Source organism: Dermacentor andersoni, chromosome 4 (assembly GCF_023375885.2).
Source record: "Dermacentor andersoni chromosome 4, qqDerAnde1_hic_scaffold, whole genome shotgun sequence".
Lineage (NCBI taxonomy): Eukaryota > Metazoa > Arthropoda > Arachnida > Ixodida > Ixodidae > Dermacentor > Dermacentor andersoni.
Window position 1 is genome coordinate 197,329,446 of NC_092817.1, and position 72,089 is coordinate 197,401,534.

The window sequence follows — 72,089 nt, forward strand, 5'->3', positions numbered from 1 at the left end:
GCAACTTTTAGTACTTTCACATACAGAGTACAAAACGTTCCATTCCCACGAACGTCCAAGTGTGTTGTATGCTCAGTTACATTAAGAACTAATGCATCGGCACGGCAGTTGAATTCACCAACTGTTTCCGTTCCCGCGATTCCCCTGAAGTGTGTGGTATGCTCAACGACACTAATGAAGAATGCATCGGCACGACGTAATGCTTTGCCATTAAAGTCATCCGAGAAAACGCCTCACGTCCAAACGTATCCCCCTGCAACTATCAGAAGTTAATATGCTACCGCCGCAAAAAAAAAAAAAAAAAAAATAGAAAGAAAAAAGCGACAAACTCGCATCGGCACGGCAGTCGAATTCATAAACTGTTTCCGCTCCCGCGAATCTCCTGAATTTAGTGTGCGGTATGCTGACCTTGCTCAACGACACTAATGAATTGCATCGGCGCGATGTAATGCTTTGCCACCAAAGTCATCCGAGAAGACACCTCACATCCAAACATATCCCCTTGCGACTATAAGCATTTAATATGCTACCTCGCAACAAAATAGCAACAAACTCACATTGGACACGGCGTCTTCGCCTTGCCGGCCACACCACAGAACACCTGCCACGCATTCTATCGATTATGCTGCCAGCTCGGCTAGGGACGAACGGAGCTACCAACTTTCGTCCCCGTAGTACCTCGGCGAAGAGAAATCTCAAGGACCGAAAGTCCCCGCATTTCTCTCTCGCAACCACTTCTCCTCGCGCATGCGCAAAAGGAGCGGAGAAATCCAATTATGATGTGCTCGTAAGGTTATCCATATTACTCTCTCGTCGAAGCGGCCTGAGACTAAGCGAAAGCCGTTTACACAGTCATTTGCTATACTAACGAAGTGTATTTTACAAAAGCAACGCGAAGTTCAATTCGAAGCGGGCAGCTGGGACCGCCTCCATGTTTCACGCGAACTCCGCAAACCACGCAAAGACGCTAACGCTAAATCTAAGAAATAGCGTGCGTACGCTATACGCTATGGATCGCTTAGCGATCTGCGCATGCATGCGCAGTGACGACCCGCTATTTTATAGCGTACGCGATGGTATAGCGTACCCTAAACTAAAGCTGTCTAATAGATAGTTACAGTATAGCGTACGCAACTATTGGCGGCGAGGAGTTACGGAGTCGCCATCTGTCGGAAGCGCCCCCTTGCGTAGTATGAGGGGTCATGGGGCGCACTCCTCATAGGTTTCGCTTACGGCGCTCAATAAAAACGCCACGCGGCAGCCCTCCTGGAGATTTATGTAGGTACTCTCAAAACGAGGGAAGTTTTTGACTGTCGATATAATAATCTTGGGCAAACGGAAAGCACAGAATCGTTTACAGACGCTATCTCTTTACCGAATACGTACACTGAACGCTACTGCGCGCGCGGTCGCCGCGAAGGAGTCTCCCAAACCGGCTTCTTGCGTGAAAGGTAGCCAAACGCTGAGAGTAAACTATGTGAAATGTGTTCTTATAGTGGGCTGTTTGTATAACCAAATGGGGCATAACAGAATGAAGCCTCAATGCAGTGATCGCACGGGTTCGCAGCGACCGGCTGCGCGTCTGCATGCATGTTCGCACACAATGCTTTGCTTTCGGTGTGAGCGCGTGTTCGCACCGTGCCATGAGCTTTAGGCCGTATTGTATGAGCATTTCACAGTACACTAGCAACCATTGTTGCGTGGACGCTATCAGAACTGTTCAAAAATAATTCCGTTATAGAGACGTCGACGCCTACGGCGACTGTGATGTGCCGTCGCGACGATTCGATCTTTTTTTGTCTTCTAAATTCTTGGACATTTCAATATTATTTCTCAAGTTGCGTCGCACTGTAGGCTTATCGGTCTTCTCACCCTGCGGTTTCCTTCTGCTTCTATTTCGCAATCCAGTGCATTAATTCAGAACACAAACATGACCATATGCCGTGCCTTTTCTTCATGTGCGTCTTACCGCTCCCTTTCCGTTCCAGTGAGCTTGCCAGTTTCTAGCATCAACAAGTTCATAGACCAAACCGTCATGACATTAGCCGGGCAGCGCGTGTGGGCGAGCGTCTCAGTGCGCGTTTTCTGCTGCTCACCCAACATCGTGCAGTCCTGGCGCCGTAGCAGAAATGTTCCTCGCGTCTGTGCTTGCTGCATACCCGAGTTGTAGACGATGGCTGTCTGCCGGTTTCGCCAGCCAAGCTTCACGCATATCGTTGCCCTGCGGCTACGTGTGAATAAGGCTGACACCGGGCTCCCTTGCGTACGTCCAGCACTGCGGCATCGAGCAGTAGCCTGCGATGCTGCACGCCTCCAAAGGCAGCCACTACCTATTATAGTACTTTTAAATGTTGTCAGGCAGACACCAAAGGCTGTAAAGCCTCACCACTTAATGAGAACCGCGGCGCAGGTGGGACTTTAAACTTTAGTTTTCAGCTCGCTTCGGCGCTTCCAAAGCAGCCTACGCGGCCGCAGGGTCCACGTGATTCCTCATGCCACGTCACGGCAACGGTGGCGCTAGCTTTTCCAGTGGTGGAGCTCGCCCCCCAATAGCGTACGCTAAGCAGCGCATGTTTATTAGTTTTAGTTGGCCTGCAAGATCTTCCAATGTCAGAGGCCATATGTCGTAGTTGCGGCTATCTTCCGATTTCACCGATAGGTGGCGCTGACATCTCGAAGGTTCCGAGATGTCATGGCATGTTTTATTAGAATGGGAAGATATCTGCCCAGCGGTTGATTTAGGCAACACTGGCCTCTTTCAAGCCCTTGGGTTCAACGAGAGCAGGGGAAAGTAAACATGTCCGCAACAGAGATTAGTAAGAGGTGATTGGCCGTGGACGAAAAGTAGGGAAACGACAAAAAACGTAGATGTAAAAAATAAAGTTCACAATAGGGGGTCAGAAATGTTGATCATGGGAATTCATCGTGGATTTTGTTTCCTTTTCTTTTTTTCTCCTTTAATATATTTAAACATTAGCCAATATAATAAGAAGAGCTTGGTGGCACAACCCACCGCCGCGTTCCAAAGGGAATGCTCATAACATCCATCCATCCATCCATCCATCCATCCATCCATCCATCCATCCATCCATCCATCCATTTGTAAGGTGAATACAGGGCCTAAGTTTGAAGGGCAGACCGCGTGGGAAGTGGGAAACCGGCAATCGACCATTGATTACTGTCTGATGACAGAAGGAATTCATGTTAAATTAAGAGAAATGGTCATTGACGAGGAAGGGTATAGCAGCATAGGGGGGGACCACAAACCTATCATTTTGAAAATGGAATATGTAGTTGGGAAAGAAAGCAAGGAGTGCAAAATGGCCAGTCCGAATTTCCACGCTGAACAAAGAAAAAATATAGTCACAAGAGTCGAGGGAGAACTTGGCAAGTGGCCAAGTAAAGAGTGAGAATATAGTGAGCCCAAGTGCAATAATGACAGAAATACAGAAATAGAAACAACATATTTGTTGAAAAGGAAAAAAGGAAACCGAAAAGCTGGTGGAACAGGGAAGTACGAGAAGCGATCGCCGAACGACGCAAAGCATCCCGAGAGCACAGGCAGGCAAGAAAAGCGCAGTTGCTGCAGCATGAAGTAGCTAGTAAATGGGAAATATACCAGGAGAAAAAAATCATTGGTTGAAATACTGATGCAAGCAAAGATATAAGGAGAAATTGAATGTTGATTGTCAGAAATACGTGAGAAAAAGAAGGCCGCGCCTAGAATATTTTGGAACCACATAAAATTATTAGGCCAGAAGTCAACAACAATAGAACATATTCTAGACGAAGATGAGAACAGACAGGAAGTAGAAGCGGCATTAAATTACATCCGATAAATAACGGCCGAATGTTCCCAAGGCAATGACGAGGTTTTATTTGAAGAAAAAAGAGCTTGAAAGAGAACCAGGTGGAAAAGGAGCTGGTGCTGACAAGCTTCAGCTGGAAGAAAGTAGAAGAGAAAATCCGTAAGCGCACAGCCACAGGGCTAGACGAAGTTCCGTTAGGCTGATTAATGAACTAGGACCAAAAAGTAAGGAAGCTCTGGTGAAAGCAGTGGAAAAAACTTTAAAAGATAGACGAATACCAGACAGTTGGCGACAAAAAGAAACAATTTAATTTATAACGGTAAGGGGGAGAAAGATAGAATTCACTCGTATAGACCGTTGACCCTTACATCTGTAATATGCAGGTTAGCAATGCAGGCAATTAAATTAAAGCTGCAAGCATGGGCGGACGATAGCGGCATTTTGGGAGAACTTCAGAATAATTTCAGATTAGGCAGGCCTTTGGATGATAACTTATTTGTTCTTAGTCAATCTATTGAAATATCCAGAGTACAAAACAGACCATTATATGTGGCCTTTTTATACATTACAGGAGCGTATGACAACGTACGTAGAACGCAACATTTTGTGGGATATTCCGGAAGGGGAAGGCTTAAGCGACGATTGTCTACAGCTTTGTAGGAAGATTTGCCTAGAAAATACTGTTTGCGCTGAATGGCAAGGGACGAGGAGCGAGGAGAAAGTTATATCAACAAAAGACTGAGGCAGGAATGCCTTTTATCCCCACTGCTGTTTATGATGTACATGGTGAGGATGGAGATGGCGCTAGAAGGAAGTAATATAGGTTCTAATCTCTCATATAAACATGCGCGTACAGCAGCAGAACAGCAACAAGCAAAGTGATTTGCAACGTCTGGCTCTGTGGACAGAAATGCGAGAATTTAGGTTTGAAATTCAGCATTAAATAATCAGGTGTTATGGTAATCAATGAAAACAGTTAACAGACAGTGGCATTACAGGGCCAGCAAACACCTCGGGTAAAAGAATATAAATACCTTCGTATATGAATAAATGAAGGCAATATATATATGAAAACACCGGAAAAAACAATAACAGGAAAGGGGAATAGAAATGCAGTCGTAATGAAACACAGAGCGCTATGGGGAGACAATAGGTACGAGGTGCTCCGGGATATGTGGAAATGTGCAATGGTTCGAGGAATTACATTTGAAAATGCTGTTGTTTGCTTGAAATCAGGTATACAATAGGGACTCGATGGCAACCAAAGGTCAGTGGTACGCCTCGCATTGGGCGGTCACGGGAAGACTACAAATGAAACAGTGCAGGGTGATATGGGCTGGACAAGTTTTGAAATGAGGGAAGCTCACCGTAATATTAATTATGAAGGACGACTGAGGAATAAGGAAGAAAGTAAACGGGCTGGGAAAGTGTTGAGGTATTTGTACAGGAAAAACTGATTCATAGTGGAGGAAAAGAACTAGGAAGCTTACCAGCAACTATGCGGCATGTAGGGTGGACCACACAGCAACAAAGCATTCATGAGAGGGTAGCAGCAGTCGTAATCAAATTTAGTAAGAGGTATGCATTAAAGGTAGTACAAGCGTACGCTCCAACATCCAGTCACGACGATGAAGAAGTAGATCATTTTTGTGAAGACGTTGAATTAGCGATGAGAAAAGTGCGAACTTGATATACAGTAGTAATGGGTGACTTCGATGCAAAAGTGGGAAAAATCAGGCGAGTGAACAGGCAGTTGGCAACTACAGCGTCGATTCTAGAAACGCTGGAGGAGAGATGCTGGTAGAATTCGCAGAAAGGAATAAGCTGAGAATAATGAACACCTTTCAGAAAACGTAGTAACAGAAAGTGCACCTGGAAAAGCTCTAATGGTGAAACAAGAAATTAAATTGCTTTCCTACTTTCGGCCGATCCCAGCATAGTGCAGGATGTAGAAGCAATAGCTGGGGTAAAGTGCAGTGATCATAGGTTAGTGAGGGCTAGGATTCACCTCAATTTGAACAAAGAAAGAGTAAAATTGGTCAAGAAGAAACAGATCAACTTAGAGGCAGTAAGGGTATAAGCAGACAAATTGAGGCTGGTACTTGCAAACAAATGTGCAGCCTTAGAACAGACAGTGATCCTGATGACATAGAGGTAATGAATGAAACTGTAACGAGGCTGGCTTCAGAGGCAGCAGTTGAAGTGGGAGGCAAGGCACGAAGGCAACCAGTAGGCAAGCTCTGCCAAGTAACAAAGGACCTAATAAAGAAAGGACAAAGAATGAAAGTGGCCAACTCAAGAGATCAGATAGAATTCGCGGAATTGTCAAAACTGATCAACAAAACAAAAATAAGTGATATTCGAAATTATAACGTAAGAAAGACTGAAGAAGCCGCAAAAACTGCACGCAGCCTGAAATCAGTGAGGAGGAAACTTGGCATAGGACAAACCAAGATGCATGAACTGAAGGATAAGCAGGGTATATCAGCAGCAATCTCGAAGGTGTAATAAAAGCAGCGGAAGAATTATATACTGACCTGTACAGTATCCAAAGGACTCTGGAGTACTCCATTCGACACAATAATGAACAGGATACAGAAACTTCTCGTATAACTAGAGACGAGGTCAGAAGGGCCTAGCAAGACATGAAACGGGGAAAAGCCGCTGGAGAAGATGGAATAACAGTCGATTTAATCAAAGAAGGAGGAGACATAACCTAGAAAAACTGGCGGCTCTCTATACGAAGTGTCTATGGACTGCAATGGTTCTATGAAACTGGAAGAATGCAAACATTATACTAATACACAAAAAGGGAAACGTTAAAGAACTGAAAAATTACAGCGCCATTAGCTTACTCTCAGTATTACATAATATATTTATTAAAATAATCTCGAATAGAATAAGGGCAACACTGTACTTTAGTCAACCAAGGGAACAGGCTGGCTTCAGGAAGGGATACTCTACAATGGATGACATCGTTAATCAGGTTATCGAGAAACGGCAGAGTACAATAAGCCTCTCTATATGGCTTTCATAGATTACTAAAAAGCATTTGATTCAGTAGAGATACCAGCAGTCATAGAGGCATTGCGTAATCAAGGAGTACAGACCGCTTGCGTAAATACCCTGCAAAATATCTACAGGGATTCCACAGCCACCTTAATTCTGCGCAGGAAAAGCAGGAAGATACCTATAAATAAAGGGGTCAGACAAGGAGGCACATTCTCTCCAATGCAGTTCACTGCGTGCTTGGAAGAAGTATTCACGCTATTAAACTGGGAAGGTTTAGGTGTAAGGATCGACGGTGAATATCTCAGCAACCTTCGGTTTGCCGATGACATTGTCCTATTCAACAACACTGCAGACGAGTTACAACAAATGATTGAGGACCTGAACAGGAAGAGTGTAAGTGTGGGGATAAACATTAATTTGCAGAAGACAAAGATAATGAAGAATAACCGAGCAAGGGAACATGAGTTCAGGATCGCAAGTGAGCCTGTAGAGTCTGTGAAGGAGTACGGTTACCTCGGTCAACTAATCACACGGAACCGTGACCATCAGAAGGAAATTCACAGAAGAATAAAAATGGGTTGGATCACATACGGCAGACATTGTGAGCTCCTGACTGGGAGCTTACCGTTATTATTGAAAAGCAAGGCATACAATCAGTGCATTTTACCGCTGCTGACATATGGGGCAGAGACTTGGAGACTGACAAAGAAGCTTGAGAACAAGTTAAGGACCGTGCAGAGAGCGATGGAATGAAGAATGCTAGGCATAACTTTAAGACACAGAAAGAGAGTGGTTTGGATCAGAGAGCAAACGGGTATAGACGATATTTTAATTGACATTATGAGAAAAAAATGCCGCTGGGCAAGTCATGTAATGCGCAGAATAGATAACCGTTGGATAACCGTGGGTGACAGAATTGGTGTCAAGAGGAGGGAAGCGCAGTAGAGGACGCTAGAAGACCAGGTGGTGCGATGAAATCAGCAAATTTGCGGGTGCTAGTTGGAATCGATTGACGCAGGACAGGGGTAATTGGAGATAGTATGGAGAGGCTTTCGTTCTGCAGTGGATATAAAATAGGCTGATCATGATGATGTACTATTCATTCAGTGTGCTAATTGCAGTAGGTTGCTGAATTCGCCTCCGATTGAACTGTAGTGCTGCTACGGCTTTCCTAATTTGCTGAAAACGCCAACATGGAGGAACAATGGCGGAACAGTGGCCCACCTGTGCAGAGATACTAGAGAAATGAATTTTTTTTTTGCCTTGAATAGGGCTCCCGCTTCAGTGGCTATGAGCAGCAGTACTCGCCTTATGAAGGGTACTCCCCTTCCGCTGAGCCGCAGCGAGCTTCGAAAAGCAGGGTGAGTGCTCTTCTCTACTCGTGTCGATTAACCGAACGGTGATCAACAAGTGTGTAGAGCTGTACGCAGTGCGTACGTGATGACATAACTTTCGAAGGTCTTGTGGCTGTACTGGAGAACCAGCGAGTGAACCGCGTGCTTTAGCTATACTATACTTACATTAAGGTTAATCCGTGTATCTGCTCCCTAGGAACCGCCAAACTTATATTTGCCGGGTGGCGCCTGCCCACCGATGTCGAAGCTTACTTCGATCGAACTTAGTCTTGCGTGGTGGGAACAAGGCACACAGCAACATTCGGATCCTAGTGATCGAATGAACTTATTGCACTCGAACGCGATCCTGTTAACGTTGCTGTCTAGGGAGACGTCTTCATGCGCACTGCTGGTGGAGACATCGATGGCACACTGGATGCCAAAGCACTTAACACCAAAAAACTAAAGTGCATGGCGCCTTTATTTCACAAGTTCACTCCAAACTAACTCCAATCTTACTCACTCACTGGTCAATAATTCGCTTACCCTAAGTGCTGCTCGAGTGTACAGAGTTGGGCTAATTGGTTCAAGTTAAGCAATGTAATGACAGTTAAACATACGGCACAAAGCAAGGGCGGCAACACATACGATACAAGCTCCACTTTACAGCCATACTCTCTGTCGTCCGCCTAGCTTTGCACCATCGTTGACGCTACCGTTACAATGTTTTGACGCTACCGTTACAATGTTTCAGCGCGGCTTTCGCGCACTAGCTTATTGGTTCACCACAGCGCAGCCTATAGGTCGCCTTCACGTTAGGAACAGCCAGCCCTGTCCCGAGTAATTTTCTTCGTTCCTTCAGATTTGTCAGTTGGTTTGTGTAACACAGTGGGCATAGTGTTCCTCTATTGCAGCAGCAGATCCCTCAAGCGGGTCCTGTGGACACAGGGCCAGCGTGCGACAGCCGGTACATAGAGCGCCCCGGGGCACCGTCGGTAGCCACACCGAGGACGGTACGCGTGCACTGAACGTAGGTTTGGAATGCGTATGCCGGGTGTTTTGTAAAATGCTTCAACATTTTGTGATGTCATTTCCGCCTCCATTTTTTTACAGCGAAGCTGTCTTTGGCTAGGGCAAACCGTTTGTTAGCGAGAAGAAGCCCCTCCTCCACAAGGCGAGCTCATGAGCGCAAAACCGAGAGTGAGGACGCGAAAATAAAACGAAAAGGAAGGAGAACGTCCGTTTTTTTCGCATCGAATCGTGGTCCCCATCGTGGTTTTAGCGACAACCTGTGTCTGAAACAAATCCCGTCCACGGTGTCCACGTTTGGATGGGGCCGAAATGTGAAAACACCCGTGCGCTTAGATTTAGTTTCACGTTAAAGAATGCCAGGTGGTTCAAATTTCTGGAGTCTCCCACTACGGCGTGCCTCATAATCAGATCGTAGTTATTGCACGTAAAACCTCATAATATAATTTTTTCTCCCTCACACGCTGTCACATCATATGGCACGTAAAGCCGCATATATTTAATTTTTTCCTCCCTCACACGCTATCACATCATATACCCCGACATCTACCCGAGCCAGACGTGCAAGATCTGTAAAACTCAATCAGCAACACTCCCCCACATGCTATGGGAGTGCAAACATCAATGCCCAGACCTTAATCCCGTGACCCTCTCGTCGAGATGGCACGCCGCCCTGCAAAGCTCCCATCTCGACGGCCAACTCTGAGTGAACCACCAGGCAGGCAAGACCTCGACATTCCATCGTGGGAGGCCTAGGCCCAGCCGACTAAACTGCTGGTGCTCATTAAAGTTCACTCTCTCTCTCCCTCTATCTGAAACCACGTATCTGTGACGTAGTTGGCTCCAACGTGAAACCACAAAAGGACAGAGAGCGTTCTCGCACAAAAGCGCGTTTGTAGCGGCCACCTGTGTCTGATATCACCTGTCTGTGACGGAGTGGATATTTAAGGGGATAGAGGCTCATTTTCACTTCGACGTTGCCTTAGGGCGGCCGCGAGTGGTTCGCACGCCCGAGCAACAGCGAATGTACCAGGAATGACGCCGAGAGCAGAGGCGGGAATGTGACCGTTATTTTGCCATACTACGTGCCTATCATCGAGGCGACATTTGCCGTACTACGTGCACCACGTGCATATCAGTGAAGCGACGGGAGCTCCCACTTCTCCGTGACGAATCAAGAATTCGACCCAGGAGGTGACTTCAAGAAGCGTCCAGCCATCTTCGCGACGAATGAAGAATTCGACGCGGGCGACATAATCATCCTGCGCCGCCTGGTTCCTACCGACGAGGAGTCGCCAAAGGGATTTAAGGGAGAACTCCCCATTCAGCCGCCCAGTCGGTCTGATGTGCACTTACTGCTACCTGTACGCTATTATCCACTATCTGTAAATATTGTATAAAGTTTTTCGTTTCTTCTTCGTCTGCGGAAAGAGTCCGCCTTTCGTCCTCCACCCCGAAGTCACAACAGTGGATGGCAAGCTGTCGGATTCGAGGCCAGATAACGTCCACTACACCGCTCAACGGCAGCCACGAGGACTACCCGCTTCAGCTACTTTGGAGGAGTGAGTGTCTGACGTTTGCCTTTCGCATCGCCAGACTTTGTCGCGCACGTAAATGCTAAGGACCATTGCTCAAGTATTCTGAAAGGGTTGTAGTGGTTGTGTCTTAGTTCACTTCAGGCCTTGCATAAATTTCCGGCTTCCGAAGCAAAGCTAATCGAGAGGCAAAACCAGAGACGAGTCGTCAGATCGCGATGGAGAAGCTCAGGATACAGGACCTTCTTGATGTTTGTCAGGAGATGGGCATTTCAGTTGCCGCGGCAAGGCGAAAGAAAGCCACTCTGGACATTATGAGGGCACAAGAAGTAACTGAGGAGGAAGTCGAAGAGGTTTGGGGAGAAATTTTTGAGAGGAGAAGCGAGAAAAGAATTCGCGAAGAGGAGCAAAAAAGGCGCGAGAAGGCAGAGGAGAGAAAAATGCAGGTTGAGGCAGAGGACAAAGAAAGGCGCGCCGAGCGAGATTATGCTCTTAAATTGAGAGAGAAGTGGAAATAGAGCGAATTTGAATCAGCTCGGCGCGTTCAAGTCGCCTTTCCGGTGGAGACGATACGCCTAAGCCGAGAATACAGGACCTGATGCTACCGTATAGGACAGGCGGTGATAGCACACTTTTTCTTGTAAATTTAGAACGTATGTGTGAAAAAATAGGGCTGGACGAAAGCCTTTGGTCTCAAAAACTTCTTTCAGTTGTCCCAGGAGAGGCCGCGGAAGTTCTTGCACGCTTCTCCAAAGAAGACTACGAGAACTATGGAAAGGTAAAAGCCGCGCTTCTTCGCAAATACCGCCTCTCTACCGAGGCATTTCGACAGCGGTTTAGACAGGCACAACAAGGGGCAGCGAGTCGCACACGGAGTTCGCGTACGAGTTAAAGTCTAACTTAAAAGAGTGGCTCAAAAATACAGAAGTGTATGGCAACCACGACGAGTTTCTTGAATGCATACCAGTGGAGCAGTTTTACCCAGTTCTCCCAGAAGAAGTTAGACTTTGGCTGCAGGACAGGCTCCCAGAGGTAGACCTCGAGAAGGCAGCGCAGCTCGCGTAGGAATATTACACGCGCCGAAACTTCCAAGAAAAACCTATTCAGGAAGACAGGCTAGAGAAAAAAGGACTATTCTGTAAAGTGGTTTTCCCCGCGCAACTCAATTTTGCCGAATAAGAAATAATCTACAAGTGACGAATTCAGCAAAGGAGCATCGACTAAGGCTGAGGTGGCGAAGGAAGGGCTAGCAGAGACAGCCCAATCGGCTGGAGCCGCTAAAGCTAAGGCAGACGTAGAGCGCGCGTTCGAGGCCCGGAGACCAATTATCTGCTTCCGTTGCAACAAGGAAGGCCATATTTCCACAAATTGCGAGGAGCAAATAGCGTTCGCCCGCATGAGCCATTAAGACGAAAATCTGAGGCTGCTCGAGCCATATGCAGGACGTCGTGGTAAACGGGAAAATGTGCAGTCCACTTCGCGATTCCGCAGCCACCAAGGGAGTTTCTCATCCGTCCTGTGTTTATCCCGGAGACTATACATGTGAATGCGCATGGATCTTACAAGTCGCAGAAGAGCGGAGCGCGTGCTAGCTAGTTGCCAGGGTAACCCTCGAGGGCGCTTATGGAAGATTGCAAACGGAGACAGCCATGAGTCCAAGTTTACCCGAACACTTTTGATATCTTTTTTTCGAACAAATCGGAGCAGCTTTTACAGGGCCGGTCGTTCTCTGCCAGTCTCGCTTGCATGGCATTAACGCGATCGCGGCCACGCGCCCTCTCAAGGAAACGTGAAAGCTCATCTTCAAACGAGGAAACTGACAATGTAACGTCCTCACGGCGGCAGCCTAGGCTAGGAGATACGGCTGATGAAAAGCAGAGGACTCAGACTTGTGACGGATTAATTACCGGATCAGCGATAGCGGGTAAGGAGCCTCTCGAGACCTGGGAAAATTGGGCGTATAATTGGGCAATTGGGTTGTATTGACACGTGTACTTCTTTATATTTATCGGGCGACCACGTTTCACCGCCTATCAAATGTTATCGCCCAGAGCAGGACGCGGCTGCACGCGTAGGAAGTTTCTGGAATGTTATCGATGGTTCTATCCGCTGTCTGTCACCGAACCTTGTGTAGTCTGATTGCATGTATGCGCGACGCGAATACTGTAGAACGTTGTGGAAGACACGTGGCTCCAAGAGATTACTCTGGAACATTCGACGACTGATGTATAAAAGCCGACGCACTTGACCCGCTTATCAGATTTTGAAGATCGCCGACTGTGTTCCCCGCTATCGTTGTTCTTTAGCTGTAGCCTGTTTTTGTGGGCCCAGGTTCGCCCAATAAGAGTTAGTTTCGTCTTCCACAGTATTGCTACTGTGTTCTTTATACGTCATTACTACGTGACATCTGGTGGAGGTGCTTTACGTTCATGTACCGGACGCCCCCGACAAGCCGTAATCCAATCCGGTACCGCAAAGACAACACCAACGCCGTCCCGGAACATCGAGCAAGCTGCCGGCTACAGCAGCTGCCCCCGGAACACGGAATTCTACCGTAGACGTCCAAGAAGATCGTCCAAGAAGATCTTCCAGAGACGACCAAGAAGACAGCCGCAATGGCAGCGCCAACGGCCCCAATAGTTCTGCAGCAGCCCAGTGAGCCACCGACGTTCCGCTGTTCCACATTTGAGGACCCGGAAAGCTGGCTGGAGACGTATGAGAGGGTCGCTACGTTTAACAGCTGGAACAGCGACGACAAGCTGCAACATGTCTATTTCGCAATGGAAGATGCGGCCAGGACATGGTTCGAGAATCGAGAACCCACCTTAACGACGCGGGACCTGTTCCGAACCGGTTTCCTGCAAACATTCACAAGCATCGTGCGTAAAGGATGCGCCCAAGCGCTACTGGAAACCCGAGTACAGCTTCCCAATGAGACCATAGCGATCTTCACGGAGGAGATGGCCCGTCTCTTCCGGCACGCCCACCCACAAATGTCGGAGGAGAAAAAAGTCCGCTTCCTGATGCGGAGCGTCATGCAAGAAGTTTTCGCAGGACTTATTCGTAACCCGCCGAAGACCGTAGCTGAGTTTTCTGCAGAGGCATCGACCATCGAGAAAATCTGGAGATGCGCACCCGGCAATATAACCGCCAGGAGCTCACGACGCAGTGCGCCATCCAAGCACTGGGTTGCGACGACCTTTAAGAGACCATCAGGGCCATTGTACGCGAAGAACTACGCAAGGTCCTGCCTTCATCGCAGTCTGAAGTGGCCTCGATCGCCGACATCGTGAAAGATGAGGTTCACCATCGCTTGGAGTTCCTGAGGTGCAACCCCAATTAACGCAGCCCCAGCCAGAAGCGATGACGTACACCGCCGTCGCACGCCGTCAAGGTCCCCCTCCGCGACCGCGCCAGGGCCCTGAACGCCGCAATTCCGTCGTCCGCCGCCGCCGCCGCCAGCACGCCCACCCGTCGCCCAGCGCACCTACGCGAGGAAGACGGACATTTGGCGAGCCGCCGACCACCGCCCGCTCTGCTATCACTGCGGAGGAGCCGGCCATAGGAATATTTCAGTGGGGGGCAGGCAGATTTATAGCACCTCATTAAGCGTCACGAAAGCTTTGCTTCACGTAGGTTCCAACACCTGCTTTCAACCTTTTTTCTTAGCGCTTTTACTTATACCGGCAGCGCAAAATAATAAAAAAGAAACTGAAACCGCGCACAGCGCTCGTTCCATCTATTTAACTTCTGTTTCTGTGCGCCTTTTGAGTTGATTTTGTGCTGCCAGTATAAATGCAACGCTTACCATCCAACTAGCCCGCCTTTTGACAGCAGTGTTTCCTTCTTGCTTTTCGTGTCACACACCTTGACACTAAGGAACCTTTACTTAATTTCCTAGCATTCTTCTGCTAGTTTTAAGAACATTCCTGCAGGCGATGCTTTCCAAACGCTCTAATCCGTTACTTCGACGCATCTCGACACGCCTCGGCTTCCTAAGCATCGACAAGCTGACTCGACAGAATCGCCTCGACTTCAAAAGTGCCGCGCCAGGCCTTGCGAACGGGCATACATTGAAGTCTAGACAGGAGCGCGCGAGTTGGACGAGGCCCCATTAGGCGCCTGTGCCTCGACAGCGTGCACTGTAACTGTGCCCGCCTAAGGATGGGCAGTTGGGCGAGTTGGTACGGTAACATTCTCTTTGTTTACAGCGCGAGGGGACACAGACGAAGACTAGAAGACTAGCGCTCGTCCTGTCTGCCTCTATTGTCTTCGTCTGTGTCCCTTCGCGCCAGAGAACGTCTACCCCTCTAATTTGGGTGCCCATCGAGGCACCCATTACGTGTTCAGGTAAGCGCCATCGCATACGGATATCCGAGGCAGCCTTGCGGTTTCCCACGTGAGGCGCAAATCCTAGTACACAGGGTGTCTGCAGGACGCCGCCTACATTGCAGAAGTATTCCAAGAATGAAGGCAAATCATAAAAAGCCAACAAACACTGACACCAAGGACAACATAAGGGAAATTACTTTTACTTAATCAATAAAATAAAGAAACGATTAATTGATGGAAATGAAATTGGATAAAAAAACTTGCCGCAAGTGGGGAACGATCCCACATCCTTCGCATTTCGCATGCGATGCTCTACGAATTGAGCTACCGCGGCGCCGCTTCCCCATCCACTTTGTTTCCTCGTAGAACTCTGGGAGTGTTAGCCAGCGCCACCACTCACGGACCTTGGCGCGAAATGCGAAGGTTTTGGTGTCGTTCCCCACCTGCGGCAAGTTGCTTTTTCATCCAGTTTCATTTTCATCAATTTATCGTTTCTTTATTTCATTTATTAAGTACAAGTGATTTCCCTATATGTTGTTCTTGGTTTCAGCGTTTGTTGGCGTCTTATGATATGACTAATAAAAACCGGGCCCCTCGGTAAAGCCCTTTCTTCGAGAATGAAGGCAAGCAGCACGCAGTTATGAGAAGTGCTCCTCTGAAAGCTCCTCAGTGCTCGCACCATCTCTGTGCACTGTTCCACGGACAGCCGCGTAAATTTTGGACATTTTCTCTGGGAGTGTTCAAGGCTCGCCGGACTCCGTGGTCAGTACATGCCTAAGACAGTGTGGGTTCTCAACGGCTGGCTGTACTTCGCACTTGATGCACGCGGCGCTGTAATCATGCCGCAACATTTTGTCATCGGAGCTGACCTACGGAGTCAATATTATCCTGGACGTGTCTCCTTTCCTCTCCCCACCTTCTGAGTAAGGCCTCAGGTCATCCTTGCGCGAATAAAGACACATTCAGAATTTAATCCCGTGCAGCGCACTACGGCTGCATAACCACCAGCCTGGCTTCCTCGCTGCCGGCCGAGTGACATCATGCAGCGTGACTGTCTGCCAACACCTCCGAGAGTAACGGGCTTACCCAGCTGGGAGAACAGAGACCGCATTTCCTGCTTCTGAATAGGCTTCTCCAAATGGCGACTGAGAGGATACATTTGCTTTTATTCGCATGGAGAGCGTTGACTGCTTTAGGTTTTTAAAAGAAGTTCGGTGAAGTTTCGTAGAGCTGTGTAACGATACCGTGCCGCGCCAACCGCGCTGGCGCTCTAGATTCCTCTCCAACCCGTTCGCAGAGGGCCAGTCGTCCAGTTCCCCGGGAGGCGGAGGAGAGCGGCGTTGGACCGGAGCCCAAGCTGCCTGCCGCGACGCCGTCCAGATCAGAGAGAGGAAAGGTGCGGGCGAAGCGTCTCGGTCGCCTTTAAAGCGGCAAACACATGGGGCGACGTAACCGCCGACGCGCTTTGGGAGCGGCGTCGCCCGGGCTCGGCGCGCTACATCCTTCACTTTGCGCAATAAAGCGCAAAGGTATCGCAGCTGAAGTGCGTACAGTCGAGCGCGATTTGATGGTTATCGCGCGAGCGTCAACCAGCCCAACACTCCAGGCACCTGGCGGCCGGTTTCGGGACAGGAAAAATAATGATTTCGCACTCTTCTCTCCCTCGTTCGCTGTTACGTACAACAACCATCACCCCGCGACAAACTCACCGCCCTTTCTCTCTATTCTAAGCTTTCCATTTGTTGCGATAAAGTGTGGACTTGGTTACCTCGTATCTTCGCGGGCTTAATCTAATGTTCTTGGTCACCCATTTTTCCTGGCTGAGCAGCAATGACGTTACATAGGCTAGATACAGCTTCGTAACGTCCAATTTCAGATAATACCCAAGAGTACGTCGTGCGCACTACGATCACTGCCTGTTCGCAGAACCAAAAAAAAAAGAAAAAGAAAGAAACTGATAGCCCAGCAGGGAGTGACGGCTGCTGAAGGAACAGCAAAAAGAGTGAGGGAAGCAGGCCTGATACCTCCCTCGCCTCGGCAGAGAATTCTGGGCCATGGCGCTGTTGGCGTTCCCGGTCGACGCTCGCACGATAACCTTCAAATCGCGCTCGACTGTACTTCGGTGCGCCCGGCTTAGCCTGCGTACCATGATGGATGCACATGGATCGGTATTGTACAGCGCGATGAATACGCAGTGCAATATTTACGAGCGGGGGCCGGGTGACGCTACGCCGCTGGAAATACGTTGAATGTGGTTGCCGCCTGAGCGTACAGCGCGCTAAAGGCATAGTGCGGCTGCGTAAGGCACTTCGGAAGCTCAGCTTAGCTACAGCTGCATATAAAGCAAAAAAAGAAATAGTATTCGTTTGAAGCGGAAGCACAGATTCATGCAGAAAAGTTGTACCCGGTGCAAATACTAGCAGTTGTATCCGAGATAGTGCGGTGCATTACTCCGATTCCTATGCGGCAATTTTAGCGAACAGAAGTTCTTAACGTACTGCGCGAAACAATCACCGTTGGGTATGAAAAGGAAAGACCGTAGACTATCAACTGCTCATTTCTGGGAGGATCAGCAAGTCAATCTAAAGGCATGATACAACTGCGCCACCTGCAGAGTACCCTTCGTTCAAAAGAAGAAAAAAAATTCCTTCATTGATACATGAAGGCAGACATATCTTGTGTGCCTGCGCGTACATAAAGGTAATTTGATACAAGCAAACCATACGTGTTTGCAATGTTGATAAAACTTTCCTTGCGAGCCCTGAGATACATGGCCTAACTGGGGTTACAAAATCCATGAAGCATATAAAAAAAAACATTTGCTAAAACTAGGGACAAGTTCTAAAAAAACAATTCAAAAGAAAACAAAATTGAAGTGCTAAGGCGCGTTCACAAGAAAACCTTGAGTGTGATTAGTTCGAACATGGCCGTCAAGGAAGGCCATCTTTCTGTCAGTGAAACCGATGGCGTGCTTACACCAATGCCACGTTTGATCTGATCACACTCAAGGTGTTGTCGTGAGCGAGCCATTGTGCTTATGTTTTGTTTTCTTTTAAATCGTCGCGTTTTCTTTGTAGAATTTTAGTTTCTGGTTTCAGAAAATATTTTTTCAATGCTTCATGGGTTTTGTAACCGCATTATGTATTAGAGGGGCAGCATTCGCTTTTTCCTGCATTTTTGTTTGATGTCACAAGCAAATTTTTATCACCATTGCAAACACGTGTGGGTTGCTCGTATGAAATGACCTTCATGCACGCGTAGGCAGACAAGATATGTGCATCAATGAGGGAAATTGTTTTTGTTAAACAAGAAGGGCTCTCTCCAGGTAGCACAATTGTATCATGCCTTTACGTTGTCTTACTGGTTCTCCTAGACATAAAGAGTTGGTAGCCCGCATTCTTTCTTATCGTTTGTCTTCTTTCCGCACGTAACGGTGATTGTTTCGCGCAAATACGTTAAGAATTTCAGTAGGAATCAACTAGCTTGCAAAAAAGTATTTCTTGATGAAAGCCGTTGGACGCGGCGTTGGAAACATGGCTTCCCTGCCTGTTTAACATGCTTAGCTAGGGCGCAAATAAATAAATAAATAAATAAATAAATAAATAAACGCAGATCCCAAGCACATCAATGGGGATCCACATGGGGTGTGTGTGCCAGCTCCGCTTGTGACGCGTATTTATTGTGCTACAGTTAAACATGGTCAGCCTTGAGCAGTTTGCCCGATTTCCTGATGCTGACTAGCGTAACATGCTGTAGATGACTTCCAACAAATGACTGAGACCTTAACAGACCAAGAGCAGCTCTGAAGAATAATATACACAAGAGATAGAGAGAAAAAAGGATGCCTAGAAAGACAGGGAGGTTAACCAGAGGTAGTTCCGGTTGGCTATCCTGCACGGGGGGAAGGGTGAAGGGGGATAAAAAGAGAAAGAGAGTGGAAGGGAGAGATAGAAAGAAATAGAGACGAGCACGCGTCCAGACCGCGTACACTAAGAGCGGCAGGGGGCGACGGGATTAAGCGAATGCTCATTAGGCTAGCAAGATAACGAAAATTTGTGATTGGCAGCCAGCCTCTAGAATCGGAGAAAGAGTGCGTTAATCTAGGCTCAATTTAATCAAGGGACCCAGGTCATCAGCAGAAAATCTGCAGAATAATAAAATATGGGTTGAGGCGCATGCGGCAGGGCATTAGCAAGTCATAACCGGTAGCTTGCCGCTATAATTGAAAAGGAAATGCACGATCGATACATCCTGCCGGTGCTAGCACATCAGGCAGAAACATGGAGGTTAACAAAGAAACTTGCGAAATAAAGGACCAGGAATTGTGGGCAGCGTTGAAATGAAATATGACAGGCGTAGCTTGGGGATTAGAGCGCAAGCGGGGGTAGCCGACATTCTGGCGGGCATCGCAGGAGGACTGAACGTAGTTGGCCAGACCGTGCAATGCGTAGGGCAGATAACCGGTGCGCTATTAGGGCTCATTCACACCGGCGACTGACAGTGGTCGCGCAACCAAGTTGGTCGCAAAGCGACCAGTCGCAAATGGTCGCAAACGGTCGCATTTCTTGAAAAGCGACCATTTTGGGCCAGTCGCTCCCCGCGCGATTTTGCAGTCGCGCGACCGTGGTCGCGAAACTGATAAACCAATCAGCGGCGCACCGGAAGTGATCTCTCGTGTGTCTACATCCGGCCTCCTCCGGCGTCGCGTTCAAATTCCGCGTAGATTCCGAGAGTTCTCGCTGAGAACGATAATCTCCGGGATTGCGACTTGCGGGTCGTGCTCAGCCGGGCTTGCCGGTGTGAACATCAGTCGCCTTCGGTCGCTTTTTGATTGCGAGTCGCAAATGGTCGCACGACCTCCTCAAGTCGCCGGTGTGAATGAGCCCTTAGAGTTACAGAATGGTGGGTGCCAAGGGAAGGGAGTCGCAGCTGAGAATGGCAGGGAGTTACGTGGCCTGATGTAATTGGGAAATGTGCAGGCATAACACGGGGTCGCAGGACAAGAGCAAGTGAAGATCGCTGAGACATGCCTTCGTCCTGCATTGGACACAAATAGGCTGACGTTGATGATGATGATGAAAAGGTTGAAAACTTGCGCAACTTTGTTGAGTGTGTTTCTTGTTATACTGTACCAGTCGCATAACAGATCGGATATTCTGTTGTGGAATATTCGGTTGTCTTTCATTGTTGTGGAATGCGATTTGTTGCAAACGACTGCTTTCTTTTTCTAGCATTTTTAAGAGTACCATGTAGGCGCGTTGAAACGCAAAGGAAAGCACCAGTGCCCACCCCAACGTAACAGCTTACACGGAGATGCTTGTGGCGTTTGTTCTTGCTTAGGTCACGTGGGCTCCATGTGATACGCGTTTCCCGTTCCGTTTTGCGCGTCACAGCTCTGCTATCCAGACGTACCTACTAGAGGCTCTGAATAAAAGCAAACTCATAAAAAAAAGAAAGACAAGAATCGTACAGTCAATCACAAATCTTGAGGAGATAAGGGCTGCACGACAGGTTTGAATTCCTGCTTTGTTAAGCCGTGTCCTTTTCAACTTGAAGAAAGTCGCAAAAAAACTGCTGACAGCTACTGGGAATTCGAAGTAGCGTGCGCGCGCTTCCCGGCAGTTGAGCTTTTTTCCACAGGAAATCCTTTGCACTGCAAACCTTTGTGGCCGACTGTGCATGACAAGTTTCGTCTAGACTTTATGGTCACGTTTCACGAATGAAACAGAGGAGCCCAGCACCCGGCCGGCTCTGCAGAGCGTACATTATGCGTATATTAAACATGTTCGGCGAAAACGCTTGAGCCGCTGTCGAGCTGCGTTTCTAGGGTGGCGATGATTAGAAATACGTGCGATAGCTTACTCTTGTCTACCTTTCTCGAAGTGCCAAACTTAGATGATAAAATAAGAAGAAAAAAAGAACGTCTAACACCATTGTACCTGAAGCCTGGCTCGGAATATGGAGCGTGGCAGGCATAGGTATTGAGCACCACTGCCACAGCAGCATGCAGCAGGAACTCGGATTCTCCTTTCGCGTCCGCCTGTAGCTTCGCATCGCCGCCCCGACGCGGATCGAGTTAGGCGAGAGCACCTCTGCATACGCGAGCGAAAGATCCCTGCCGCCGCGCAAGCAGGCTTCTCTGGCGCTCGAGATCGGTGCAGCGCCGCCGGCGGGTCCCTTCACGTTTCGACGCGTCGATCACGTCGCGGTTCGACGCGACGCGATCGGAGCCGCGAGCTGTCGCGCGCGCAGCGCTGCGCGGCCACGTAGAGCGGCGCCTCCTTGCGCCGTCCACGTGCGAGGACGACAGCGCCGTCGAGCGCTATCTCTGCAGCATGCGGCGAGTTCTGGGAGCCGATCGGAAGAGGCGATTGGAATATATATGTGGGTCTGGACTAGATGTCATTGCGAAAAATCGCGGATGCTTATACCATCATGTTCAGAGTCATTTCCCGGCCGCTATATTATCGCCGAAAAAAAAATATGTTCTCATGTGTCGTGCTTCCAAAGTTGTCCCGGGTGCGTGAAACGTGGTTCTGCGAGAAAATAATATAAAAGCTATTTTGGTTTGTATAGCCGCTCAACTTCGTCTGCTGAACCTAGAAAGGGTTGTCTTCAATGAGTAATTGTGTTTATGGGCCATTTCGTTAGGGAAATGTCTTTTAAGAGCCCCAAATACTGACAGAAATTTGTGATATCGAACATCTATACGGGCGAAATTTCTATTTATTTCTACACTATAATTACTTTACATGAATGTAGTGGAACTGTGCTTGACAGGAAAAATTATCTCGCGCCAATTCATTTCACGGATTTAAAGAAAAATTCGCCAACTGTATTGACGCAAGAAAATTTTTACGTGAACCACGTTTCACGTACTTAACCAAGCACTGGAAGCATGTCTACCCGCCGTGGTTGCTCAGTGGCTATGGTGTTAGGCTGCTGAGCACGAGGTCGCGGGATCGAATCCCGGCCGAGGCGGTCGCATTCGATGGGGGCGAAAACATCCGTGTACTTAGATTTAGGGGCATGTTAAAGAACCCCAGATGGTCGAAATTTCTGGAGTCCCCCACTACGGCGTGCCTCATAATCAGAACATGGTTTTGGCACGTAAAACCCCATAATTTTTTGGAAGCATGTCTCGTGACCCCATTTTTTATTTCGAAGCAATACTACTTTAGGTCGCACTTCAGCCCGTTCCGTGGCGAGGCGGTGGTAGGCACCATTGACCTTTAGCGTGACCTCGCTGCGTGACGTCACACCACGTGACCTAGAGTGACGTCACACCAGCTGTGTAAAAAATATCTTGCAAGATAGGCTGGTGGGAATCGAACAAGGGTTTCCGAAGTGCGAGGCGGAGACGCTACCACTCAGCCACGAGCTCGTTCCTTCAAAGCGGGACAAAATCGCCTCTAGTGAATGCGGTGTTGCCTTAGAAACTTGCTGTAGAAAGTTATAGTGCGGTGTATATCGGTAATTATGGCCATGTAACTTACAGAAGTCGCCGTTTCACGAGTAGCGAAGTACGTTTCCGCTACATTTCCTCTGAGCGCACGCAGAGCCATCTTGCGGCTAACACAGAAGACCCCCTCCTCGCAATGTACGGCGCTGCCCCGACAGGTGGTGGCGCGCCACTCGCCCCATGATCGCGTCCGCGTTCATGGCGCACCCGCCGTGGTTGCTCAGTGGCTATGGTGTTGGGCTGCTGAGCACGAGGTCGCGGGATCGAATCTCGGCCACGGCGGCCGCATTTCGATGGGGGCGAAATGCGAAAACACCCGTGTACTTAGATTTAGGTGCACGTTAAAGAACCCCAGGTGGTCGAAATTTCCGGAGTCCTCCACTACGGCGTGCCTCATAATCAGAAAGGGGTTTTGGCACGTAAAACCCCAAATAAAATTCATGGCGCGTCGGGGCCCGGCTATCTGTGCCGATCGCGACGTTTGGCTGGCGTAGCGCGTTTGAGTAGGCGGTGCGAACGGGGTGCGATAACGCTATCGCGTTCCACTCTTGAAGGCGAAGCTTGCATCTTGCATCTCGCCGTTGCATCGATACTGGAAGATTTTGTAATGGGCACGCTGGTGAGGGAAATGTTTGTCGGCAGACACGGATTCGACGGATGACTTCCTCTTAGATGATTCACTGTAAGCCGTAACACTAGCATAATCCAAGACTACCACCAGCCATACTACCAGCTGATCCGAGAATAACACACTATTGCTTCGCAATCACCAGGCTTAAGCAAGCTAAGCCACGCCCGTTTTCATTTCGAGAAACATACTGGGAAATCATTTCGAGCAATATAAGGTTGTGAACATCCATGCTTTTTCTTTTTCGAGAAAATCTGTTATGCTCGAGCGACACGCCTGGGACATTTGGCGTGGAATGGCTCAGGTGGCAAAAACAGCAGGGAAAGAGATTGGAACGGGATTGTCACGGGGCATAATAAAGGTGCGAGATAAAATGGAATGGCAGATTACAATATGGGAAACGCACAATGATCTCAAGTAGTCGAGGTGACCACTTATTGCCATACCGATTAAAAAGGGATGTCATTAGGGAATAATAATAATCACCATCATCATCATCACCGTCAAATTTACGTTGACCATGCCGGGCTACATGGCCGCCCGCGTTGCTCTGCCGTGGGGCTGAAAAAAAAAGTTGCTGTAAGAGATGGGTGGTCTGTGCTTGTTTGCTGTTTTTGGTCATAGTTCAGGTAAAATGGGCACCCAGAGAATTTTGGTGAGGATGGCAACGGAAGCCGTCCGCGATGTGGCGAGCGTGGCTTCTTATCCGCCGCTCACAGAGCGCTGCGATCTCCAGCCATTCCGCTCTCGACCACGGTTAGAGAGGAGGAAACAAAGGCAGTTTGGACACTTACACGATAATATAGCCCCCCACCATCTCTCACTGGCATGTACAACAGCTGACTATCATTGTTACCTTCGCAGCTGTTGTGCACTCCCGCTAATCGTTACGACACAAGAACAGACGCGAGGCAGAACATCGGTGTCTACTTCTGCAGCAATACTCACGCAAGATGCAGCGGCGATGGTCGCCGCGGTATCGGTGACGGAACGCACTCTCAATAGGCGGTGCATTCTGGTTATCCTGTGTATACGCGATGCGTCACATCGGCTAAAAGGTATTGCAAATAGCGCCAACATGCGCGTCGTCTTTACGGCACCTTATAAGGTTTCCAGCTTATGCAGGGCCGGCTATTATGAAAGACGCTCGAAACAGTCTGGGAGAGAAAACACCACAACCACGTTTGTCCCTCGCTGCAAAGGGGCCGTTCATTCTTTACCGCTGTACTGCGGCAAGCAGTAGATTGCTCAGACTGGCAGCTGTTTAAATGTTAAGACTTCGGGAGCATTTGAATACCTCGCATAACATTGGCAATTTGAGCTTCCATTGCAGAAACTGTGGGCGTGCGCCTTTCTGTGATAAGTGCGTTGTGATTGGCAGGAGCAAGATTAAGGTCACCAGGGTAGAAAATATTGAGGCTGCGGAAATAGCCACGTTAAGAGACTCGTGTGCTTGTTCTCAGTACATCGAATTTTTAGGATAATGAGCTCACGTTTTTGAACCATGCGCCACGGTGGGGTCTCGGGACGGTTAATTCTAAACTCGCATGTGTTTTTTGTCGTCTTGGTTTCATTTATTGCTTCAATTCGATGTAAATGAAATGAAAAAAGCCCGTGTAGCGTGAATTGGGTACACGTGAAAGAACCCCAAGTGGTCAAAATTAATTCTGAGTCCCCCACTACGGCGTGATTCATAATCAGATCGTGGTTTTGGCTCGTAAAAACCCAGAGTTTTTTTTAATCGTTTCTTCCTTCTGCTACTTTGTCTTATCACACAATGGTCTGTTCGTGTATTTCCATAGCCCTCAGGTTTCTGTACATGCGAATGCATATTGGTTATGTAATATGTTAACGTCACCTATCAATAAGATTTGTTTAAAGTCAGTGCTTCGTCTCACCCCGTTTTCTTTTTTCTTTCTGTGTCGTTTCCCCTGTGCGCTGCGTATCTTCGACCCTTCTCCTCAAAGTTTCCAACGTTCTTCGCGTGATTTTCAGCATTCTTGAGTACTGTGTGAAGATTCAAGCATCAGTCGTAAAGACTACGTTAGGGAAAAAAATACGAGGTTAATGGGATGGCTCTCAGCTCACGCTCTCCATATTTGCCAAAGGAGAGTCAGCATAGGTTTGCTAAACGTTTTTCATGAGAACGCCCGTTTTCCGGGGAGGAACAATCGTGATTGGACAATTGAGATAGTGAGGGGTGCAGGCGCGGGCCACGCATCACCGTGAGATGTCACCTTTGGACAGGTGCGTCCTTCACGGGAGAACAACGTGCAACCCACGCAGAGTTTCGCCTGATTGCTCTTTCAAAAAAAAAAGGTTCAGCATTAGCGTCGTCTCATTACGGTTGCTTGCCTCACTTCTAACGAGGATCACTGTTTTTCACGCGAAGGAAGTCCCTGACTCAAGGCAAGGGGCTGCCAAGATTGCGGATCCGGCGCAAGGGGCACAGCAGCCCACAGCGGCGGCAGAGCCACGAGAGAGGAAGGTGAGCTCATTTGATCGTTCATTGTTGGCTATCAGTATGTGTTGCGAGAAGATTGTATGCCTTCTACACGCACACGCACGCACGCCACGTTCACTGAACGTTCATTTTGTCTTCGGGTGTCCTCGTGTCTACTCGAACAGATTTGTGCCAGTTTGGCGTGGGTATATTGAATCCGAGGTGGTTGCCGGACCGTGCCTGCTCTGTCGTTGAGCCTGGTCTTTTCCGCAGCCGTCGGTGCTGCTGTTCCTGGCGTGCTCCGTGGCATTCGTCGCCGTCGCCGTGGCGGTCATCCTGGTGTACACCTTCGGCACCCCCGCAACGGCGAGGCGCCTCAAGAGCCCGCGCTTCTGCGGCGACGTGCCTTCCTGGAGGACGAACCGACTCAAGAGTGAGCATGTCAGAGCACTCGGCCGGCGAGGCGCTCTTAACGGAAACACGTCTGCACAACTGTGCAGCAATTATGCGATAAGCCAATGAAGCGGTGAACGAGGGGCTCCCCCATGGGACGCTCACGACTGTATAGAAACGAGAAAGGTGCATCATTCTTTAACGCAGCAACAAAGAAGGGCTCGGTTACAGAATCGAAACTATAGCGAGCGACCCACCATCGCTAGCCCCACAACTTCACCCCAAAGGCGTAGCCATATTTTTGTTCGACGGGGAAAGAGGGGTTAAGGCTGGGCAGTCGCAGAAGAACGCAATATTACAAACTGTAAATTTGACCGCGTGAAAACACGCCCTTGCGCAGCAAAAACGTTTTTTTTTGATTGGGCAATACGGAATGAAAGGAACGAAACGGAAGGCATTTGTGTTGGCCACAAGCGCGTGTATACCTTGGACAACTGACGCCGCGACCAAAGACCGACCGAATAAAAAGAAAGTGCGAGGCTTCGTCCACAGACCATCAAGCGCATGCTACTCGGCATCGTAAATCGGCGAGACTAAAAAGAAAAAGACGAGGTGAGATTTGCCTGGCGAAATACCAGGCGAGATTTGGGGATAGCGGAGAGCGAAAAAAAGTTTCATCCGCGTATAATACGAGTGAGGCAAACTCAGCCAGAACTTTTACTTATATCGGATTTCGCGCTTCAGCCATCGTCATCCTTGTACTCCCCTCTCCTTGCACCAGTGTGGTACAGCCTCTCACCCAATCGTGTGAAATTAGCCCTCTAAAACTCCCATTGCGACGCGTGTGACTCCGCCAATTTTTTTTCGCTCTAGTCAGAGCATGTGAAACTTCCACCGCATTCCATAAATAATTGTTGCCCATCACAATGGATCACTGGAACGAGCTGCCACAGTGAATAGCTAATGAGCGCGATGGTCCTAATTTAAGCAGTTGCTCACAGCCCCTTTTCAAACCTAATCACCTTGCTCACACCTGTACCCGTCCTACCTATTTTTTGCCTTTAATTGTCCATGTCACTTTTGTTATCATGACTAGTCCGTATTTTTGTTTTGCCCCTCCTCCCATCATGTAATACCCCGAAAGGGGCCTTTAAGGGTCAATAAATTATGATGATGATGATGATATTGATATAGAGGTCGGCTTGGTGCGGAATGTATATGTTCGGCGATATAAATGTGGGCATCTCTTATCGTACCCCTCGCGCATGTATAAATAAATAACGCATATACTACATCAGTAAATCGCCACACGCATCATTGCCGCGCATAACACATTTCGCACGACGCCCACCGCCAAATAATGTTACGCGTAACTTGGACAGTTGCCGCTCAGGGAGTTTCCGCTTAAATTTTGTATACCTCGAATCCCTTACAAACTTTAGATTCCGTGCGTACTGTATCCCCGAGCTCGTGTTAGCTCAACGCACCTTTCCAGGAAATTTTCAGGCATAAGGAAATTTACAGGCACAAATAAGATGGTTCAGCTAGGGCAAGGCAGGGGCAATTGGGTTTCGGTGCGAGAGTATTTCGTCCTGCTGTTGACATAAATAGGCTGATAATTATGTTGATGAAGACAATTCGAGCAAAGAAAGACAACGTTGGGAAGGCGCTTTCTGTCGTATTTAACTTCTGGAAAAACAGAAACGCTTTGTCTAGTATAACTTAAACGATAGTGGGTTTTGCACTTCCCTGTCCTTGTACTTCTTCCTAGCATTTTACTTCTCCTTCCACGCCTTCGTCCTTTTTCTTCTGGTTATTATTATTATTATTATTATTATTATTATTATTATTATTATTATTATTATTATTATTAATGTAGGCGATTACGCCAGCCGCTCGGACATTAAACAGTATAAGCATGAAATGAAAAGCAAACGAAAGCTAAGTACTAGAAAAAGAAACCAAGAAAAAAATATATGTGTGCTGGTGCAATACAGGAATCTAAGCGAACGTTCGAGCTTTTTAAAAAAGAGAACAAAGAAAGGCAATGGTTTTCGTAAGGAAGATGCTCTCAACCTCAGCCATCCCGGGTTGTTGTCTTCACTTCTTGAAAACTCAGATGACTTCATGAAGTGCTCGGAAGAGTCCTGCTCCAAGATCGCGTGCGGACCGATCAACGACACTTGGTGCCTGACTGGGGCGCCGCCATTCGACAGCAAGTGCGAGTGCTGCGACTGGTGCATCGTCCGAGACCTCGGTGAGTGGGGCGCCACTGAAACGCCGTGGTCTAGGACGCCTTCTCGACTTGACACTCTACCCCGACTAGAACAACAAAGAAACAAATAGAACTGAACCCAAAAAGAAACAAATGAACAAACAAACTAAACGACAGATGGCAGAGCTGCCACTTCACTAAGGTGGTCGCAGCGCTTCAACGTCACTCCGCGGCGATTAGTAAGCGAACATATTGTAACAGGGCAAGAGTAAGACTTTGTAACTGTATGTGCCGACGTCCCCTTCATTACATTAAAGTGTAGGAATGTTTTTTCAGGAGAACCTCTCGTCGCAGGAATCCCCCACGGGAGTCACTGGGTTGCAGTGTGCTCTGTGGTCGAGGGGTGACGCTGTGCTTTAGTCGGTGGAGGACAACGCCAATGGGGGGGGGGGGGGGAGGATACACTAAAATGTTTACACGAACGAACTTGGCAACATGTGTCTCTAGCCAGTTTCTAATGGTACGCTCATGTTATCGTCATGAACTCGTGTAAGAGCTCCGAGTCGAGGTGCATTCGTGAAGACGGGTTCAAGTGCGCAGGGGTCGTATACAGCTGTAGTCGAGACGAGTGCACCTGCTGTTCCCCTCAGGCACATTCGACGCGGAAACGTCGCCATGTTGAGGTTCTTTTGGGGTGCGCATAAATCATTCAAGTTATACATCTCCCTGAATAGTTTACAAAGCAGGCTGGAGAAACATAGTTGGATACCATGGCATCGACTGTCCAAGAAGTAGTGGAGATAAGGTGGAATAGTTCAAGGATGAAAATCGCTTCAGATTTTTAAATACCTCCTTCCGGAAACATAGTTATCTATACACGCTAATTTTGGGCAATTACGCGAGTTGTTGCTTTTAAAACTCCAGGTGTACAGAAATTAACACAAGAAACTTGTACGCAGCAGGTAGAGGCTAGGTCGAAGTGATCACGCCCATAGTTGAATGCAACTCGGACCGAGAATCACTGTGCATGAGTTCGCATTTAGCATGACTTCATGAAACGATCAATATTACGAGAACATCGGTGGAACATCTGAAAGAAAAAAGAAAGGAAAAGAGGAAAATTTGCACAGATGACAGGTGACTAGAACTGTCATATCGCAACAAGCGGCGTTATTGGTAACAAATGCGCTAAATATGCAAAATGAAGTAACATTTTCACTCCTCAGTCGTACATTCGTGTCGCGCATACGTGTGATTCGGTGGGCACTTAAGGCTTGCAATCATGTTTTTTTTTCTTTTGATTTCCGAGTGAGACAAGTAAACTGCTTCCTCAACCACCCTACAAGAGTGACAAGGTCTCGGTACTCTTATTATCAGCATGCTAATGACCAGCAGAGCCACAGGTTGTGAGATGAGCACTCCCTCCGTCAGCCAGTTCCTTTTCCCGAGGACTATAATACATGGAATGACAACGCGCATAACGCAACAGCCATGTAAAAAAACTCTGCTTCCTGAAAAAAAGGGAAGCCTTATCTGAGCAGCGAACAGGCTTGGGACAAGTAAAAATAAATAATAAGCAGTCTCGGCTCCAATTGACATTTGCATAATACGAAGCATTCGCGGTTTGGTAGAGGCTAGTTCTTACGAATCGTATAACTGTTCTTAAGCTAACGGGTAATGCTTTTGTGAAGTTTGGGAACTGATGTGGGGTGCAGCGCATGGTGTCGTTCGTTGCTGTTGTGACACCCAGAGAACCGAGTTGGCGTAAAAGCCTTTCAATGAAGCGCGGCACGTACCCAGCAGCACATACCCAGTGCCCTTCACGATCGGCCCACATTTTTAGATTGGACTATGTTCTACGTTCTAACTGCGCGTTACGGAGAGTGAATGGTGTGTCGCACTGGCAGTGTTTCTTCGTCCATCGAAGAACTGCAACACGCGTGGCGGCAACGTGGCGTAAACTGCCGCGCTGCTGTGAAGCCACACACCGAATGCCGAGCCACTTTCCGGTGTGAGTAGAGCGAGCAGCGGGTGCGTACGTCCTCTCTCCGGCTGTTTCCCAGCCATTAGCGAAACAAATGTTTGCTGGGACAGTTTGGAGGCGATGAGCCTTACGCGTGAAGCGGCGGAACTTGCGCAGACTCGATTTGCAGCCTAGTTCTGCAACACGTGAAGTTGGTGTCAAAGAAGTTCACTGAAGAGCGGCACATAATCCATTAGCCCCTGGGGCCCATACCTAGTTGCACGTACCCACAGGAACGGCCCACATTACCCAGTGGCCTAAGTTGTTGTCGAAGGGGTCACTTAAAGAGCGGCACAGATCTTAGTGGAACACACCTAGTGACACATAGACAGCAGACCCTTCGGGATCGGCCCACGAACACGGTCAGATAGCGGTCAAATTGTCGCGAGATAGTCATTGCAGAAAACTTCGTTGAACTCGCCAAGAATGTCTCGCATCAATATTATATACGGTGCAACCTGGTGAATAAACTAGATCGCGAGTCATGTGAGCAATTTGTTTCCTGTTGAGAATCTTCGCCGTTGGAAAACAAAGAACTTCAAAATTATTCGCGATGAAATTATTCCATGATCTTGACAGTCAGTGACAGCTTCGTGGACTTCAGCCGCAAGCGCATGAAGGGAATGAGCGGGCAAATAAATCGGATTAAACAAGTTGAAGGAACAGCATAGGTGGGTAGATAAAAGCGTTACTGCGGGAAAGATGAAGTACCTTGAACTTGTTCAAGCTAGACCTGTATAAGCACTGCACACAGAGAAGGAATTCTTTAGACGGGAATTTCTTCGCCAACATGGACACGGAAATTTCGAAACGTGCGACGATATCTACAGGCAGTCACAATAGATCGTTCTCAGGCAATCCCGTTGTGGCCCGCGGGAGCATGTTGCACAATTGGAAAAGTGTGTACGTCGAGCGAACAGGCTTGCCCGGCTGCCCGCACCCCGTTTACAGCGTTAGCGCCGAGGGTGTACGAAGCGAAGACGGCAGTACCGCTTCTTCCTTGACGCTCCTCACGTAGCAATTAAACATGCAGAGTCTGCGTTTCTATTTCTATTCTATGCATGAAACGCGAAAGAAATAACGTAGTGCGCTTATCACCGAGCGGCAGCCCGTTCGCGGAGACCTAACCACCGTCCTACCGCCTCCATCGTTTGAAACTTCGTTTACAGGAGGCCGCCGTTGACGGACGGCGCGCTAAAAACCAGAGACCGCGGCATGCGGAAAGAAAAGGAACTCGTCGGTCTTCTGCTGCGACAATGAACAGACAAGAGAAGGGCATGTACGGTGTGGGGTTTTAGAGGCGGCGAGGGTGCTCGCCAGTTTGGCGCTGCTTGTATTCTTAATAAATACTAGATAGAAACAGATGTTGCTTATACACCTATCTCTTTCGTGAGCGAACATTGTACTGGAATCGAATTTCTAGCCCGGTCACTCTCAATATAGCGTACATGGGCCGCGATCCACCTGAACTAGGAAGTAGCTCGCAATAATGCTTTTTTTTTTTTTTCATAGAGCGCACTGCTTGCAAGTGAAGTAGGTTGAGGCTTCGTGGCGGAAATCTTTTTGAAGGTGTTTCTAATCAGCTGTACTACATCAAAAGTTAGCAGGGCATTTTCTTTACGGTTTTGGGCAAGTACTACACACCGCGTGTTTCAGACACTGAGCCACCGATTGCAGCTAAGCAATGTGCTTCGTCAGAGCACATGCCCAACTTCGCGGCGCTCATTAAAGAATTTTATATCTTCACTCTCGGACGTGGCACCTGACATAATTATGAAGTGCAGTGCTTTAGTTTGGCGCACAACGAACACAAAGCGAAATAAATTGTTTTTATTCTGCCTTAAAAAAAAAAAAAACATCGTGCGAGAAACTGCGAAGCGAACAGCACTCCCTCTCTTTTGCATTGCAGAGTGAAATGATGTTCACTCGTGAAAAACGCAGTATTAAACAGGGCAGATCATAGACCTAATCTCTCCGGCAGTTGCCTCTGCAGTTTTGGAATTTGTATTGGGTTTAGTATTCGATCTGCTTAATGCCCAATCATGTTTGCCATGCTGGTTAATTTTGCCCACTACGCAGGTTTCTTCAGTGTCGAAGGACCTTTGGAATAAATATAGTCCAAATGTGCTTTGCCAAAAATGGTAAAGCATCAGGAACAGAAAAGCATGGTGCCTTTACGTATACAGTCTGTTTAGGTTGTCAAAGTGTTTAAGCATACTGTTCTATCATGACACAACAGCGACTCTTATAAACGCCAGAGTCGAGGCATTGTGCTGTGTTTGTCAGCCGTGCCACATATATAGTGTGCAATGTACATCGACAGTAGCATGAAGCGTGGTCCTCTTGTCTAGCTGGTTGCGTCTGCCAGCGCATCTAAGTTGTGCTTTAGTATGCATGTTACTTATTCAGAGGATGGACTACTTACTCATATCTGACAGCACGTCGTTTATAACGAAATCAGAACATGAGGCCGCACCATTTTCTCAAGCATAAACTCCCAAGTCGCAGAGGCCTCCAAGGATGACTTTATGAAGCGTGTCCTTTGAAGTGTATACCTAACCAACATGCACAGCCATTTGACAGCGGAACATTTATGGTGACGCCGTCAGCACTTGAGTAATTTTGTGTCTGTTCAACTGAATGTGATTTCTTGCATATGCTTGCGACAGGCATTAAAAGAAACTATAAGCCAATGAGACAATAATGCATATCAAATGACCAGACATTGTGTACATTACCAGATCTTGTACATGCTCGTAGTATAGGACCCAGTGCACATGCAGGATAGGTCTTGCAGGATAGGAATTGTATGTGGCTTTGCGCTCGTGCATTCCATGCTACTTCGCTGAAGTAAATACTGCAGACTCTACGGCTGCGGTTAGCTTCTAAGGCAGTATTTTTTCTATGCCACTTGTTGTTGAGGCGCTTCAGACATATTTTTTTCATACCAGACCAATCCATAAATTTGTGCCGCGGCACAAATGTGCTTCTGCTATCTTGTCGCAGCCGAGCACGCAGCACGTGTATCTCCTCCACCTTTGCGTTGGGACCATCTAAACTTTCTAAAACATACGAAATAGCACAATGATAAGTGGTATATGTAATGTACCAAAGTAACAGATATTGGGTCGTTTCTTCATCGACAGTTTCGGAAAATAAAGGAAAGTCTAAAACGTGCAATCACGCAATCGTGCAACACTACGGGAGTTTTGGAAGTTCATGTCTGTTCGTACAATCGTAACATTTCAATTTATCTTCGAGGGCATGCGCTTTCACCGAGACAAACATATGCACCATGTGTTCGGCTGTGAGACAAAACACGCGAAATCGCAACCGTGTTTGTAAAATGCAACACCTGCAGCCAATGTCGATGAAAGGTGACAGCAGCTTATCCTTCGTTTCCTACGATGTAAACGATGCGTGCGTTGTCTAATCAACGTATATGATTTCACAAGATGCCGGCTGTGCTCTCACGTTTCTTTAAATATCAGAATGTCACCTTGCGTGTGCTAGCAGTAGCGGTGGATGTTGATTCCAAGTGTATCTGTGAGAAACAGTCAAGTTTTGGAACCACTCCGGTGGTGGCTGGCTCAACGCTGGAATACTAGACATTTGGGAATCGCAGAGAGGCTGTAGAGACCGTCGCAGCTAGACAAACAAGAAGCTCTTGCTTGATTCAGATGGTAACAAGTTTCACTTTGCCAAATTTACTTGAGTTATGACTGCTGACAAAGTGCTCGTATGGTGTAGAAACAAAGCGAGGGTGCGAGCCTCGTCCGGGTGGTCTCTGCGGCTGTTGCGGCATGCACACATTTCCCATAAGCGCTTGCGCGACCGTTGGTAGCGCTTGCCTGCCTCCGAACGGAACTGCGAAGGAGTCCACGAGGGAACGCTTCCCTAAACCTGATGTAGAAACCCGTCCCGTAGTATGGTAGTGGCATCCTTCGCGGCAACGGTACATATTTTCTTCGCCATATTTCACAGTCCGAGAAGCGTAACGACAACGAAGATGATATAGCATTCTGCCGTTCTATTCTTCACTCATCGCTACTTGACGATCGTGATAGCGTCCACGTCTACAGCGTAGAAGATCTTGCTTCACTTCTGCACGTTTGTTGTCAGGTTACCCTTCCCCACCACGCTCCTTAGCTTCAGCCTCCTTAGGAGCCTAACCGACAAAGGGCTCTCTCTGCGCGAACTGTCTTCTTGTTTTGCATCTCGCAGTGTGGTGCGACTGCCTCGCTAATCGGGAGATCGCGAGAGACAGCGCGTGGGTGACGCGTGGGCGTGATTCGCAGCAGCCGCCTCAAACAGACCTCCGCTAATGCAGCGCTTTGTTTTAATATATGATATCATTGGACACGCTCGCCGCATGCCATCGATGAATAGAAGCGCGCTACTCTGGCGCCATCTCGTAGCCAACATCGCCGCAGAGCGGCACTGCGCTTTCCTTCTCACGCTTTCGTCATACCGTCCTTCTCCACTTTCCGCCTCATGCTTTCACTGTAGCCTCCTCCTCCGCTTTCCTCCTCGCCCTGTCTTCGCTTTTCAACGACGTTGTGCTCCGCGTTCGCTCTTTCATCCTTCGTTCTGCTCGTTCGCTTGGTTACGCCGATGACGTCGAGGCACGTCGACGCTCAACGCAGGAACGAACGCTTATGAGCTGCACTCTAAAACAAGTTTTGTGCAGCATATTGATGCGTCTTTAGTGTGTACACGTCACACTTACGTGTGAGCTCTTGCGGTTTTAACACGTGCTGTGACACACAGGAGAAGTGGGCGCAGCACGAAAATGTTGATCACTAAGTAGGGCTTATGACGAAAAGGACGTTGAACCGTAAATGATTTTTCTTTTGTTAAGCTTGATAATGCATATTCAGTGTGTACACGTGATATCAAATTTTTAAAGTTGTTGCGCAGTTTTCGCGGTTTTCGCGACGTCGCGTGACAGACAGACGAGGTGACGGTGGCGCGCAATAATTTGACCAACCATGGAGGGCTAGTGGCAGAAATGGAATAGAAGCAGTTTGGATAGCTCCACGTTTTAGCGCCCCAGTGTGTTATCATTTCAGGTTCGCTAAAGAGATCTCTACACGCGTTGCATCCAACGAAATTAATTAAACACTCCACAAATCAAGTTAGGAAAGAGCCGAGACGGCAATAAAGAAACAGTGAAAAATAAGCCCAAATCACTGCATTACAGAAAAATAACTTAGATTGTCGCTGTAGTGGGTTCCATATGTTCACGCGTTATCTCATGGACTGAAAAACGTCTCGGTGCCAAATAGGTTAGGTTCAGTTTGCGCACGTGTAAGAGAAAAAGGCAGATGCAGAAACAAAGAAAGGCCAAAGGACGGTAGGCTCACGCTGCAGACGCTCACGTGCTCGCTGCCACGATCAGCGTGCATAAACGTTCTCGTTCAACGACTGCTAAATGAATTTGATTCTGTTTACGGCGAAAGCTGGTTACATTTCAAGCCACGCAAACTATCGAAACGAAGCTCTCACTGCCTCCATCCCGCTATTAGTAGCAAACGAACCATCGGATATTCTAGGCTGGTGCAAGATTTTTCACATGCATTCATGGCAAAATTATTATTATTGCGATAGCAATCATATGCAGACTCCAGGTGCATTTCTGAGCCATGAGCTTTCATATAAAGTTCAAGGGCGATAACATGGTCGCCACGTGCCGTATGCTGTATGTGCGAGTGAAAGCGTGGGAGGGTGAGCCGGCGAACGCGGTTAAATCCAACGCCACCTAAATAGCCTATCCTAGATAGACCAGCTATCTAGGTGGTGTTGTTCAATAGTGTGCGAGCGAGAAAGGCGATCCTGAAGCGCGCCCTCTCCTGTAGTGCGGAAGGCACGGTTGTGAGATTAAAACCCCTTAAACTTCGTAAAGTAGTGACACTCTCCTCCTCCGCCTTCACTCCTCCTTATTTCTCCTCTTTTTCACGCTCCCTCCTCGACCGTGGTGCCGCCTACACTGCTCGAGCGTAGCAACGGCGCCAACATGTGCTCCTCGCCACTCCGTGGACGCTTCTCGAGCAAAAATGGCGCTGATGCACGGCGCGAGGGCCCACGTGATGCTATTAGGCCAATAGCGACGCGGCGTCGGCCTCGGCCTGAGCGCGCGAGGAGGAGGCGGCATTCTTCTAAGCGTGGCGGTACTTTACAAAGTTTAAGGGGTTCAGGTGAGATGAGGGAGAAGGTGGGGGGGCTGCTTACGGTGCGGCCGTGCGGGCACCGTATGTTGAAAGCGATCTGCGTCGTGGCCAAAGTGCGCGCCCGCGCGGGCTTCATCTTCAAAGCGATATGCTATGTTTGCAGAGCGCGTAGTACTGGTAGCTTCGTATGCGCTGTGCTTTCGACATTTCGTTCGCGTTGAAGCGAAAGATACACGAAGGCCAATTGGATCGCTGCTGCTTCCGCGATTACTCACTCCAGCATTTTGACAGCGTTTCCGCGCTCATCGCGCAAGATGTGGTCATGTTTACCTGTGCGCGCGTGACACGGTGCTTGTTAATTCAGATAAAACACGCTGGTGGGCTAGTTGTTTTGCAACCATATTGGAATGTGCAAGCGCGAATGAACGAGGACGTATAAAGAAACACACAGAGGCAGCATTGTCTCTGTGTGTCTGTTTCTTTCTACGTCCGCGTTCAGTCGTGCTTGCACATTTTACCATTGTTAATTTAGCTAGTAAGCGAATGTTTACAAGATTATACGGCTGATAAATTTACTATCCCTACTTATCGTATAGCTATCTACTAATCTGTTATCGCAATCGGCGATTCGCCGCCGAAACTGCGACATTTTTGAAGAAGAGTATGGATTATTACGTCGCCAGGAACAGCATTTAAAGAGAGAAGACCGCTATGTCCGGAAACTAAACAGTCATGTATATTCCGTCTCGCAGAGTTGTTCTTAGGAACACAAAAGCAGCTCTTAGGAACATTCGTACTCCACTCAGTGATCGGGGAGTACCCCAGTTTTGATCGTAAGTAGCACGCAGAGAAAATTTTTTGTTTCCTTTGTCATACCTGCACAGTCATCCTACAACGAAACAGTTGATGACTGCGCTAATCCACCATCGAATGAGCTTAACAACCTAAAATCGTTACAGGTGTGACGCGAGATCGCCTTTAAGTTCACAAAACACGGGAAAACCAATGTGCGCCAGCTGACAACTCAAAAGACGACTAACGTTATAGTACCGCGCACCACGACAAAATGCGCAGCATGACAAACGCTCGAGAGAAGTCGGTATCGAATGAAAGCAATAGATTTAAGTTGGCAACATTTATGAACAAACTGAGCAATGCAAACTTGCAACACGCAGCTTCGTTATTTTCGTGTCGTCGACTACGCGGCCTCCTTCGTCCGCGTAAGAGCCGCTGGTGGAGGTCAGTGTTTAATATGCACTTTCGACGGCACGCCAAACTGCGGGCTCTAGCGACGCCGGTGTGGTAGACCAAACCATTGCAGCATACAGTCCAGCTGTTGCACGCTGCCGAGTGAAGAGAGTCGCAAGCACTGTTATTGAAGCTTGTTGCTTCGCCTGTGCAGTCTGCGGCAAGCGGGCTCGGGTGAGCAGCGGCTCCAATCCGTACGCTTCCTGCCAGGCAAGTTGCGGACGCCTCTGAAGAGCCATACGAGAGGTAAGGGCCCGCGGCCACCGTTTGAGACATTAAGCACAGAAATCCTTCTCTCGGTGGTCTACAGCAGTGCGCAGAACATGCGATAAGCGGGGAAGTATACGACAGGCCAGACTATATTCGGTGGAGTCGTGGCACACAAAGCGTGCGCCACATTCACGGGCTTCGTGGACTGCCCTAAGGGCGCATTCACGGCATAATTACGAACCACAACGCATCATTGCATCTCTCGTGATAGTGTTAACTCTTCGGCGACACGTTAAGCGAAAACGGCGCAGTGCTAATATCCGAATGCATGACTAAGAGTAATATACTCGTAATAACGTCGAAAGGTCCTGCGTAAATGGTACCGGTGAAATAATCTTTCTAGGCATCAATAAAAGCGATATTGAAGATGTTTCTTGCATATAAAAGAGAACCTAGCAAAGGTTGGCAGCGATGTGTTTTTTTTTTAGTTAAACCTTCAATATATTTTGCACAAGTTGACGACAATCAAGAAAAAATCTATACATTGTGTAGCAAGTAACATGGGCCGATCATTAAAAAAAAGTAATTATGGGGTTTTACGTGCCAAAGAAAGGGGACGCCAAAGACTTGAAAAATTATAGACCGATCTGGTTACTGTCCGTTGCCTCACCTTAATCAGGAACACCTTGGACTTCCGTCAACGAAAGGAACAGGCAGGATTCCGTAAAGGCTACTCAACAATAGACCATATTTACACTATCAATCAGATGATAGCGAAATGTGCGGAATATAACCAACCCTTATATATAGCTTTCATTGATTACGAGAAAGCGTTTGATTCAGTCGAAACCTCAGCAGTCATGGAGGCATTACGGAAACAGGGTGTAGACGAGCCGTATGTAAAAATATTTGAAGATATCTATAGCGGCTCCACAGCCACCGTAGTCCTCCATAAAGAAAGCAACAAAATCCCAATAAAGAAAGGCGTCAGGCAGGGAGATTTGATTTCTCCAATGCTATTCACAGCGTGTTTACAGGAGGTATTCGGAGACCTGGATTGGGAAGAATTGGGGATAAGAGTTAATGGAGAATACCTTAGTAACTTGCGATTCGCTGATGATATTGCCTTACTTAGTAACTCAGTGGACCAATTGCAATGCATGCTCACTGACCTGGAGAGGCAAAGCAGAAGGGTGGGTCTAAAAATGAATCTACAGAAAACTAAAGTAATGTTTAACAGTCTCAGAAGAGAACAGCAGTTTACGATATGTAGCCAGGCACTGGAATTGGTGAGGGAATACATCTACTTAGGACAGGTAATGACTGCGGATCCGGATCATGAGACTGAAATAATCAGAAGGATAAGAATGGGCTGGGGTGCGTTTGGCACGCATTCTCAGATCATGAACAGCAGGTTGCCATTATCCCTCAAGAGAAAAGTTTATAACAGCTGTGTCTTACCAGTACTCACGTACGGGGCAGAAACGTGGAGGCTTACGAAAAGGGTTCTACATAAATTGAGGACGACACAACGAGCTATGGAAAGAAAAAATGATAGATGTAACGTTAAGGGATAAGAAAAGAGCAGATTGGGTGAGGTAACAAACGCGAGTTAATGACATCTTAGCTGAAATCAAGAAAAAGAAATGGGCAGGACATGTAATGAGGAGGGAAGATAACCGATTGTCATTAAGTGTTACGGACTGGATTCCAAGGGAAGGGAAGCGTAGCAGGGGTCGGCAGAAAGTTAGGTGGGCGGATCAGATTAAGAAGTTTGCAGGGACAACATGACCACAATTAGTACATGACCGGGGTAGTTGGAGAAGTATGGGAAAGGCCTTTGCCCTGCAGTGGGATTAAGCAGCTGAGGATGATGATGACGTGCAAAAACCGCGATCTGATAATGAGGCACGCCGTAGTGGGGGACTCAGCAAATTTGGACGGCCTGCGGTTCTTGAACGTGCACCTAAATCTAAGTACACAGGTGCCTTCGCATTTTGTTCCCATCGAAATGCGGTCACTGTGGCTGGGATTCGATCCCGCGACCTCGTGCTTAGCAACTACGCCGTGTTTTTTTTAAAAGATAAGTCACTAGGCACCAACGAAACTAAGTGCACACTTATTCCTGATGCAATGGTGCTAAAAAACAGGACACAACGACACATCGAATGTACGCCACAAGCACTCGTGGCGTACATTCCTCGTTGTGTCCTCGTTATTTTTTTGCGCCAGTGCATCAGGATTAAATGTGTACCAACTAGTCCAAGCATCAGTACTAATGCAAGTGCACACTGTTTACAATCCAATTCAGAAGCCACCAGTAAAGTTTTAATCGGTGCACTCGATTTTGATTACAGTTGTTTCGCTAACTCGTTACTTACGGTCCTAAGTAGCAAGGCGTCTATAAAGAAGCTGTAGACACTTATCACAATCATCGAAGTGGGATGTGTTAAGGGAGATAAAGTTGACGTGCTTAATTTTTTTCCGCCGAAGAAAAAAATCCCGCGAGGCAATAAAAAAATACCCAGTGGTTATGTACGCACGCGCACCAGAAATCAGCGCCCTCGCGTAAGCTACTGAATTGGCGGCTTGTCAACTACGTTAGTAAACGACGAGTTAGCTAATTAATTTTAATAACTTACTGAGGGTCACTAACAAAGGATTACCGGTTGTTTCTCAACTCGGTTGTGAACAATCTGGATTCGTGCAATGTGATCCGTATGTTTAACGCTTGGTTCGTGTTAACCGGGACCCCCTCATGTGTGTGTGTGTGGCAGTGTGTATGTGTCCGTCTGTGTGTACCTTGTCCTACGAGCGCTAAAAGGACTCAAATCGTCTAATTTACGAGTCAGAAGTGGCCAGTAACCCAGACCCCACAAACCCTAAATCAATCCGAAGTCGCCAAATAAAACCCTGTCCACACACACACACTCACACACACACACACACACACACACACACACACACACACACACACACACACACACACACACACACACACACACACACACACACACTCACACACACACACACACACACACACACACACACACACACACACACACACACACACACACACACACACACACACACACACACACACACACACACACACACACACACACACACACACACACACACACACACACAAGCGCGCGCGCGCACGCACGCACACGCACACACACACAGGAACACGTCAAACGAGGCGGGCTAGAACGCCAACCAACGTGCTGCGCAGTGAAGGCGAAAAAATGAGATGCAGAGCGCAACCTCATGAGATCAGATAGAATTCGCGGAACTGTCACAACTAATCAAAAGGAGAAAATAAGGGATATTTCAAATTACTACGTGAGAAAGACTGCGGAAGCAATAACATGGACGTAGCCTGAAATCAGTGACAAGGAAACATGGCATTCGACAGAGCAAGATGTATGCACTAACAGATAAGCAGGGTAATATCATCAGCAATCTCGAAAATATAATAAAAGCAGCGGAAGAATTCTATACTGAGCTGTACAGTACCCAAAGCAGCCACGATAGCTCCATTCGAAGTAGCAATGAACAGGTTACAGAAGTTCCTTCTATAACTAGCGATGAAGTTAGAAGGGCCTTGCAAGACATGAAACGGGGAAAAGCGGCAGGATGAAGAGGGACTACGAGTCGATTTAATCAAAGATGGAGGAGACATAACGCTTGAAAAACTAGGGGCCCTTTATACGAACTGCCAATCGACTTGAAGGGTCCCAAAGAACTGGAAGAATGCCAAAATTGTACTAATCCACAAAAAGGAAGACGTTAAAGAATTGAAAAATTATATGCCCATCAGCGTACTTCCAATATTATATAAAATATCCACTATTAATAACCACGACACGCAAGCGGGCATGTCACGTGGTGTATTTTTTTTTATTTCGCGGGCATCCGCAGTAAGCTGAAAAACACTAATATTAATAGAAAGTTAGAAACCACATAATCGGACGTTCTGCAAATCGCTCAGCAACTTTCTAATTAGAATTTTTTTTCCTAGCTTCAGTGCCTCAGAAGTTGGTTGATTAATCTTGACTAATTATCTTATTAAGCAAAATACAAAATATAGCGTGACACATTACATACAAAAATGAGCAACTTGCTTTTGGTCGCGTCTTCTTAGAATATATCGGCAGATTTTTAAACTCTGGCTAAAGTTAGCTATAACAACCTTTATATATATATATATATATATATATATATATATATATATATATATATATATATATATATATATATATATATATATATATATATATATATATATCGTAACAGGCGCGTTTGTCTCAGCAACGTGGACACGGCTTCTGGGAAAGGGCCACTAACACAAGGCAGCCACAGCCCGAAAAACCGATAGAGCGAGACACACATGAACAACTTTCTCTGTGCTGGCACAGAACTGGAGCTCCGGTACAACACTTCCCGGGTAGAAAGGAGCCAACCTGGCGACCTAGGCAGGATACAACGCAGGCGGGTCGTAGTGCGGTTTACGGGAGCTGGCTCGATCGGCTCGATGACATAGTTCACGGACGACGTTTGCTCTAGGACTCTGTAATGACCGTGGTATTTGGACAAGAGCTTGGTAGAAAGGCCGAGGGTGGATGGAACCCATAGCCAAACGAGTCTTCCGGGGGAATAGTGGGCAGTAGATGCAGAGGCGTCATGGCGATATTTTTGACGACACTGTGGTCTTGCGTGGTAAACGAACGCGCCAGTTGACGGCATTCTTCTGCATAAGCAGCCGCTTCAGAAATAGGTTTCGCTTCAGAAACGTCAGGTCGGTATGGCAGAAATGAGTCTATGCAGTATGATGGTTCACGTCCATAGAGAAGAAAGAAAGGTGAGAAACCAGTGGTAGATTGGGTGGCAGAGTTATAAGCACAGATTATGAATGGAAGTACCCGGTTCCAATTCCTGTGATCGTCGGACACGTACATCGCGAGCATGCCGGCAAGGGTACGATTGAAACGTTTGGTCATGCCGTTAGTTTGAGGATGCTAGGCTGAGGCGGTGCGATGTACAATCTGACATTCCTTTAGGATGGCTTCGATGACGTTTGAGAGAAACGCGCGGCCACGGTCACTTAGCAATTAACGTGGTGGACCATGTTGCAGAATGACGCGATGAAGGAAGCAAGCAACGTCGTACGCAGTGGCGGTTGGCAGCGCCGATGTTTCAGCATACTGCGTGAGGTGGTCAACGGTGACAATCACTCACCGATTGCCGTCAGGAGTGTTCGGAGGAGGACCGAAAAGGTCGACTCCAACGCGGTTGAACGGTCGGGCAGGGCAAGGCAATTGCTGTAGAGGACCGGCGGTGCTGGGAGGAGGTCTTTTGCGGCGCTTACACGTAGGGCATGGCCGAACATACTGACAAAAGTAGCGGTACATGTCGCGCCAGTAGTACCGTAGGCGAAGACGGGAGTACGTCCTGAATGTGCAGGCGTGGCCACACTGGGGGTCATCGTGTAACACGCTGCAAATGTCCGAGCGCAGATGACGAGGAATAACGAGAAGCCACCTGGGGCCGTCGGTTAAGTAATTACGACGGTACAACAAGCCCTCACGAACGCCAAGGTGTGGAGGTTGACGACGAAGGGTGCGTGAAGGCGAGTCAGGGGAAGATTGAGATATATGGTCAAGCAGCGAAGCGATCCAAGGGCCTTAGCGTTGTTCCGCCGGCATCTCGGTGATGGTAAGGGATGATGAATCGCAGGTAGAAGTGGTTGAGCAGACAGGTTCAGAAGGTAGGGGCGAACGGGAGAGGGCTTCAGCGTCCGGGTGTTTTCTTCCCGAGCGATAAATGACACGAATATCATATTCTTGAAGGCGTAAAGCCCAGCGAGCGAGGCGTCCAGTGGGATCTTTCAACGACGATAACCAACACAGGGCATGGTAGTCGGGGAAAACGTCAAACTGACAACTGGAAAAGTAAGTACGAAATTTACCGATTGCCCAAACAATGGCCAAGCATATATTTTCCTTTACGGAGTAATTTGCCTTTGTTAGTGTACGGCTGGCATATGCCAATTAGAGGTTGGATTGCGCAAAATTTTGACGAGACACACAGAAGAGAAACAGACATCACAGAGCGCTACTTGCAACTATCGTTTTATTCCCTTGTCAGTTATTCCCTTCAGAGAGGGGCTAGAGCCATTGGTGATCACAAGTGCAGAGCCAGACGGTGGAGCAATTAGGTTTCTTGACTTAATGCTAAGTCTGGGCTCCAGTCATTGTTGTTGGCAATACGAACCGCGTGCTAATAAGCCTCTTTTGCCCCTCGAATCTGCGCATTCGAAAATCGTAAAACGAGGCATAGTTAAGTCATTTTACAGAAACGCGTTGCAAAATTCGTGCCATCATAGCATTGCTGACAGCTTTCGGGAGCAAACGCGCAGGCTCGCCGATGCAGGTTATCCTTTCCATGTATTAGTATCTGTGGCACAATGTTTACTCAAGGAAATCGGAACCAGGGCACCGTTATCTGGGAAGGAGCCTTGCGGTCCAAGCACACGAGAAAAAATAGTGGTGATGCCGTACATTCATTCGATCGCTCACCGAGTAAAGAAAATTGGTAAAAGACGCGAGGTAAAAGTGGTGTTTTCCGCACCGGAATAATTGCTGAGCATGGTGTGCAAACGTAAACCCGGGTGCCACACAGAAACTAGGCTGTGAAACACAACACAGAAAGAAGTTCGTCCACTGCACTGAGGGAGTGGTATATTTCATTCCACTTCAGTGCGGCAGAAAGTACATCGGACAGACTGGACGATGTTTAAACGAAAGATTAAAGGAACATGATTATAACGTTTCAAAAACAGTCGCCGGACACCTTGGGATACATTGTAGAGATTGCGCATGTCGGCCATTCTTTAAGAATTGTAATATTGTTAGCAAAGATGGCAGCCAAATAACGCGAGAGATAATCGAAGCCGCTGAGATTGCGCGTTTGGGAAGTATGTCCGTGAGCACGCCCTCAGTCTCCCTTAGTGCAAAGGAATTAGATTTCCTCACGCACTAATCTGAAATTTCGTATCCTGTTCCTTCTTTTGCGATGTCGTGTGCAGCAAAAACGATCACATGGCAAAGCCGGCTTGGCATTGGTAGACGGCCATATTGGTCAAAACAATTATTGTTTTGGTAGACGGCCATATTGGTCAAAACAATTATTGTTTTTTTGTTTTTGTCGCTACCGCCCTCCCCCCTGTCTTCCTGTATTTATTCCACTGATAAGGGAATAAAGCGATAGTTGCAAGTAGCGCTCTGTGGTGCGTGTTTCTCTTCTGCGTGTCTCGTCAAAATGTTGCGCAATGCAACCTCTAATATGCTATACCAACACGCCCAGTCGTCAACGTTGGCATATGCCACCACATACTCGCCAAAGCCACGCTGGCGTTGGACGATATCGGCACCAAGTCCGATACCACTAGCGTCCGTGTGGATTTCAGCAGGTGTGGTAGGATCAACGTGACGCAGTATTGGAGGGGATGTGCGGAGTCGGCGAAGCGTTGTGAATGACTCATCACACTTGGGATTCCAAGTCGAGAGGTCAGTGCTGCCGGCAAGAAGGTGCGTCAAGGGGGCGATAATGGAGGCGAAATTGCGGATGAAGCGCCGTAAATACGAGCACAAACCAATGAAGCTAGAGTGCAAGGCTTGGGGTAGTCGGCAACCGCACGAAGCTTCGCAGGATCCGGTAAGATGCCTTCTTTCGAGACTACGTGGCCTAAGATCGTAAGTTCGCGGGCACCAAAATGAAATTTTTTCAAGTTTAGGTGTAATCCTGCGGCAGTCAGACACTCGAGAACGTGTTCAAGGCGAGTGATGTGAGAGGAAAAATCTGCAGAAAACACTACTGTATCACCTAAGTAGCACAGACAGGTCTGCCATTTGAATCCTCTGAGAATAGAGTCGATCATCCTCCCGAAAGTTGCAGGCGCGTTGCAAAGGCCGAAAGGCATCCCATTAAATTCATATAAACCATCAGGGGTGACAAAAGCCGTTTTTGAACGGTCGGATTCAGCCATGGGCACTTGCTAGTAGCCGGAGCGCAGATCCAGCGACGAGAAATATTCGGCTCCTTGAAGGCAATCCAGGACTCTGCGCGGTAGTGGATACACATCCTTGTGTGTAATCTTGTAAAGTCGGCGGTAATCGACGCAAAACCTGATCGAACCATCCATTTTACGCACCAACACGACCGCAGAAGCCCAACTGTGGGATTCTTGAATCACGTCACATTTCCGCATATCGTCGACGTGGTCGCTGATAACGTGTGCAGATGGCTGAGGCATTCGCTGTGTAATAAAGTTGAAGGGCAGGGAAAGGGATTGCACGCGTAAACTGCGCCAGAACCTTCAGCAACTTCACCGACGGCAAACGGAAGTACGAGGTTCCAGCGACGGGCACAATCTTCAGACGGCGTAAAAAAAGCACTTGAATCAGTGATAGAGCCACAGCGGATGGACACTAAGGCGGCCGAGAACGGAGAAATGACGACTTCGGCAGCGACAACCACTTTAGGAGACGGGCACGCAGGGTCTGCGATTATCGTACTGAACGGATACAGGGCCAGTTGTGCACGAGCGCAGTCGACTGCAGCAGGATGTTCGGAAAGGAAGTCCCAGCTTATGATAACATCATGCGACGCAAGCGAGAGGACGACAAATTAGACGACATACTTCAATCAAAACACGAGCGGTGCACGCGGCCAAAGGCTTAACGTGCTGCGAGCTCGCCGTCTGTAAGGACAGGTAAGGAACCGGTATCGTCACTTCCTTCAGAGTGCTGCACAGTAGTTCACTTATCACAGAAACAGCAGCTCCTGTGTCGACAAGAGCTTTGGTCGCGACACCATCGATAAACACTGCGAGTTCATTAGGGGGCAAACTATGAGGCCTTAAAAATTTCGACGACAGCGCAGTTCTTGCCTCAGGAACTGCGGCTGTTAATTTTCCCTCGGCGAAGAATTAGACCACCGAAGCATAGGGGAAATGGAGCGGCGGCGAGGTTAAGGCGACCGACGCGAGCTGAAGATGGCACGACGTGAATAAGAGTCCGAAGCGGTCAGCGTCAACATGGCGTTCTGGTCGTTGAGGTGTGTATTCAAAGCGGGGCGCGACGTGATGAAAATACCCTACACGTCGGCGACAGCGGCGCGCAATATGCCCAGTGATACCGCAGGTGGTGTTCAGCGCGAAGCTTGCGCACGGCTGGCCGACCGAACAACGAAGTGAGGGCTACCTTGAAAACCAACCAGGCTGTGAATTCGGCTTCAGAATTCTTAAACCATAAGCTGGCCACATCAGTCAGGTAAAAGATGACGTCAGTCAGCGTGGCAGCGCCATCCAGCTTGTTATGAGCGCTACAGCGTTCATACTCGGACAGCCAGTCTTCGACATCGCGATCGGCAGTACCGCTGAATGTCGGAGCGCCACGCTGACGAACCACACCAGCACACAGGGCAGGCGCGGGGGTGGGTACGGCTTGAGAGGTAGAGGCGTCCTCAGTCATTGCATCGGGAGATGGTAAAGTACGACTTCGGAGCTCCAGTACGAGGAAAGGGACTGCCCATCATGTCCACCAAATATATTCTTTAGCGTCGCCAACCAGCACAAGGCGTGGTCGTCAGTAACGACCGTAAAGTGGCGGCCGTGCAGATAAGGCCGACATTTTTGGACGGACCAAACAACGGCGAGACACTCTTGCTCGGTAATCGTATAATTTTTCTCTGCAGCTGTTAGCGTGTGACTTGCGTATGTAATCACACGTTCTTCGGAATTTTGCTGACGTTGCAAAAGGACAGCGCCGATACCGTGTCCGCTGGCGTCATTATGTAGAAGAGTGGGTGCGGTGTTGTCGAAATGACAAAGCACAGGTTCGGACGTGAGGGCACGCTTGAGGGCGTCAAAAGCAGTGTGGCATTCGTCCGACCATACATAGGGAGCTCCAGAAGGAAGGAGTTGATGGAGCGGCGCCGCAATGGTGGCAAATTTACGTATTAAGCGCCGGAAATACGAAGCTAGGCCAAGGAAGCTACGCAAGTCTTTGGCGCGTTGAGGCCTGGAGAATCGGAGGAAAGCGGTGATCGTGTCGGGGTCGGGTAGAAGGCCCTCCTTGCTGACAAGGTGTCCGAGCACTTTAATGGTTTTGCTGGCGAAGTGGCACTTTTTTGTATTCAGCTGAAGGCCAGCAGCTGAGAGGCATGTCAGGACTTCGTCGAAGCGCTGCAAGTGCTGATGGAAGGTCGACGAAAATATGATGATGTCGTCAAGGTAGCATAAGTAAGTCTTCCACTTTAGGCCCCGTAGTACGGTGTCAATCATCCGCTCGAATGTACCGGGAGCATTACACAGGCCGAACGGCATTACATTAAATTCACAAAGTCCATCGGGTGTGGCAAAGGCGGTTTTCTCCTTGTCTGCTTCGTGCATGGGTATCTGCCAGTATCGGGAGCATAGATCAAGGCTGGAGAAATACTCCGCGCCTTGTAATGAATCTAACACATCATCGATTCGGGGCAGTTGATATACATCGTTGCGGGTTATTTTGTTCAAGGCACTTTAGTCCACGCAAAATCGCACTCAGCCGTCTTTCTTACGCACCAAAATGACAGGTGACGACCAAGGGCTTGAGGATGGGCGGATTATGCTACGTTTCGGCATGTCGGCAACGAGGGTATCGATGATCTGGCGTTCAGCGGAAGAAACGCGACGACGCTGAAGTAGCGCGGGTTTTTAGGTGAAGCGGGAAAAACGAAGATGACGTTGTTGTTGTTCCCTTGGACGACTGATAAAGTGCGTTTCTTGGCGGTGCTGCTACGCATACTCGTCGATCCCGAGTCGTTACACTGGTGGAGGTGCTGGGTATTCTTCATGCTTGGCACCCCTTCGCGGAGCCGACGATCGAGCCCGGAATCACCACCGCGCATCGAAACACCGGTCCACCGGTTCAGTCGTCGCCTGCTAGGCTTAGCGCCTGAGTCCAGCCCCCTGCAAGAAACTTCGAGAAATCGTTTGCCTCCTACAAATAACATGGCCACCGCAGCTCCATCTCAAGTAACGCTACAGAATCCTATGGTCCCGGAGAGCTTTCATGGTGATGCCTTTGAAGACGTCCAAGATTGGCTAGACCAGTTCGAGCGCGTCGCCCAGTATAACCATAAGACCAGCTCGGCGGACAAACTCTCGAGTGTCTATTTCTATTTGAAGGACAATGCTCGTACGTGGTACGTAAACCGGGAGAGGAGCTTTGCCACGTGGGACGACTTCCGCGCACAGCTGCTGGATACCTTTTCAAGCATCGACAGGAGGGAAAACGCGCAGCGTCTCCTTGAAATCCGCGTTCAAAACCCCAATGAGAGTGTTACTATGTTCTCGGAAGACATGGCCCGTCTTTTCCGTAGGGCAGACCCAGACATGCCAGAGGAAAGAAAGCTGCGATATCTCTTGCGAGGAGTCAAGGAGCAACTGTTTGCCGGCCTTGTGAGAAATCCACCGACAACAGTGGCACAGTTCACAAAAGAGGCTACAGCCATTGAACGGGCCCTGCATCAACGATACCGCCAGCATGACATGAGCAACTCGGCGGCGAACACTTCCTTACTGGCTGCGAGTAACGACATGTCTCTGCGTGAAGTTGTCCGAGAGGTGGTGCGAGAAGAGCTTCGGCAGCTCGGCTTTGTGGTTGCGCCTACGGAACCGACGCCAGCGTTATATGTTGTTGCTGATGTAGTCCGGGAGGAAGTCCGGCAAGCTTTTTCAGCGCCAGACTGTGGGAACGTTCCGCGCCGCCTCACTTATGCGGAGGCTGTTCGCCGTCCACTCAGCGCGACTTCAACGCCGTTGACACCCATAACTACAACACCACCTACGCCACAAACAGCGCCGACATCGTTACCCTCGTCGACTCTACCGACCCCGCCGATAATGCCAGCACAAACAACGCCGTATTTCCGACATGTGCACGCCACTCCTTGGCTCCATAAAGAGTTACCGCCGAACTATCAGCGTCGGAAAATCGATTTGTGGCGCACCGTCGACCGTCGACCAGTGTGCTACCATTGTGGTGAAGCTGGACACGTCTATAGAGTTTGCCACAAATGGAACAACTATCGCGCCGCTCAACACCCAAGCTTTCCTGCCAACTATGCTTATTCTCCGTACGACGGTCGACGCGCTTACAACGAAGCTCCTGTGAACAGTCAGCCGCAAAATACGACGACGCCCCGACCACGTTCTCCTTCTCCATCTCCGGCGTGCTACAATTCGCCGACTCGTCGCAGTTTTGCTGACGTCACTAGGGGCAGATCGCCTAGCCCTCGACGGGGAAACTAGCCGCAGCGACCTCCGGGGGTGAGGTTGCCAATACTAGAACTGCTCCACATCCCCCGTTATCGACGAACGACGACGTGAAGACTACATTGACGAAAAAGACGCCCAGCACAACGACGAATACGACGGATAGAAGTACGAAAGACGTAACTGACATCGTCAGCGCCGAGCTCATCGTTTGCATTGACGGTCACGAAATAGCCGCTCTGGTTGACACTGGCTCCCATTTTTCAATCCTAAGCTTACAGGTCGCTGACAAACTAAGGAAGGTGAAGACACGATGGCACGGGCCCAACATAAGAACCGCCGGAGGTCTGTTGATGAGACCTGTCGGGAAATGCACGGCCCGACTCTTAATCGCCGGTTCAACCTTCGTCGTCACCCTCGTCATCCTTACTGAGTGTTGTAAAGAACTTATATTGGGCATGGATTTCCTACGGGAGTATGGCGCCGTGATTAACACCCGTGACAGAAGCGTCACATTTTCCACGAGTTCGGATAATGTCACCACTGAGAAGCCACAACAACCTCGCTTACGTATTGCCGCGGACGACGTCGTACTTTTGCCGCGGAGTTGCTCCCTCGTACAGGTGCGCTGTGACAGCCTGCAAAATGGGACTGGAGTAGCTGAGCACATCAGTGCGGTAGCACTGAATTGCGGTGTCTCCATTGCCAGAGCACTTATCGATGTAATCGACGGAAGCGCCGAACTCTTGCTGGCGAATTTTAGTAAGGAGCGCCGACACATCGTTAGAGGCACTGCTGTCGCCTATTTCGACGAAGTGACAGAAATACAAGACTGCCACTTAGCGCAGGAGTCGGCCTCTACAATCCACACAGCTGCGCCTATTGTAGACGTTAATCCGACGTTAACGGCCGTTGACCGGGACCGTCTTCATGAGCTCATCAATCAGTACCAGGGCTGTTTCTCCTCTACGTCAAGAGTTGGTCAAACGCCACTTACCAAACACCGCATCATTACTGATGTCGACGCCAGACCCATCCGACAAAACCCTTACCGTGTGGCCCCAAAGGAACGCGAAGCAATACAGAAACAAGTGAAGACGATGCTGGAAGATGGCGTTATTCGACCATCTAATAGTCCTTGGGCATCAGCTGTAGTTTTAGTGAAGAAGAAGGACGGTAGCCTGCGATTCTGCGTCGACTATCGGAAGCTCAATCAGGTTACAAAGAAGGACGTTTATCCACTGCCACGTATTGATGATTCCTTGGATAGGTTGCGAAACGCGTGCTACTTTTCCTCAATGGACTTGAAAAGCGATTATTGGCAGATCGAAGTGGATGAGAGAGACCGTGAGAAAACAGCCTTTGTGACGCCTGACGGACTTCATGAATTTCAGGTAGTTCCTTTCGGTTTGTGTTCGGCGCGAGCAACATTTCAGCGTCTAATGGACACTGTGCTCTCCGGACTCAAATGGCAAACATGCCTGGTGTACTTGGATGACGTGATTGTCTTTTCTGCAACGTTCGACGAACACTTACGAAGGCTGAAAACTGTTTTTGAAGCGATACTCTCTGCCGGTCTCACTTTGAAGCCTGAAAAGTGCCACTTTGGTTTTCATGAGCTCCAGTTCCTCGGTCACGTCGTCAGTAGCCAAGGAGTCCGACCTGATCCGGATAAAATTGCCGCCGTCGCTAATTTCCCGATTTCATAAGACAAAAAAGCCGTGCGACGTTTTCTGGGACTCTGTGCATATTACCGGCGATTCATTGCGAATTTCTCGCGTATCGCATGGCCGTTAACACAGCTCACTCGAGAAGATATGCCTTTTACTTGGAGCGAAGACCAGCAGCGGGCATTCCACGAGCTCCGGCAACGCATGCAATCGCCTCCCGTATTAGCACACTTCGATGAGGAAGCCCCGACGATATTGCATGCAGACGCTAGTAATGTCAGTCTAGGGGCGGTGCTAGTACAATGGCAGGGCGACAGCGAAAACGTGATTGCTTACGCCAGTAGAACACTATCCCAAGCCGAAGCTAACTACTCCACCGCTGAAAAAGAATGCCTCGCAATGGTATGGGCAGTTCTGAAATTTCGTCCGTATTTGTATGGTCGGTCTTTCACCGTCGTTAGTGATCACCATTCCCTCTGCTGGCTCATTAATTTGAAAGACCCTTCCGGCCGGCTCGCACGGTGGAGTCTTCGACTCCAAGAGTTCGACTTTGTTGTTACATACAAGTCGGGAAAACGGCACGCAGACGCGGACTGCCTTTCTCGGTCTCCTGTTGAGCCGGCAGCACAATACGATGACGACACGGTTTTTCTGGGACTCGTGGATATTGCCGATCTTTCACGCCAGCAACGGGATGACATTGAATTGCTGCCGCTTATTGATTACCTCGAAGGACGAACTAACAGCGTGCCGAGGCTCTTTGCAAGAGGGGTGGCATCATACTGCTTGCATCGCAACGTCCTCTACAAGAAGAACTTCTCGCCTAGCGGCAGCAACTGCTTCCTTGTTGTTTCATCACCGCTTCGACGTCAAATCTTACACGCCTGCCACAACGAGCCGACTGCTGGGCACTTGGGCTACACTCGCACATTGGCACGGATTCGGCAGAATTACTATTGGCCGAGACTTACTGCGGTCGTTAAACGTTACGTTCAGACATGTCTGGATTGCCAACGTCGTAAACCGCCATCCGTCAAACCAGCCGGCTTACTGCACCCTATTGACGTACCAGCCACATCATTTGCACAAGTAGGCATGGACTTTCTGGGCCCCTTCCCAACGTCTACTACTGGTAATAGGTGGATAATCGTTGCCACGGATTATCTGACTAGATATGCCGAGACAAGTGCTCTGCAACGGGCAACAGCAGATGAAGCGGCACGATTTTTTCTGGAATCCATCGTTTTAAGGCATGGCGCTCCCGCAGTAGTCGTCACGGATAGAGGTACTGCGTTCATGGCCTAGTTTTTAGGTATCGTTCTACGTCTAAGTGGTACCGCCCACCGGAAGACAACAGCGTATCACCCTCAAACGAACGGACTGACAGAACGACTCAATAGGACACTGGCTGATATGATAAGCATGTACGTAGATGTAGAGCATAGGAACTGGGACGAGGTTTTACCTTATGTCACCTTCGCGTACAATACGGCTCGTCAAGAGACCACTCGCAAGACGCCCTTCAGTCTCGTATACGGCCGTGAGGTTAGAACAACATTAGACGCAATGCTCCCTCATGAATTTGACGACAACGAGACGGGTGCTGAAGAGATAACACACCGAGCAGAGGCAGCAAGGCAGCTTGCGCGTCTGCGAATCCACGAACAACAGGACTGTGACGCCAGACGCTACAATCTTCGGCACAAAGCCGTAACATACAACATCGGCGACAAAGTGTGGGTCTGGACACCTATTCGACAGCGTGGACTCTCTGAAAAGCTTCTACGCAAATACTTCGGGCCCTACATAGTTCTCCGACGCATCAGTGACATCAACTACGAAGTCGTTCCAGACAGCTCGCACTGTTCAAAGCGCCGACGGCATTTACCCGAGTTCGTTCACGTGCTTCGTATGAAGCCATACTATGAGGACTGACAAGACTGTGCAGTTCTTTACCGCTGCTTACCAAGCCTCTATCATCGGGACGATGATATTTTCTAAAGGGGGAGCAAATGACACAACTATATTTGGCAGAACCATAATGCAGCGGGTATGCGCCAGTGGGGACGACGCTGAAGTAGCGCGGGTTTTTAGGTGAAGCGGGAAAAACGAAGAAGACGTTGTTGTTGTTCCCTTGGACGACTGATAAAGTGCGTTTCTAGGCGCTGCTGCTACGCATACTCGTCGATCCCGCGTCGTTACAATATATATATATATATATATATATATATATATAATATATAACGTCAAGCTGAAACTGCAAGGCAGTACTGGATACTGCATCTGACATGATGCCCATAGCGGACTAAGCTCATAAAATACAGACTGCTCCTTAATATAACACTTATTTGTGAATATAGCATATGAAAAACTTGCGCTTTGTAGCAATTTACTGCAAGCTGTACACTAAAGTTTTGTATTTGTTCAATTTTAACAAATATGGTGCAGCTTCCAGTATCGCAACATCTGTTTTCGTAGCAGAGTCGCTAACTTTGCGATTCTATTACAAGAAATAAAAAATTATTTTGACTATCGGCAGGTCGCTTTAAGAAATGCGTCACTAGTTGGAGTTTTTGCTTTCAGAACATTGTAGAAATGAGCTTTTTCTATTAAATGCAACACAGATTTATCAAACTGCGTGTCAAATTTGTGTATTTGAGTGTTTCACATGCATTCGAACGAGGAAAGTGGAATTGGCTTGGAGGTGAAGCTCTCTCTCAGGGCTCCATGTATGCCCATCTGAATATCCCAGCGCTCCATTTATTGTACGAGGAATGCTGGGTTAGTAAGAACCTTTGAATGAATGAATGAATGAATGAATGAATGAATGAATGAATGAATGAATGAATGAATGAATGAATGGTGTTTTTATTTCTTTTCACATTGAAAAAGAGGAGACAGGACTAAAAGCTGGGGTACAGCTTGACGAGGGTCCCGCCCCCTTATACGTTTGACACCAGAGCACTGCAGAAACATCACAAAAGATGCAACACTTGCAACAAAGTAATATTGGAAACAAATGCACTTTTAACAAAAGAAAAAACCTAGTATAATATTACACAATATACATACATACTCATATACAGATACAATTTCGCATTTATGCATACATACACACATTCAGATACATACTATATGCACAAGCAATGCACACAGATATGTATACACGTATGGACAGGTGTGCTAACATGCACTCATGACTGTAATATGTGAATAAAAATATTATGACATTCTAGTCTATTTCGCATAACTGACAAAATAGTCTTATTTCATTATTCGAGTTGCATAAAGGATCAGTCTTCTTGTGCGAGTTGATTAAGTAGAATGGGTACTGTAAGTGTTAATGATTGTTTATCGTAATTGGTCCGAGGTGTGCGTACCTGCCATTCCTCTTTATGCCTAGTATCACGGATGCTACAGTTAGCTTTTAAATCAGCCATGGTAAACACAATAGAGTTATTAGACTTCAAGTATGACCTGTAATTCAAAATTAAACGATAGTTGTATAAAGAGAATACAGGCCAGATTTCAAACTTTGAGAACAGATTTGCCGTAGAAAATAAACGAGGGACATTGGCAATGTATCGCACGGCTCTTTTCTGGAGCAAATGCAATTTCGTAAGGTTTACCTTGCTAGTAGTGCCCCAAACGAGGTTACAATATTGCATAACTGACAATACTAAAGTATTATAAAGCAAAATTTTAATTTAACAGGAAGAAAGGATTTCAATCGACCTATTATACCTACAACAGAAGATAGCTTTTTACTTATATTTTCCACGTGATCATTCCAACTTAAGTCTTTAGCGAATGTTACGCCTAAGACAGAGACCGTGTTAACAATTTCTAATTGATCCGTATCTCTTTTCATGTTTATTGTGCTTCGTAACGTTTTGCCTCTTTGCATATAGACAACAACTTTTGTGTTGCTGGCGTTTATTCGCAAACAATTTCCATCGGCCCAATCTTTAAATTCTCTTAACGCTCTGTTCCCCTGAAGCTGTAGTTCAGTTTCTGACGTAGCAGTGATAAACATTGCTGTATCATCAGCATAAGAAATAAATTTTGCCCGTTTTGAACTTTGTGGCATATCGTTTACAAACATTATGAACAGGAGTGGTCCAAGGATGCTTGCCTGAGGCACTCTAGCTCCTACAGCCTGATGACTGGACTTTTACCTTTCCAACTCTACATATTGTACTCGATGCGATAAATAAGATTCAAAGAGCTCCAAAGCGATACCACGGATACCATAAGCTAGCAGCTTAGAATGTAAGATTTTATGATTTACAAGATCGAATGCTTTGGAAAAATCTATGTATATTCCCATAAGTAATATTTTGTTGAACGCTTGTAGAAAGTTTTTCTTTATGAATGAAAAGAGCTGTTTCGGTGGAGTGATGCTTCCTAAAGCCATGTTGGAAATCGCCTAACAAATTATTTTTGTCAATATATGGTGATATTTTAGCGTGAATTATTTTTTCAATGCCTTCAGAGAATGCCGGTAGGATCGAAATTGGACGATAATTGCCTAGCAAATTTTTGTCACGTTTTTTAAACACAGGTTGCACTCGAGCAATTTGCATGTCTTTCGAAAATTGGCCAGACGATAGAATCAAGTTGTAAATATGAGTAAGAACAGGACAAATGATGCCAAGGACATGCTTTATAGGTCCAATTTGGATACCATCTGCGTCCTGCGATTTACTATCTTTAACAGAGCCTATAAAAGAAAGAACCTCAGCACAATTGGTAGGAGTGAAGAAAAATGATTTTACACTCATGTTTTTAATGGGCAGGGCATCATAATGACTACTCTGTAAATCACTACAGGGGTTAACTTGTTGGATAAAGAAATCGTTAAACGCATCTGCTAGTGCTGCGCCAGATAGCTGTTTGCCTTGATGTATAAAGTAATCGGGAATAATGTGAGGTTTACCAGGGCATAGCAGAAAGTTTAAATTTCTCCATGTCATATCGGATCGCGTAGGCGCCGGTTCTTAAAATAAGTTTTGTAGATATAAGTTTTTAGCTGTTCTCAATTTACTTGTAAGTTTATTTCGGTAAAACCTATATTCTTCTAAACTGGTGTAATAACATCTTCCAAGAAGAAGTGTTATTGCCTGAATCGTTTTTTTTTTTTTCGCAGATTGCCTGCCCTACGGCTGGTGCTTCTCGAGGCAAGACGTATGTTGCGGTATAAAAGGTGATTGGCAAGAAAACTTCGATGTTATATTTATTTTTTCTGCCTTTAAATGTTTATCCCGTGAAAAAGTACAGTACCTTGCGTGTAGATCTGCTGTCAGATGGACGATAGTAAGGTTGAGCTCGCTGATTCCGGACGTACGTAATAAAGGGCAAAGCCCCTGCGCGTTGGTTCGTGCGTTCGAAAATGTGTGACCGGTATTTCTTCCTCACGCTGAAATAAAAAATCTTCTCCAATCCACGCTTTGAAGGTGGGTGGCCAGCGAAGCTACGTGCTATCACGTGATTCGAACGACCAATGCGACGTAGCCTTGAACTGGGTCCTGCCGAGTCAGAGCAGGACGCCATTATGCATAATGACGGTGCCGTTCCTTTCGTGGCTCATCGGGTTCGCACTTCTCTTCGAGAGTGCTAACTATGCGTGGCCTTCCATAGCACTATCAGAACACAAATGAAATTAGTTGCTAGGCGGGTTCTCCTTTTACACTTGAAAGTGTGGTTACGTCACTCCCTGCTTCGTATGCTAGTTACTGTTTCCCGGCAACTGCATCTTATGTAACCGTAATGTTTACTGGGAAGCGCTTGCGGCCAACACTATGCACTGAGAAGAGCTTTCTGGTTCTTTTTTGGTGTTCTCCCGCATGGCCGGTGCCGCCGCGCATTCGCTGTGATTTGTTGACCTTTTGTCCACGGACACGACAAATGCATTGTAGGGTAGAGTTGTACAGCTTGGCTGTAAAACGCCGCGTGGAATCTGTCATGTGTGTTTCACTGAATTCGAGAAAAGGAGTTCAATAGCCCCATTGCTGCTAGTTACGACAATCTATGCCTGTTTTCATTTTTATTTGGTCTTCTTCCATCAGGCCATTCAAGTGAAGGCGCACGCAACACAACTGGTGTAAAGCTTATGTCCATATTTCGCAAGCACATTCAAATTCCCGTATCCAGCTTTCCTGGACACGTGCCAACTAGCGATCTAAGCGGCCCTGGCACGAAGCTAGCGCGTTTTCAATAGAATGAGCAGGTTTCTGGCCAATAACAAAAGCTGCAGGTCAACTATTGAAAAGGGCAGGTGACAGACATGTTCTGGAAGACAATCTACACAAGCCGAATGCAGTGATCACGCTGTGCCAAACAACAATTTTGTTCCCACAGCGGTGAAAGATTCAGCAATAGAAACCTATGGAAACGACGAAAATGTGTATTCAAATTTTCAGACGAAATGGTTGCTGTGATGAAACTACGGCGTCTATTGTACTAGCCACTGCAATGTATGCAGACCGGAGACTCAGGTTGCGATTCATGCCTGTCTCGACTTTCTACACATGGCATAACATTGTTCCCAAAAGCGAAACACCGTCATGCAAGTTCATGTGGTATCTATAGAAACCCGAGCATATCATGTGCGGAAACGTTGGAATCCGTGGCCGAATCGTTTAATCGCTCGCATCTATCGTTCCGCGTCATGCTGGCAGCGCTTCGATGCCGTGCTGCATGATTCCTCTTTATTAACTCCACGTAGGCTGAGCTTGACAGTCTCCCGCCAGATGGCCGAAACAACAAAGCACAAGATTTGGCTTCAGTATTGCTTTCTTCAGGAGGGCTCATCAATTACTATATTTTACATTTTTGCTTCCTAAAACGTAGCAATGCGTTGCTTATTTGTTAACTCATCGCTTTTATTATCAGATTTTATTCCTTGGGCAACATAACCACAAGCATGCGCATGTCTTTTTGATACGAGCCGACGATAGTGACTGTCTTGTGTGCGCAAGGGAGAAAAGCTGGGAGGAAGCGCGCCGCCTTCCGTCGCACGCGATACATTTTGAGAGTGCAGGGAGGGCGGGGGGTGCTGTGATCTGTGAATCTGTGGTTGCGCAACCTGTTTATTTGCCTTGTTTGACGCATTATATATAGTGACTTTTTCTTAGGTACGTAGATTTATTGGAGACTTATACGTATATTTAACATCTTGTTGCGAGGTTTTGTGTATATGCGCAGTGAACTTTGTTTCCAGTGACGATTTTTTGCCCTGTATCAAGCTGTCTCTTCACATTGGATATTCCATTGTATCTTCGCATTTCTAGTGTACGAAGGCGAATCAAATGAAAGTGAGACAACCCGCTCCGCGCAATAATGGTTCGGTTCATTATTTTCGAGGCATGCGCGTAGCACATATGCATCTCATTTACAAGTGACATGCAGAGGTGAGGTTAAATGTTCCTTAATGCTCTCATACACTGGGTTGAACATGGTTGCGTGACATAATGGACACTCCAAAAGTTGAACAGCTTGGTGTCATGAGGTTTTTGACAAATGAAGATGTTTCCCAAAAAGAAATTATTCGCCGTATGGCTGCCGTATGCGTTGAACATTGCGTTTCATTGGCCACTGTGAAGCGTTGTAGCAAACTGTTCAAAGAAGGACATGAAAGTTACAACGACGATCCATGGCCGGGACAAAGCCACTGTGCAATCCCCCCCAACACAATCGAAAAGGCCGTGGTTGCTCAGTGGCTATAGGTGTTGGGCTGCTGAGAACGAGGCCGCGGGATCGAATCCCGGTCACGGCGGCTGCATTTCGGTGGAGGCGAAATGCGAAAGCACCCGTGTACTTAGATTTAAGTGCACGTCAAAGAACCCCAGATGAGTGTGACGACTTTTTGTCTGCAATTGTGACCGGGAATGACTCATGGTGCCGCTACTAGTAGCCTGAAACACTACGGCAAAGCTTACAGTGGAAACAATTGAATTCACCACTCCCAAGGAAACCAAAGGCCGTCATTTCTGCCGGAAAAGTGTTGACTTCTTTTTAGATCGTTAGGGGCCATTATTGATCGAATTTTCTAAACCATGGAGAGACTCTAAATCGTTTCAGATATTGTGAAAGGTCGCATCGGCTGCGTGTCGCAATCAAGAACAAACCACGTGGAAAATTGAGCATTGGGAACATCTTGCTTCACGGCATTGCCCGTTCCCACGTCGCTGTTGTGGTTAATACAAAACTGGCAAAGTTCAAGTGGGAAACGCTGCAACATCCCTCATGCAGCCCAGACCTGTTGCCTTGCGTCTTCCACATTTGATAAAATTTGAAAGAAACTGCTCAAGGGAACCAGATTCGTGTCGGAAGATGACGTGTAGTCATTTACAGATTTTCGAGGCAGCAACCCAAGGAATTTAATGAGACGGGAATTACGCGACTCGTTAGTAGGACAAGTGTCTAAATAATCATGGTGACTACTTTTAAATAAAGTACTCCGTTTGTCATATATTCGCATTGGCTCACTTTCATTTGACTCGCCCTCGTATATTTTGCAGAACTCCTGCTTTTTATATGTGCTCTCTGTTGCGACTATAATTTCGGAGCAATTACTCGCAGTACACGACCGGTGACAGCTGCTCCTGCGCAATACTTTCTAACAAAGGACAGCGGCATTGAGATTTTCGCCTGGTCGTTGCATATGTACAAAAATGTAAACAAGGTTGTTGAATCACAGATATATATATATATATATATATATATATATATATATATATATATATATATATATATTGATCCCTCGACTAATTCTATAATGAGGAGGCCGAGCTGCAAAGTGAGCCCCCCCCGAACGAAATTTCTGGCTACGCCACTGATACTGCGTAAAAGTTGCAATCACCACATAAACCAGTTATGAACCACGGACAACATTTATGATACTCATTTAGCGTAGTCGGATCATCTGAAACTTAATATTTTCCCAAGATGTTGGTGTCTTCTAAAAACTTTTTCACTGCAAAGAAGTGCTCTTTCTTGAAGGCCCGCAGTTGGGCATGGGCCAAGTATGTGTTTTAGACTGATTGGTCTTCTGTCTAAGATCAATAAATTTGCTTGCAGTACCCTTCTTTGTGGATCGTATGTCGTGCACTCGAGGAGAAGATGATGCACATCTTCGTCTAGGTGGCCACAAGAACACTGTGAACTAGAGAGACGTTTTATCCTGTACAAGAAGTGTTTCGAAAATGCAGTACCAAGACGTAGGTGGTGTACCGTGTTTCAAGTTTTCTAATGTCTCCTAGGTTATCCAGCATTGATAAGTTTATACATGGGTCTATAAAGTATACGCCCGAGTTTTTAGTTTGCTCATCAAACCAGGTAGTTTCGCTGAGGCGACAGGAAATCTGTCTCAGGATCAGACGGACTTCACTTCGCAATAAGTGAAGATTGGTTGTCTCTGCGTTATTGTGCGCCCGATTCACAGCTGCGTCCGCTGCAGTATTACCAGGAATGTTGCAGTGCTCTGGTATCCACTGAAAGGCAATTACGCGGTTCATCGCGCTTGCTTTTGTAAGTTCTTTGGGCATCTCACACTATAGCAAAGTGCTCAAAGAACATATTTAACAGGGATAGGCGGGCTAGTTGGTGGTCGTTATTGGAATGCATCATGTAACCGCGCAAATAACAAAGGACAAAAAAGGAAACACACAGGACAAGCGCGGAACTTCAACCGAGATATACTCCGGGAAATCCTACATTGGATCCCACGTTGTTTAAGGAATTTTTCTTATTGTTCTGCACTAATGTGAGAGCGGCTTCCGAATCGCTAAAGATGACCCATTCTTGTGAATGCTTTTCTGATGTTATGAAACGCGAAGCACACATGATTGCAAACAGTTCTGCCACGGTGGAAGTTGTCTTTTGGGATAATTTAAATGTTTGCTCTAACGCTAAAATGGGGAATGACGAATGCTGAAGTCGAGGAGTTTTTATGACACGAACAATCTGTATAAACGTGGATGTATTCGGCACATACTGAGTAAATTTGGAAGAGTGCCAGTTGTTGTGCCGCTGTTATGAACATATCTCTCTTAGATATAATCCCGTCTACCAATAATTCTATTTTAGGACATGTTAGCATCCAGGGAGGGTAACTAAGATCCACTTTGCATAATTTAAATCTTGCTAATAATGCTTTATGTTCTCGAACAACATCGTGAATTTTGCTTTTTTTTTTCTTTCGGTAAGCACGAGGTTTAATGGATGCTTCTCGTGTTGGGTTAAGATGCGATAAATATGTAGGCATGTTTGAACCGTTCGTATGACTGGAAATGGTGGGTGACGAGCTTCAGCAATTACTAAAGAACTCGAGGTAGCCTGCGGAACCCCGAAACACACTCGTAGCCCCCTCGCTAGTAAACGTTGAAGACGTTCCTCAGAAGTTTGCGATAAACTATGGAGAATAGGGGCCGAGTAAGCAATCTTTTGTTTTATGAGTGCGTTATGAACTTGTAGTAGTGAAGAGACTGATACTCCCCAGGTTGGGCCAGCGAGTCGCCGAAGTACGTTTATTACTGCATTGGTCTGCTTTTCAATTGCGCGGATGTGTGATGCCCATGTTAGCTGGCGCTCAAGAATAACTCCAAGAAACTTATGCTTTTTCACAAACATCAAAGTTTGCCCATTAAGCGTAAGTTGGAAATTATTCAGCTGTCGTCTAGTGAAAGGAAGAACGGCTGTCTTTGCGTATAAAACTCATGCCTCTTTCATTTAAAAAAGGTGTCGATACTATCAAGACCCTCTTGCAGCGTTGTTTGAATGTCTTGTATATGAGATCCAGAGGCCCATATGCAGATGTCATCTGCGTATAAAGAATACTGCAGACCAGACGGGAGGTTTTGTGGCAAGGCTGCCATGACACAGTTGAATAAAAACGGACTGAGAACACTGCCCTGCGGAACGCCCTGCGTGATGCTGCGATAATTACTCTCTCCTTCGATTGTTTGTTTAAATATTTTTCTATCTTTCAAGAAATTTGATACCCACCGCAGTGTTCGACCGTGTAGCTAGGCCAAGCTCTAACATACCTGCAAGGACGTGTATGTGACTTACACTGTCGAATGCTCTTTGAATGTCTAAGAATACTGCTACTGTCACATTTCCACGATATCGTTCATGTTCGACGCATGTGGCAATGTCTAATACTGCATCCATTATACACCTATTTTGTCGAAAACTGGTCATGTAGTTGGAAAACACATTTGTGTGTTTAGACCACCATTGCAGTCGACTGTCTATCATCTCCATTAGTTTGGAAAAACAGCTTGTGAGACTGACGGGTCGGTAGGAGGCAAGACAAAGGGGAGTCTTTCCTGGTTTTAGTACTAGAAGTACCCGAGCTAATTTCCATGAATATGGAAGAGTCTCTCTTATCCAGATATCATTAACTATCTCCAAAAGAGCCATTCTTCCTACTGGACCTAGGCTCTTTAACATCACATACGTAACACCATCTGGGCCTGCGGTTGTTTTAGTACGGCATGACGAAAGAGCACAATACAATTCATTCAAACTAAACTCACAGCCAAGTTGACGATGTTGTGACACAAAGTACGCACCAACCTTCTGTTATGCTAGCGTTGTCGAACTTCCAAATTGTAGGCAAGTAAACGGAATTCCTGGTCTGGATATAAGTTGACAGAATTCGTCAGCAACAGATGTTTCCGGAGTGCTTCGAGCTACGGCAAGGGCTCAGAAGGGATGGCTCTGGGTAACTGGACCACTAAAAGATCGGACAACCGACCATATTGTGGGAACTGGAGTAAACGGAGACAACGACGCGCGGTATTCTCGCCATCTTCTCGTACCTAACTTTTGTAAGTGTCTGCATGAAGTTGAACTTTCTGTGCCATCTTGTAGTCATCCAGCTTTCCACTGGTGCGGTAAGCCCGTTCTGCGCGTCTTCTAATTGCTCTTAGAGATTCATATTCCCCGTCGACTGCATCGTATTCATTTGGAACAATGACTTACTTTGTGTAGATCTTGTAAGACTCGTACAGTATATTTGCAAAACTTTGAAAGTTCGAATTTTCGCCCAATGAGTTACTTAGATGGTGACGAAAACTTCGCTAATTAGTATATTTTGAGTAGCGCCGGGTCAGTTCACTCCATATGAGACGATGTTTTACCAGGACCGATACATGATCACTACCGTGCGTTTCTATTTCCGTTGACCACTCAACGCGACCAAGAAGGTCTTGTGAGCAGAGCGTAACATCTGTACAGCTTGAGTAACGAAACCCCCGCAAGAACGTTGGAGAGCTGTCACTTAACCCGACCAGATTACTTTTTTGTGGGGCAGACTCTATAATGCTTCCGTGGGAATCGTTATATTCCCTGCCCCAGGTGACGTTATTTGCGTTGAAGTCCCCACAAACCAGCACATGTGATTTTGCGACACCAAGTACATTCACCAAGCTGTCTACTGATATTTTGCTGGAACATTGTAGATAAAGACGGATCACTGTGACGCTTGTATTTCTAAAATATATCTTGCATGCTACGAACTCCTGTATATTAAAATCACTAGATTATATCAAATAGGACGGCAGGTCTTTTCTCACGCATAACACCGCTCTGCTACTTCCAGCAATGCGCGATGATTTATATATAACATAGTTTGAAAGACGAAAGTCATCTCGTGCGCCTGCCTCCTGTATACATAAAACAGGAAAGATATGTTGAGCTAGTAGTTTGCGAAAATCAGCTGACTTATTTCGAAGGCTATTAGCATTCCGCTGACATATGAAAACATTGTTGTAATGATTATTCAGTGTAAGCCTGCCGTGGAGCTGTTGGTGGTTGTGGAAGCACCAACGATTCCATAGAAAGCAGTGCTTTTACCTCTGTTAGGTTGTTTGCCTGTGGAATGGAACTGAGAATTGCACGCAGAGCTGTGAATAGCATGGGCAGGATCATCTGTGCCACGGGTAAAGACGTGTAATCACCAAACGACGCTGAAGCTCCATGTGTGCTCGAAGCAGGTCGCTGAAGAGCTGACTGAGATGGTCGCTGGCATGACTGGCGTGGTTGCGGCGTATGCTGAGGTAGTTTTTCAGATGTTAGATGAGGTTGCTTTGTCAATAGCAGAGGGCGTTGCTGAGAATTTCGGCGAATTTCACTCGAAGCCTGGGCAAGATGAGTAGTATTCTCTGAAGGTGGATCGTGTCGCTCGCTGTCAGAACGTTGTCGACCTGAGTGCTTTAGAGCAGCAGAATAGTTCATATTGAGCCCTTGCTCTTTTTCTTTGGGAGTTGGAGGCGCGCATCTTACAGCGTCGGGGCGCATTGCTAGGAGGCAGCCTTCCGTATTTCAATTCATGTCTCCGTAACCTTGAGGCAGCTCTGCTCTGAGGGCACCCGGAGTAGGAAGCTCTATGCTTTCCAACACAGTTGGCACACTTTGGCTGACACGCAGACTTGTACTCTGAATGGTTGTGGTCTTCGGAGCATATCTTGCAGTGACGTGGACTGCGGCAGTTCTTGGAAAAATGTCCAAATCTCTGGCAGTTGTAGCATCTCAGCGCAGGGCCACGATATTCTTCTACGGGATGACTCGTGAATCCTAAATGCACGCATTGCAGCATTGGTTTGTCTTCTCTGAAATGGAGAATGACGGTTCTCAGAGGGTGATTCTACCGCTCCGTCTTCTTGGCGATTGTAGCGCGCCTGACGACGGGCAGATGTAACGCCAAAACCCTTCAGGAAGTCAATCAGTTGTTCTTCCGTATACTCAACTGGCACATGGCGTATCTTGTCAACATTCTTGGTATAAGACACCGGAATGAATGGCTTGACTCCCAAACCAGCCACTTCGCTCATCGACAGTAGATGTCTTGCAGATGAGACAGAAGTAACGTTGACAAAGAAACTTCCATATCTATTCACGCAGAACCACTGTACCTTTTCTTTTGTCGCGAAAACAATTTCCGACGCAGCGCGGTTTGGATTCACTTGCCAGAAGTTGCGTCCTTCCTGTGAGGGTTGAAAACAGCTGGAATTACCCCAGGGCGCTTCTTTTTATACGTTACCAAGGAGAACGGCGTTTTATCGCAATCTATGTCTTCATCTTCACTTAGCTCATAGCTAGATGTCCTGTCGTCATCAACCCGTGGTTTCTTGGCTTCACTTTCACTTGTCTCTGCCTTACTCACTGAAGGTGCGCTGGAAGGTAGGGCAGCGTTGAAAACTAGCGTCGCCGACTTGATTACATTAGGCGCGTGTTGTGGCACTTCCGAGTGCGGCGCCGATTCTGCGGCACTCATGCGCCTAGGAACGCGCTGTCGGACATATGGCTCGTGCCGGTGTTCTTTGCCGCCTACAGCCGTGGTAGGCGTAGATGCGCTGCGGAGCGCAGCAAAACCACGCGATATTGTGCGTCATCTTTAGCACATAGGTATCCCACGGGATGTCTGATCTCTCTGGACAACAGCGAAGTCTCAACACAGCACTGATTCTTCGAAGAAAATAGAAAATAATATCTCACCGAGGACGCAGCGGCCGCTCGGAGGGACTTGTTCTTCTACCTACTCAGGAATTCTGGATATCGCACCTTCACCATCCTGTGGAACTTCACGGCAATGCACATGCGTAATTGAGTGGGCAAAATTTTATAACATTTTATTTTAATATATCAGAGGAGTTTATTTAATATATCAACAAGTTTCAACTGTCTGCGCCAAAAGGGTAGTCCTTTGTAACAACATATGCATTTATGGCACTTAGTCTGAACCTTGGTTGTGCGTTAAAGCAGTGTTTTGGAGGGGGATGGGTGGTTATGTCACACGACAGTTCGCTTAGCTCTTGGAGAAGCATGTTTAATCAAAAGTTCTGCGCTCGGCTAGATAATCTCGAGGACGGGCTCCAAACTGCTCATCTTCCTTAGCCACCTAAGATCAGTTATTGAAAATTTAATTAATGTAGCTTTGCTAATTACGCACAGAAGCTTTCTTAAAATTATGGGGTTTTACGTGCGAAAACCCCTTCCTGATTATGAAGCACGCCGTAGTGGAGAACTCCGGAAATTTCGACCACCTGGGGTTCTTTAACGTGCACCTGAATCTAAGTACACAGGTGTTTCCGCATTTCTCCCCCATCGAAATATGGCCGCCGTTGCCGGGATTCGATCCCGCGACCTCGTGCTCAGCAGCCTACCACCTTAGCCACTGAGCAATCACGGCGGGTTACGCACACAACTTTTGAACTTACTCCGCATCCAGAGGTTACTAATGTGAACACTCGAATGATAAAATGATGTCACCAATACTTGTGCTGGTTTAATAGTTTGGTTTGGTGCAGTTAAAAGTAGCCGGCATATTGGTTGTGCTTTAGGCTTCTTATAAGGCACGTGTGAAAGCTTGGACAGGTTTGCTTGGCGCAAATCATGTTTATGAGCTTAAGCACATGTGCTCAACTGTGTACTTCTACCTTTTCAATGGACTATTCTTCATTATACAAGAAGTACCTCAGCGCTATATGGTATATAAGGCAAGGTGTGCGAGAACATTGTGCGCGCTTCCGATTAGATTTCTGAGCGTTGGTGGCATCAGGCTTGGTTTCCTGGCGTCATTATTAAGAATAAAAACAGCTGTCTGCGGGAAAGCATCGGAGATATCTTCAGTACTTTGTAACATATGTAACTTCGCGGGCATGTAAGTTAGAACGAAAATCATTGCAACATTAGGATGAGGCTTTTGCTGCATATATTTTGGCTGTCTAATGCAAAGAGCTTAAGAAGAAAATACTGTGATGTTGTGGCAATTAATGCTGACATACGTACAGTCACGTGAAATATGAGCTCTGACACAGTAACCGTGGTGGAACTGGCCCCTGGAATACAAGGCTACATTGAACTACGAAATGCTGGTTTTATAAATACCACCAATTAGAAAGTGTTTAGCTCTTGAGTTTTGGTATGTCGGTGCCGCTGTGCAGTCTTGGGGGGCCCTTTTTACCACGAGCACTGTTTCAGCTAATATTCAAAGCAACTATACTTTATTTTTTTTGGAGGGGGATAACTTTTTTTAGCATGTAACCACTGTTCCAAACTTATCGGTTAGCTCAAGAGGCGCTTACATGTGTTTATAATATCCAGTGTGTTGTCACGGATTCAACCTTATCACGTTGCGCGCGTGAAGCGAATACTGGCGTACATTCCAAGTACATTCTTCATCACCTTTAAGGACCCGGGATTGCGCTGCAATGTAGGAGCATTCCAATCTGACGCACCGATGCCTTGATCCGTATATCAGATTCAAAGAAACCACTACTTTGCGCGCAGCGTTCGCTGTGCTTTGGGTGTTATTTTCTTTTCCAGCGCAAGGTCGCCTTATGAGTTATATTTCTGACTCACTCTTTTGGAACTGTTTTGTTCTTCACATCACTATAACGTGACAGTATAGGCGTGCTACATCTTTAATGAGTGAATACTGGGAAATGGACTAGGATTTTTGTTGCGTGTGCGTTTACACAATTAACGCAACAATTTATTTTTCATATCTTACTTATTAATTTAGGAGGCTGTAAGAGACAGCAACCTTATATTAATAGGAGGTCTTAACAATGCAGAAGATCTAAGAGCTTATTAGTTGGCTTTCACCTCGTGGTAAAAAATTCAATAAGGAAATCCTTATGATAATTAAAAACCTATCCGCTTGACAACGTGTCATCTGAGTTCCCCTTTTGCAAGTTGATACCGACTTGAAGGTGCTTCGTATCTTGGGCCCTTGACATAGGTCCAACCGTCAAACCGAATGTTTGATTTCAGGAAGGCATGTTACCCTCCTGCCCTTCACTCCGGTTCGCAAACATGCATAAGACGAAAGTGCTGCCTAAAGGGGGTGGTTAGTCCAAACCCTCGAGCTAGCGCAACTCACTTCGCCTCTATTATTATCATTCAGGCTTAGATAAGACGTGTATATTTCAAATCGACGCATCACGAAACCGAAAGAGGTGGCCGGGACCAGCCCACCCAGGTTTCTTTCATTTCATACTTCGTCCTAGCGGCGATAGTAGCTCACAGAGCAGAGCGCTGCGTGTGGAAGTGGCAGAGAAGGTGCTCTATATGTTCTCGTCACCCACCGAAAATTGTACGCCGCGCTGCGGGTTGTTGCTCGAAAATTGTACATGCGACGCCCTACCATTCGCAACGCATGAACATTGTTTTGCGATAGGAGAGTGCAGGTGAGAAACAGGGTGGTTATGGAGATAATGATACGCTATTTTCTGCAGCGATTTAAGAGTGAATGAATGAATGAATGAATGAATGAATGAATGAATGAATGAATGAATGAATGAATGAATGAATGAATGAATGAATGAATGAATGCCTTTATTTAGTGAGAAAAAGCAGGAAGAAACATCGGTGTAAGCACGTCTCAGCACAGTGGGAAAAGAGCGGGCGACAAAAAGAGAAAAAGCTGGAGTCCGGGTGGCAGGCGAAGTCGCAGTTTATGGTCAAGAGAATATACGCAAGACTTGGTGAAACCGGCTCAATTCTGATGTAGACGTATGATGTTGCGAGTAAAGGATTGGAGTCGCCGCCCAGCATCCGTCCTTTGCGGTAGTATAAGCACCCGCCGTTCTTGGTAATAAACATTTACTGACTACCAATCTTGGCAACCACTTATTCATCGGCCATACCTCGCCGCGTATTTCTTAGTGGCAGGCTCTGTGGATTACAACAGTGCTGTCACAAGTTACGACCATACCGTGACGCTTGTGGTTACCGTTGCCATACTTGTGACTCTTGCGATTGCGGGTATAGTACAAACATGGGTTTACTGCACAAGTTACGGAACAGACAGTTTAGAACAGCGTTTCTCACCTTACATGGGCTCAGCGCAAGCACCATTGCAGCATGTTACGGTGCCCGTCCCTTCAAGACAGAGACGCGAACGCAAACATAAGAATACGTTAGAAGACAGGGTGCCGTCTTAGGCCTCGTGCCAAATATATCCAAGCCAACAATATATTAGCAATCATGCTGTCGTTTCTGTGCATGGAGGTTATACAATTAAACTTCTGGAGTGCCAGCCCCAGCAGCTCCCTGCGGGAAAGCTTGAAGCCGCTGGCAGCAGTGGCGTACACACTATTTCTCGAGTGGGGGGCAAACCGCAAACGAGCTGAACTCTCTCTCCCTCTCTCTAAGATATATATATATATATATATATATGGTAATGAAGGAATGAAGATAATCACAGCCTGGTCAACATCAAGAGCGGAGGGCACGAGATCGGCGCTCGAACACCACCATCTGGTTCTCCCGACCTACTTACTGTTCAGAGTTCAGAGCTACCGCCTGTTTGTTGGACTCGTCCAATAAAACTCCTTACATTTGATGGATCGTGCTGGGTACGCACATCGCCGGCACCCTGGAACTCCGACCCCGTACGTTGCACTCGACCATGCAAGCTGACGCTGCCCAACCGCCGCCATCTCTACCGGCCGCCGTTTGCCCCGGCCCGGTTCGCCAGCGAGACCCCCCGGTATTTTCGGGGACGGAAGACCAGGACGTCGAGGACTGGCTGTCGGCCTACGAAAACGTTAGTGGACCCAACAAGTGGGATCACGCTGCTAAGCTGAGTACCGCGAACTTTTACCTTGCTGGCGTGGCGAAGCTGTGGTATACGAACCACGAATCGGAATTTGAGATCTGGCCCGCTTTTAAGGAGGCAATATCTGCCGTTTTCGGTCGCCCTGCCGTGCGGAACTTACGCGCCGAGCAACGGCTGAGCACACGGGCATAGGAACCAAATGAAACTTTTACCGCTTATATTGAGGACATAATCGATCTCTGCAGGCGCGCCGATGCTTCAATGAGCGAAAGTGCCAAAATTCAGCATATTATGAAGGGCGTCGACGACGATGTCTTTCAAATGCTCCTTGCGAAGTCTCCTGGCACAGTGTCTGAAGTGGTAACTCTGTGCCACAGCTATGACGAATTGAAAAGGCAGCGGGCTCTCACCCGACGTTCATCTCACACGTACAGTCAACCACTCGCTGCACTGGACATCGTGCCTGACCAGTCATACCTTCTCGCACAAATGAAATAATTTGTGCGTGAGGAGGTGGCCCGTCAGTTGTCTCTCCTGCCGTTTGCTCAGCGTCAGGAGCTGCCACAGCAGCAGCAACTGCAGCGACCAATCCCGTCGGTTCCCGTGCTTCAACACGTCATCCAAGAACAGATTTCCGAGGCCATGCCGGTGCCCATTCAGCAGCAACCTGTCGCCGCGCCTCTTATTTACGCAGAGGTAGTAAAGCGGCAGCAGCTTCAACAGCCCTCACCGTCCCATGGTGTGTCGTATGCTGCAGCCCCGATTCAGCCGTCCGTGACATGGGATGCTCCCAACACTGCAAATCCCTGGCGAACGCGCGACAACCGGCCGATCTGTTCCACATGCGGTGGCCCTGGTCAAAAAAAGAATTTGAAAACGTGACAGTGCGTTAGCATGGACGGGCAACCTGTAGCTTATGGCTGGTGCGGTGAGATATGCGTGTAGGAGGAAGGATATAAGGTGCGATGCGCATAAGGCTATAAAAGAATTTGTCAAATAAAGATAGGCTGGCAATACGACGACGGAGCGATAAGGGGGATAATGCGGATGCAGTTTTTAAGGAGGAATTAAACGCTGATGTCAAAGGAATATGACGAGTGGATGAAACGAGCGGCGCGATTTTGTACAGATTCAAGATCATTATTAATTAGCTATTCCTGATGAGGGTTCCAAATAGGCGATGCAAATTCTAGTTTTGACCTGACAAATGATTTGTAGGCTAACAATTTTACATGTTGAGGAGCATGATGTAGATGGCGTTATAGAAATCTTAACGTCATGTTCGCGGATGATATTAGGTTAGCAACATGAGGATAACAGGAAAGATCGCTCAAATGTGTTACTACTAAATACTTGTACGAATGAACTAGTTCTACCGGAACTTCAGAGATTACGTAAGGAAATACGAGAGAAATACGACGACGGTGAATGGACAAATATTTACATTTAGGCGGGTTAAGTTCCATTAGCCACTCGTTACACCAGTCCTGGACAGCATTAAGATCACTTTGAAGAGAAGATTGGTCAGTGGTGGAAGTAATAGCACGATATATCGCACAGTTGTCCGCGAACATACGTATGCTAGATGTTACGTTTAATGGTAAATCATTTATGTATATTAGGAAAAGTGGCGGGCCGAGCACGGATCCGATACTGCCGCCGTCGCGCGCCAGGATA

At 47.4% G+C, this 72,089-nt stretch overlaps 1 protein-coding gene across 1 annotated transcript; it reads left to right on the forward strand.

The window, feature by feature from the left end:
• Positions 1-7,281: 7,281 nt before the first annotated feature.
• On the forward strand, positions 7,282-57,284 carry LOC126530524 (uncharacterized). Its single transcript, XM_055070432.2, has 9 exons — positions 7,282-7,299; positions 8,093-8,182; positions 9,070-9,168; positions 16,349-16,447; positions 25,534-25,629; positions 25,858-26,017; positions 28,097-28,234; positions 37,788-37,879; positions 56,988-57,284. The coding sequence occupies exons 1-8, from the start codon at positions 7,282-7,284 to the stop codon at positions 37,862-37,864; spliced, it is 777 nt and encodes a 258-aa protein (XP_054926407.1). The 3' UTR covers positions 37,865-37,879; positions 56,988-57,284.
• Positions 57,285-72,089: the final 14,805 nt, after the last annotated feature.

What these genes read in the sequence shown, in the direction of transcription:
- LOC126530524 (XM_055070432.2), top strand. An exon ending in AGCGAGCTTCGAAAAGCAGG is followed by an intron (nt 8,183 to 9,069) that starts GTGAGTGCTCTT and finishes CCTCTATTGCAG; the next exon opens with CAGCAGATCCCTCAAGCGGG. An exon ending in CGGTAGCCACACCGAGGACG is followed by an intron (nt 9,169 to 16,348) that starts GTACGCGTGCAC and finishes ACCCGTTCGCAG; the next exon opens with AGGGCCAGTCGTCCAGTTCC.